Raw genomic sequence first — 72,089 nt, 5'->3', positions numbered from 1 at the left:
CACTAAACAGGGGAGAAAAGGCATAACAAAATGCTTGTAGGTCGAGATAAGGACAGGGAGAGATCACTCTCTAATTGTTGTCACGAGCAAAACAGACCGAATTTAGAGAGGGAATTCATCTGATTTATTACTAGGGAAAACAGAGTAGAGGAATGAGAAAATAAAATCAACTCTTAAAACACTTCCCCCCACCCCTCCCATCTTCCCGGGCTCAACTTCACTCCCGGCTTCAACCTTCCCCCCCTCAGCGGCACAGGGGGACGGGGAATGGGGGTTACGGTCAGTTCATCTCACGGTGTTTCTGCCGCTTCTTCATCCTCAGGGGGAGGACTCCTCTCATCGTTCCCCTGCTCCAGCATGGAGTCCCTCTCACGGGGTGCAGACCTTCAGGAGCAAACTGCTCCAGCGTGGGGTCCCCCACGGGGTCACAAGTCCTGCCAGCAAACCTGTCCTGGCGTGGGCTCCCCTCTTCACGGGTCCACCGGTCCGGCCAGGAACTTGCTCCAGCGTGGGCTTCCCACGGGCCACAGCCTCCTTCAGGTGCCTCCACCTGCTCCGGCGTGGGGTCCTCCACGGGCTGCAGGTGGAATCGCTACACCCCCTCATCCTTCCTCCATGGGCTGCAGGGGGACAGCCTGCTTCACCATGGCCTTCACCATGGCCTTCACCACGGGCTGCAGGGGGATCTCTGCTCCGGCGCCTGGAGCTCCTCCTCCCCCTCCATCTGCACTGACCTTGGTGTCTGCAGAGTTTCTTACATCTTCTCACTCCTCTCTCCGGCTGCAAAAGCTCTCCCTCTCTAAGTGTTTTTCTACTTCTTAAATATGTTATCACAGAGGCACTGATTGGCTTGGCCTTGGTTAGGGGCGGGCCTGTCTTAGAGCCAGCTGGCATTGGCTCTGTCAGACACAGGGGGAGCTTCTAGCAGCTTCTCACAGAAGCCACCTCTGTAGCCCCCCCGCTACCAAAACCCTGCCACGCAAACCCAACACAATCACTAACTGCAAGGTTTGTAAAGTCAAATCTCTCCCTTATATACAGTGCAATTCCTCCACCTCACCTGCCCTGCCGACCCCTCCTGAATATCCTATAGGCCTCCATCCCAGCACGCCAGTCATGGGACGCATTCCACAAAGTCTTCCTAATACTAATGATGTCATAGCTCCGGGAACGGACTAACAGACCAACGTTGGTCAGAGTTATGAGAGTTAAATCAGAGTTACGCTATTTCTCTTACATACTGAGTTGCCACTAAGGCATTTGTTGCTAAAGGATAATTCCCTGCCATCCTGCCTTTCCCTGGTCACAGAGGAACTGGAGGCAGAGAAATTTAGGCTAGAAGAACAGTGTTAACAACTTTGTGATAAAGGGATTGCTCAAATGGACAACTCTTCCTGTAACTAGCCCTGCTTTAATGTTGTGTGTCTCCAAGGAAACAGATCAAACCATATGTGCCTGCATTTCTTCTAGCATTTGAGATAAGTGTCATGGTAAAACCTTGGAATGAGGCACTGATCTTTTTTAAATCATTTAATAGAATGAATAGGACAGCTTGATGATGGGATGCTGACTACCTACTTTAAATTCAAAATGCTATTGACTTCTTATCAACTTGGAAAGACTTTTTTTTTCTCCTCTGGAACAGGGCTTTTTCCAGCTGAAGTAGTGTGGTGAGCCAGGAGATATCAAAACTTTACTTATGACTGAATTCACTCCTGCTGTTTTCCAAGTGAGAATGAATAGTAGAAAAGAATGAGTCATATGGAGAGACATTTATCAGAAAATAGCTAATAGATGCCAGTCTGTTTAAGTGGTTATTATTTAATTATGTTAATTCAAATATTGCAATTTGGTGATGAAAAAGTGACTGGTCTACATGGTAATTTTATTTGAATGGCATTCTATTAGTACTTAGTCTTGAGCGCTAAGATCTATATTAAAGTTAAGCTAATGCAACATTGAAAATATGAATTAAGTAGTTAACTTGTAATAAATTAATAGGACCAATATGATTATTTAAATAAATTGGTTCATCAACTATTTATCATTTCTATCTTATCTTCACATTATTAATCCTTCCTTTCTGAACATCAAACAATCAGTATTTGATCAAAATGTACCAAAAAATGTTTTTTATGAATAACAAATATCACCATTGCTGCTGAAGCTGAAGTCCTTTTTGTTTACAAGTCAAAAGTTCACTGTTAACAGGATCAAACTGTGGAGGCAAACTGACTGGAGTAATTTTGCACCAGTGTTCAGAATAAAACAAATTAGTATATACATATAAGCACATTTTATGTTATATATTCTAGTACAAAATAACCTCTTTTTTAGTCAGAAAAAACTGATCACAGTTTTAGAAACAGATGACATTTTGACTCAATAAAACGACATAATTTATTGCAATGAAGCATGTCTTGCCAATGGCGCATATCAATGCAAAATATCATCTACTCCCACTCATGTTTCCCAGTACTATCTACTGTACTTGCTTCGTGTGTCCCAAGTAGCAGTTCTTAGGGTATATCAAAGTTTACAATGTAAGAACTGGCAATGCAGGACACATATCCAAGGGGGACAAGAGGCAAACAGGGAGGTGGGGAAATTTCTGTTAGAAGCAGAAAGATTGTTACATTTTTTGTTGGACGCTCATCAGAGGTAAAGAAGCAGCACTCAAGAACAAGATAGGAAGGCAGGGAAACTCCTCTGGTGTTTTATCTCTTATCTTTAGGAGACATAGAAGGAATGGGGTTTAGGACTTACAGAGTTGTCTGTCTCTGCAGGTTCACTTTTCCTCTCTTGCAGAATTGCTATTTCTTTTTGTCCATTTAGCTATTTAATTTGAGGTATATGACTTGATCTATTCAATGTTGAGAATCAGCACTCAAATTGTGATGTCAAACCAACAGCCAATATTTAGAAATGGTTAACAATAATAGGAAAATACTTTCAGATAAAATAATTGCTTTATCTCAGGTGGATAGAGATATATTTATATATTTTTACTGTCTTTGGTAAGAAATGAGGTGGAAGTAACTTTTTTCTCCTAAAAGAAAACATTTCCATCTTTTCCCTCCTGTTAAATATTAAAATTTTGCGGTAGCAGGGTAAATCACGTGAAGGGAACAACAGCAACAAAGCAAACAGAAAAAAAAAAAAAATTCTCCATCAGCAAGAGGACCCAGTTCCCCCAGTTCAGCCAGAAGTCTTACTAGTGGTGTATCCAGTGGAAGTGTTAGAGAACATGTGTCCAAGAGTGGGAGGAAGTGGGGCTGCCCATCCTGGTTGCAGCCAGTACACAGACAAGACTAAACAGACTGTGAAACCGCACCTTGGGAAAAAGGAGTTCTGCTGTGTGTTTTGGCAATAAAGTCTGATAAATGAGGATTTCTCATCAAGATAAATGTCCCTAACTGAGTAGGAAAGATTTGAAGAAAATAGGTAAGGAAAATGATGTGGAAAAATGTTTCCTTTTAAAGGAATCAAAAATATTGGAGGTTTTTTTCTTGATTGGTTGTATGGTTAATAAGTAGTACTGGGTTAAACTGTGGTCCTCAAATGGAGTTTCCCAGATACATTGTTGGATTTAACTAAATAAACAAAAATTATCCCAAAAAGTAAACAGAATTCAGGCTAGCATGTCATGGAAGTAAATGTCCCTCCACAGTTGTGCTTCAACTTAAGAATTTCCAGAAATCTAGTGATACAATCCATGCTTTCAGCCTGAGGGAAGAATGAGCCCTTCTGTTGAGTCCTTTGACCCTACAGATACTATGGGAGACATTTCTAACACGATTAAGTCAAAACAGCAGGAAATTAATCACAAATGAGATGTGTTAGTAAAATATGTGAAGAATAAGACTTTCAAAAGAGTAGATGCCTGTGGAACACTTTATGATCTAAAAATGGGTTATTTTTCTCTTAGAGATGCTGGTCCAACATCTTATCTCTAAGCCAGTGTTATTGTGAGAGGATTTACATTTCTTAATATAGGATACAACTGAAGAAGAAGATTTGGAAGACACAGGGATAAAAGTAAGTTCAATTAGTGACAACTGACTCTCCAGGCAAATGTGAAAAAAATACACTCTGTGTAGCACAACATATTCTTGCAGTTCACAGGCTAAAAATGGGTCCTGTAAGAAAAATTGTTTTGAAACTCAGGGGAAAATTGTAAGAATATTAAAGGAAGATGTATTTCATATTATCTAGAGAAGCTTGGGCTCACTTTGTTGTTTCACTGAATGCACACGCTTCTTTTACATCTTTAGATAGTTCTGTAGAAAGAAGGGCAAGTTCTTGTACGTGTTCTCTATTAAGTTTTAACCTTTTTTGCTGCGGGGATGAATGTTTCATATATATATATATATATATAAAATGAGAAAAACCTGTAATCACATTCTGAGAACTAAGCTGATAGGATATAAAATGTCAATATTCTTTGTCAGCTCATAGCCTAAAGAAATAATTTGAAATTATCTCGAAGGCAAATGGCATTGTTATTTAGGAAAAAAGAATTCTTATTTTGTGAGATTTTTATTATTATTGTTTTAATAAAATCTACTATATATAAAGTTATCCTACTTTCAAGATTTTTTTCAACATCATCTGCCTAAACCAAAGTCCTGAGTTTATACATAGTACACAAGTAATTTATTTGCCTTATCAGAGCTACTACAGATCTTAAGTTTATAGTTTAGCTTTACTACACAAGAAATAAGTAAAAAAATAATTTACTTTTCATATGGTAATACAATTGGCATGTGTATATTTTGTGGCCAAATATGCTATTTCCTGGGATTACATATTTGGCAGAAAACCCAGAAGTCTAAAGCCAAAAACCGTCAGGGTCTGTGATTGCTTTTCTGTGACATCACTGAAGTTAAAATTCATACTTATTGTTTCTGTCAGTTCCTTGATTGACACAAACAAGCAAGAGCATCAGCTGGGTATTTAGACCCTGGTTGAAGAAGATCTGGCCCAAAGTTTGAACAAAAATATAGACAAATTGAAAATCTTCTCATTCCCCATTGCAGCTGCAAGTAGTTCTATTTTAAGTACATATATATGGATAGATATGTTATACTTTTAGAAAACCAGTTGGAGAATCTACAGAAAACAATCTAACCACATATTACAGTATACTGTGTATGCAGACATAGTGGGATCAGATATTTAAATACTTTACTATTTCATTTATTTAGTCATGAAGAAATACCAAGATACTACTAGTAGAAACATCTTGTATCCTCTCACATAATTAATCCTAAATCTTGATAGCTATTTTGAATTAGTTCACACATATATGTACAAATATACCTTTCTCCTAGATGTTATGTGTGCCTTTAAGAGATCATAATTTTATGAGGAAAAAATGCTTCGAAACTTATTCAAAATATATTTTACTGCACTCATTAGTTGTGTTTCTCACTCCACAGTTCACAACAGATATGCCTTTAGAATAATCTCATTTAGATAGTTTATACTTAATTTTAAAAGAAATAATTCAAATGAAATATAAACTTTATTTCTTAACTCAAAATATTTTGCGTGTTGGCAATTCCCAGATGGTCTCTTATCTCAGCTAGGTAGCAAGATTAACACTGAATGTTCTAAGGGACAACTACTTCAAAATCTCAAAGTCTCTAGTGGTACGGTACAAGAAAGAAATGAGGCACTTCTGGAAAAAAAAAAAAATAACATGCCTCAATACATACTAAACCCAACAATAGGCCTAAGTTTTAAAAAATATAGTCCAAGGACCTAAATATATTATCACATTATGCCACAATATGAATGAAATTGATACATTGCTATTAAAATAGCATAAAATGTAAAGGTAAAAAAAAAAAAAACTTATGAGCAACAAGAAGTATAATGATATCTCTTCTGTAATAGAAATAATGAAAAATATTTTTTTCTCTTCTTGCAGTAGAAACTGAATAAATAAATTTCCCAGGATGCAGAAATTTTTGTTACAGCTAGTTCTCTTTAAACATGAGAACTACTGCAAATGTGTAATATCTTTTCTCTTCCTGTTAATGATGAAGTTATTTGAATTACAAGTAGGGACTTTTTGTTAGCAACATGTATATGTGAAGCTATATATGTGAGTGAATAAGTTTATGTCAGAATGACACAATTGTCTCCCCTGACTGGATGGAACCTAAGATTTTGTTATATATAAGATGAATTTGGTCAGAAGATGACGCTGTGGGAAATAAAATATTTTTTAGCCACATCACCCAAGCCTCAGAAAGCAAAGGCAGCGACTGGTAGGATGAAGAACTACCCACTGTAAGAGAAGATCAGGTTTGAGAATATCTAATGAACCTGAAGGTGCACAAGTCCATGGGACCTGATGAGATGAATCTGTGAGTCCTGAGCGGACTGTCAGATGAAGTTGCTGAGCCTCTATCCATCACATTTGAGAAGTCCTGGCAGTCCAGTGAAGTTCCCACTGACTGGAGAAGGGGAAACATAACCCCCATTTTTAAGAAGGGAAAAAAGGAAGACCCAGGGAACCACAGGCCGATCAGTCTCACCTCCATGCCTGGCAAGATCATGGAGCAGATCCTCCTGGAGACTATGCTCAGGCACATGGAAAACAAGGAGGTGACTGGTGACAGCCAGCATGGCTTTACTAGGGGCAAATCGTGCCTGACAAATTTGGTGGCCTTCTATGATGGGGTTACAGCATTTGTGGATAAGGGAATAGCAACTTATGTCATCTACCTGGACTTGCGCAAGGCATTTGACACTGTCCCACACGGCATCCTTGTCTCTAAATTGGAGAGACATGGATTTGACAGATGGACCACTCAGCGGATAAGGAATTACCTGGATGGTTGCACTCAAAGAGTTGCAGTCAATGGCTTGATGTCCAAGTGGAGAACGGTGACGAATGGTGTTCCTCAGGGGTCGGTACTGGGACTGGTGTTGTTTAACATCCTTGTCAGTGATGTGTTCAGTGGGATCGAGTGCACCCTCAGCAAGTTTGCCGATGACACCAAGCTGTGTGGTGCGGTCAACACACTGGAGGGAAGGGATGCCATCCAGAGGGACCTTGACAGGCTGGAGAGGTGGGCCCGTGCAAACCTCATGAAGTTCAACAAGGCCAAGTGCAAGGTCCTGCACGTGGGTCGGCACAATCCCAAGCACGACTATAGGCTGGGTGAGGAATGGATTGAAAGCAGCCCCTAGGAGAAGGACTTGGGGGTCTTGGTGGGCGAGAAGCTCAACATGAGCTGGCAGCTTGCACTTGCAGCCCAGAAAGCCAATCATGTCCTGGGCTGCATCAAAAGAAGTGTGACCAGCAGGTCGAGGGAGGTGATCCTGCCCCTCTACTCCACTCTCATGAGACCCCACCTGGAGTACTGCATCCAGCTCTGGGGCCTCCAACAGAAGGACATGGAGCAGAGCTGTTGGAGTGAGTCCAGAAGAGGGCCACGAAGATGACCAGAGGACTGGAGCACCTCTCCTATGAAGACAGGCTGACAGAGTTGGGCTTGTTCAGCCTAGAGAAGAGAAGGCTCCTGGGAGACCTTATTGCAACCTTCCAGTATCTAAAGGGGACCTACAAGAAAGCTGGAGAGGGACTGTTTACAAGGGCATGTAGTGATAGGCCAAGGGGTTTTCACATGAACAAATAATAATAGTAATGCAGAAGGGTAACTATTTGAAGTCATATAATCTTTTAAGCTTTCAGTTGGTCAGTTAGAGGCTTATGCAGTACAGACCTCTGCTGAAATGAGGGCTGATAATCTTTTTTCATTAAAAAACATAAAATGTCCTCATCCTTTCTAATTGTTTCTTCTAGTAACTTTGAACCAAGTGGTCAGTAATCAGTAATACAGTAATAAATGGCTGTTAGGTAGTAGCGTGACTGTTTCCTGAGCCTAACCTTCTTTTTCAGGCCACAGACTTCAGTTACTAAGCTTTGGATCCATGCCCTTTGCCACATCCATCTGATCCCTTGTGCTAATCTACCATTGCCCTAAAGATTTTGTGTTAGAATGATCAGTTATTAACAATGACTAGATTTATAATTTTGGGGGGGTTTTGTCTTTCCGTCATTTTAAAGTCATTTGCTGATGATTTTATGAATAAAAAAATACACTCTATTGAAACTTTTTTATCTTTAAACTCTTTTAGAACTGTTGTGTCTTACTATCTAGGGTAATCACTTTTTTTTGGATGAAATGTCAGGAAGGATATCTGAAGTATCTGGTGCATCTGTTCCAGTCTGTCATAGAGTTCTGGTGTGTATTAGAGAACTGAACCTACCAAAATTTGTGATTTATCATCTGTTTCAAGTCTGAAGTGGGAGAGTCATGGACCTAAAGAGAGATTCAAGACAACATGATCTTTGTAACAGTAAATAATTGAAAAATGCTGGTGAGTTATAGGCTGGAGTGTTTGTTTTCATTCAGTTCAGATTTTTAGGCAGGTGGGCTTGCAGAATGAATCCTGCAGATAATTGACTAGTGAAAGGAGTAGAGAGCTTTGCCAAACTGCTGGCAGCAGGCAAGCACAGTATAAAAAGAGTAATCTTCGCAGAAAATGATAGCTTAAGTACACACTTGATGTGTCATGAGTGTTATTTTGGAGAAGTAAAGCTAATAAACTAGAGGTATTAGAAATCTTTTGGTCAAGTGTGTTCTTGGGTGCCCAGAAGGGCTTGTTGGCTCCCAAGCTTATGAAGCATTTCACACTGATTTATTTTATTGCATTTCCTGTTTTGATTTTTTCCCTGTTGTTTCCTGAATTCTATTTTCTCATTAACAGTTTGTAATGCACCTTGATGTGTGCCATATTCTTTCTCACATTGTTTTCTGCCAATGTTTGTGTTTCTATTGTGTCTGACTATGTTAAGTCAGTGATTTTTAATTGTCAGCTTGATGCTCCAGCTGGAAAATGTGTCAAAATTGTTTGTTTGGATTTCAAGATTTCCATTTTCAGCTTTTGTTTACCTCACCACATATTCACAGCTTCCTCCCACTTCAGCTGCCAAAATTTCAGTACGTATCCTCGAAATGTTGCAGCCTGCTAGCTCAAAACTTATCTTCCTGGATCTTGACCTCTATCCGATATCCAAAAAATCTTATTTCTTATGATTTCCATTAACTTGGTTAGTGCATAATCTTTTCTACTAGTCTCGGTTGCTTCTATATTTTTTCCTGTCTCATCTCCCCCACCACCAAGGAGCAATAATGTGGAAGGAGAAACGAATCTCTACCATGGAATGCTTCAAAACAAATTGTAGACTTTGGAAATACAACAATTTTAAATCTTCACCAAATGGTCATATATTTAGATTACTGCTTTTTTAAACAAATGCAGAATGAAACTCTTTCAGGTATTGAAGTTTCTCTTCATTCATGTTACTGACCCTACTCCTTGCTTTGTAAATGGGAAATTTTGCTTTGTTCACTATGTTGCTACTTTCCTTAAATTTGTGTAGGTTTTGGACAGTCCTTATGGTCTGAAGTCTTAACTGTGAAGGACACAGTATTGCTTTTGTCTGTAATTTCTGTCTGTCTATAAAACACTCCATATAATGTTCTAGTGTAGTGTTTGTGATTGATCTATTGTATTTCTTCTATTTTTATTTTTTTCTAAGTAAATATTGAAATTTTGGGGCTTAAATAATCAAGTAGTGCTGCTTCTCCCTTCTTAAATTCCACTAAAGCAATATGTTAGCTAGTTGTTTAGAATTATCTTATTGTTTTAGTTCTCAAGTGATTTTTAACACTTTTTGATTTCATTTACTTTTATAATCTAAATATCACATCAAGGAGGGAAGAAAGGAAAAAGACTTGGTACTAGAAATGCTAGACATGAATCACCTGATGCTTATACAAATAGTTATTTTTAAAAAGTGCTACATAAAATCAAAGGCTTTATTCTTCATATAATTTATACTGAAGACAAAAAGAATTAAGAAATTAATCTAAAAGAAACTTTTAGATTTTGAAGGAGAAATACTGATTGAACAAGCTGAATGCTAGCATAAATAGTTCCCAGGCTCAAGTATGTTACCTACTCAAATTCACTGCACTAAAGAAGTTTCAAGTGACCCTTAGCTATGTAACAGAAGCATGAAATACGTAGAGAAAGCTTGAAATGGCTTGAAATGCAATCAACATAATTTTTGATATTGATGTTAAATCTTAATTAAGGGCAAGGAAGAATGCTAATATATTTGAGTGAATAATTTAATGGTTTGAGTTAATTCTGGTAATCTGACTTTTTTTCCCATGCTGTTTGGATTTAATGCGGTTAAGATCTAGACAGATGCAGAAGAGAAGAGACGTGAGAAGGCAGAGAAGAAGAAACTGAAGAAGTAGATGAGAAAAGTTAGAGTAAGAATTTTTTTTAAGATATTAAATCATATTTACATGAATAAATTAAAGATTACAAAGGAATGTCCCTGAGCACTAGGAGACATGGATCTGCTCGAGTGAGTCCAGAGGAGGGCCATGAAGATGATCAGAGGGCTGGAGCACCTCTCCTATGAAGACAGGCTGAGAGCCTAGAGAAGAGAAGGCTCCAGGGAGACCTTATTGCAACCTTCCAGTATCTAAAGGGGAGCTACAAGAAAGCTGGAAAGGGACTGTTTACAAGGGCATGTAGTGATAGGACAAAGGGAAATGGCTCTAAACTAAAAAAGAGTAGATTCAGATTACATACTAGGAAAAAAAAATCTTCACTATGAGAGTGGTGAGGCACTGGCACAGGTTACCCAGAGAAGCTGTGGATGCCCCCTCCCTGGAAGTGTTCAAGGCCAGGTTGGATGTAGCTTTGAGCAATTGGTCTAGTGGAGGGTGTCCCTGCCCATGGCAGGGAGGTTGGAACTAGATCTTTAAGGTCCCTTTCACCCAAAACCATTCTATGATTCTAAGTCAATTTGTTATGGTTAAATAGTTAATACACTCCCTAGCACTGTTTTTCTTGTGCTAAATAGGACTCTCCAAAACAATTTCCAAGTATAGCTAGTGAATTAGAATAGACCAGGAACACTGACTTCCCAGCAGGTAGTGGAGATATGAGTCATACCATGCCAGTTGGTTTTGGTGTCACAGATCTGTCTTGAGCAGGTTTTAATTTCTAGAAACAGACATGGAAGAAGTACTAGGAAGATGTAGCAGGGAAGGTCTAGGAGTCAATATCTTGTGTCCGAAGATAAATTTGAGTATGGGAAGATTTCTAAAGACAAATGACTGATCTTTAAATAGAAAGATTTTATGGTTTTGATGCCTGCAAAACAGGTCAAGAGGAAATCAATCTAGTGAATGCCTCATAAGATACAGATAATTTGGAAAGATTGCAAGGTTGTGCAAAAAAAAATTACTCATATGGAATAAAATGTCTTCTCCTTGGGTTCTGCTACCATTAAACAGTTCTAAGTTCAGTTTATAGTGTGGTAATACATATTTAAAACATAATTTATTTTTTTATCATCTTAGAACCTAAAGTGTTAGGACTTGTCAGGTGAAGCTGATTTCATTATGAAGACCTTAACCGAGATTTACAAAATACTATGCTGATGAATAGATAAATTAGAATAGGGAATAATGTGTTAAAAATCTCATGCACAATGGAAAATATAGAGGGTCTACTCAAGGATTTACTTATGATGTAGAAAGAATGAGACCTCGATTGTTACCTGCAGAAGATTGGACCCCTATGGTTATTAGAGAGTTAATTATACTAATGCAGTTACAAAATGTGACTTCTTTGTGTGCATGTAAACTAAGTTGTTTATGGCATGTGAATTTTAATTGGGGATGATAAACTACAGTTGTTTATGGAATTTTGGAGTCTTTTGTTTTCTGTTAATTCTTAATTTAAGCACATCAATAAAATGGAGACTTGTGTTTATGATTTTGTACATTAGTTTTTGAAAGAAGCACATGTGATCAGCATACCTATACCAAGCAAGATTGATACAGGAAAAAAAATACTTTTCACATTCACTAGCATTCAAAGGCAGAAAATTACTTTATCCTGTAATACTTTAGACATTAAGGTAGAATGGTTGACATGATGAATAGTATGCATGCAAGCGTTGCACACTGTACTTTGTAACTGTTGTAAACAGTCTATTAATCTCTTTCATTAAATGCAGGAGTCTCAGAAATTTAAAACTGTGCTGCCACAGGCTTATTGGCTGTCTGGTATCTAAGGTTATTTCTAGTGCTGTGGTGGGTTGACCCTGGCCAGCAGCTAAACCCCAACCCAGCTGCTTGATCACACCCCCGCCCAGCATGATGGGGAAAGGAATTGGAAGGGCAAAAGCAAGAAATCTTGTGGGTCAGGATAAAGATAATTTAATAAGTGAAGCAAAGCAGTATGTTCAAGCCAAGCAAAATAAGAAGTTCATTCACTACTTCCTCTCTGCAGGCAGATGTTTAGCCATTTCCAGGGAAGCAGGGCTTCATCACACATATCGGTTACTTGGAAAGACAAATGCCATAACCAAGAACTTTCCCCCTTCCTCCTCCTCTCCCTGAACCTATATTGCTGGTCATGACATTGTATGGTTTGGAATATCCTCTTGTCCTGTTTGTGTCTCCTCCCAACTTCCTGTACACCCCCACACCCACTTGTTCGGAGGGGCAGAGTGGGGAAAAAGAAGGCCTTGAGGCATTGCTAAAACTGTTCAGCAATTACTAAAACATTGGTGTGTTATCAGCGCTGTTTTAGTCACTGGGTACACCAGCTGCACTGTATCAGAGCGGAGCTTGAACACAAGCTGCTTGTTCTCAAGATCAGCCCTGATACAGTGCAGCTTGGCAAGCTTACATCAGTCTTCTCTAAAAACAACAAATTGTGAAAAATAGCCTTCCTGGGGCTTCTCTTCCTTGGTTCAGGAGCTTCACTGAAGCTTGGGCCCTGGATCTTGGTCCTGGCTTGAGCTATGTTGCAGGTATGTCTGTTCCTGGCTTTGTGCTTTGATGATCCTAACCTTGCCTTGCTGACTTGTCTACTTGGTTTGACCTTGGACCTGCTCAGCTCTTCCTGCTTGAATACTGTGGAACTGCACGTTTTGCTAGTGAGGCTAATGCCTTTTTTTGCCTTGCTGTCGCCATTGGCTCCCAGCTTGTCTTCCCTAGAGGAGCAAACAACTCTTTGTCACTTCCTGAAAATGGGGACCATGAGCCATGTTTCCAGGATGTTAGTCTTTTCTGATATAGATATATATATAGGGTTTTTTTTTTTTTCCCCAAAATTAATAGTATAGTTTCACACAGAAATTATTCAGTTTTTAAGAAGTTGAAATTCCAGACGTGTGTTAGGTCTAGCAGCTCTAGTTTAAAATCACTTATCAAGTTCCAGTATGACCACCTGAATCTCTTATTTCATTCTGACATCCTCCATTTGCTTTTCCTTTTTCTCTGCATGATAAATTATTTCAGAAGCCTGTATCTTCCCATAAATATGTAGAGTTCTCACCAGGTTTAGGCCTCTTCAATAATAAAACCTTGTTATTGTGAAGGAAAACAAAACTCACCTAAATTATGTGCCTTGTAAATCAACAGTGAAGGGCTACTAGGAGAATTTGCTTCTTCCTAATCACAGTTAGTTTAGTTTATGCCCTGAAGTATGAGAATTTATTTTCCCCATGCTATTTAATATTAAAAAATCTGAAATCAGATGTTCATCACACAATAAAAAAGATGTATAAACTGACATTAAGTACAACTTTATTCATATACAATGAAAATCTCATAGAGATAAAGATGAATTCAGATGTGATTTTTTTTTTTCCCCATCTTCTGATAAGGCAGTCTTACATAGTTCATCACCATAGAAGAGGAATGATAGGGAGCAAGACGCAAATGTGCAGATTTTCTTAGGGAATACAATAGCTTGGTCATAGGCAATAGATTAAGCCAGAAAAGGACAAGTGCTGGTGTGTTGTGATTGAACTTCTTATATAAGATAAAAGACATTAAAGTCTTATTCAACTTCAGTGAAATTCTAAGGGTGAATTTATTTGAAACAATGGGAGGGCAGACTGGTGGAGAGATGGAATTTATACATTCTGCGAAGCCAGAGATGGATTTGGTGCATTTAAATCTGTCTAGGACTTGAGTTTGGACTTCAGATGTGCAGTGTGAAATGGAAATAATCTGGTTTGTAAAACTTTTGTAATATGGATTGGTGTGAGATGAGACTGTTAAATCATAAATATCTCTATTTTTATTATGACAACAATAGATGACACAATAAATGCAAGGAATGAGAAGGTGTCTCAGGCATCTGGAATAACTTAGGAAAAAGGAAAGAGCGTTTTATATCTCTTTGAGGGGGGAGGAGTAAGCAAAATTTTCACTAGTTATCTATTCAAAGGCTAGTTATGCTCATGAAAGGAGAATAGAGAAAAATGAGATGTTAAAGCATAGCTAAAAGAGATGGAAAGATTCAATGTTCATCTAGAAATTATGTTTTCATAAGAAATACAAACAGTTTTTTAAAGAAGCATGTGAAAAATTTGTAAGTTAATATTTTAACATAAATAAATGTCTTAATGAATATCAGGTTCAATAATGTGTGCAACAGAAAATAGAAACACTAGTCTCATTTTCATGAGATAGAAACCTTACTGCAGTGCAGTATCAAAGTTTAACAATAAGTTTTATTCACTGTCTGTAGCCAGAAATGTAAGACTTTTCTACTTCATCTTGTAGATGATGTAGCAGATCTCTAGTAACACTTTAAACCAAATAGAATTTGTGCAGGCATCTGGAAATTTTACCTAACTCCATATATGGCCAAATCATTGCTGAGATATTGCCTCTGTCACTGTGTTGGGTTTAAAAAAAAATAAAATAATTTTTACATTCTCAAATGTAAAATTTCCATTACATTAGAATCCACTTGGATGCTGTTTATTAGAAGAAATTAATGGAAAAATAGACTAATAGGGATGCTTTTGCACAAAGACTTATATTCTGGTCTTTAAACAAATAATGCCAAATAACCAGTGCTATCCTTGGTATGAGACAAAAATAGAGATCTTTTTCAAACATGTGGGCTACAGTGTCAACATTTATATCCCCCAATTAAGCATGAAAGAATTAAACAGTCTTTTTCGTATTGTTGCTTCCATGCTTCTTGGGAGAACATATGAGGAAAAAACCCAAAATATTTTGGTACTGTTCAAAGCTGCATCTTCTTCTACCTCTGTAATTTGACATATTTGACTTCCAACAGAACAATCACAGAAGAGAGATATATGTTGGCAAGTTTTATTTTTTGCCAGAAAACTGCTGACACTACTTCAACTGCCTGGTAGTGTCATATACCCTGAAATCTGCAACGGGCTTACTGAAACGTGAGGTGTGTAGTTATTTACATATCCCTAGGCCACATTCTTCTACCACCGCTGGTCTGTCACTTATGAAGTTTGATGTATTTGTTTAAAAAGAATTACTAAGGAATTTGTTTCTCCCTATTTTGTGGGTAGATATTCCAGATACTGGTAGTTTATGTCTCTTCATATTTCAATCCATAAGCATGGTTGCTATTTTCTTGAAGTTAGAGTCTAATACTGTAAGCTCAGCTCACAGGGTATTTGATAAACTTTGGTAATCACTTCTCTGGAGCAATGACTCTGAGGTGAGCCAATACAATTTATGTCTATGTTATTTTGGTTCTTTCGTCCAAAGATATTACCAGGATCCCAATCCTATATATTAGAAAATAAGACTCTCAGATAATCCTTGGAAAACTCTTGGAAGATTCCTACTAATAAATGCTAGATTTGCAGTTAAAAGCAAAAATATTACCCCATGATTATGCAATACATACACGCTAATTTCCAGTTATTAGAATTCTTTTTCTTCTAGCTACAGAACTTGATCCTTTTTAGGGATTAGTTATCTCATCCCAGTTTTAGAAGAACTGCTGGTGACAATATTCATGTTTGGTAGCAAGGAAAGCAAACTTTATTTGAAATAGTAATGGATTGATTTATTGATGCATAGAAGTGTGGCAATAGGATGCATCTAGGTTAGGTTTTGAATTCCTGAGCACATTTTTATCCTGAGTATATGTACACTTGCCTGAGGGCAATGTTTGATAGTTCCTGTATCAGAGAAAGTACCTGACACCTCATGAAAGAACTCTTGATTAGAAGTTGTCAGTGCTGCAGGCTGGATTATCTACCTTCATTGTCTTCTGATTATGGGTTCAACCACTTGAAACTTTGTTTGTTTGCTTGTTTGATTTGAGGTTTTTGTTGTTTATTTTGTTTTCCACTCAGGAGACAGAAAGTCTTAGACTACTCACATGGTAGAGGGGCTTTACACAAAGTTACAAACTGTCATGTATAGAAACCCTATTATCATTACAGGTAAAAGTAATGGTAAATGGACTCAGAAGAGGGACTTTGACAACTCTGCAATAGTTTCAAACCTCTTCTTAAGCTTACCTTCAATTATTCAAGAGTTTCTCCAGCTAAAGAAAAATCCTTCCTTTAAAATGTGTTTCTTGTTTGTCTACCATATTGTCCCCAAACAAGCCTTAATTAGCTTGCATTCATTCCAGTTTACTTTAGGCATCTAACCAAAGTGAATTATTTGAGAACATATTTAGCTAAAGCTCCCTCTGCTCTCAGTAGAGATAGGACCTGAATCATCCTCTTTTTATCAACTGTAAAGGAAACTGAGAGTAACTCCTGAACTGGAGACCTCCATTTGCTGACTGAGATAGCAGGGATTAATTTGGGCCCTAGAGTGCCAATGGTTTAGGTGGAGGTCTGGGAGAGTACAATTATATTTATCCTGGCAAACAGAAAAGTACAATAAGAGCAGATCTGTAGAGTGAAATGATTCAGTATGCCTGAATTCACTAACAGGATTTTATTTTGGAGTCAGGCCTGGTCCCCTACTCTGACACCCCTTTGCTGTTGGAGTACTTCTCCTGAGGACCATCTTCCAGGTTACCTTGTGCTGAAGGGAATTCAATTTGCACATTCAGAGCGAACTTCTACATTACTGACTGCAGCAGTGCAAATATACATAGACAGAAGCTCCCTTTATTGTGATTTATTACAGTTCTGGGACTGTACTTCACATTGTGTCTATTGAAATCAAGTTCACAGCAGTTGCCTGTCTTAGGCACATGCACAGAGAGCTAACTGGAGGACATTGCCAATGCGTTCACATTACATTACACTGTATGATGCTTTTGCATGACTTCTTAAATTTTACTTCCACCAGGAAGAAAACTGTTTTGAACACATCAGAGGTCCACTCTAGGGCACACTAACGCACTAAGATGCAAAGCAAACTTCCAACCCCACCATCCTGCACACTAAATTTTTAGTGTAGATTTATCCAGAGAAGACCGTAATGATGCAAACCCAGTGCAGAAAGTAGGGATGATCAAGAGATCCACTTCAATAGTTTAGCAGTGGTTCAAGTTTAGAGAGAAAGGTACATAGCTTTAAATGAGCAAGAAAATCAGAAGAATTCCAGGGCAGCTTTTAGAAACATACAGAAAACAGAAGAAAAGTGTCAGAAAAAAGGCTGAATCTGAAAAAGTGACTTGAGATGGAAATGAATCAGATTTTTTGTGCTTGAAGTATGTTGTAGCAAGCACACTTTGAGTTTAGAATTGGGCCAATACTTCTCAAGAAGTGTAATATTTTTGATCACATGAAGGCATACTGACAAGCCTGAACTACAGATACTTTATAAAGCATGGCTCGGATAAACAAAACAGAATAAATGTCCTCCTTCAAATCATCTGTAGCATATCAAATCAAGCTTATTGGGTCTTAAGTTTATTGTACAAATACAGGTCCATGTTGTCAGTATGTTTTTGGAGCTGTAAAACAGGTTAATACAATTCAGTTTAAAAAAACCAAACTGACGGCAAAATATTTTGAGTTGGAGCTGGCAGCTTGTTGTAGCTGCTAGTAATTAGGCTTTGCTGCCTGGGCCACCTTCTTATTTGACTTTGCAAATTTTCATTTGAACACCAACTGTTACAAAGCATATGGACTGCCATAGTAATCCCATATGCCGGATGATAGCTGGCAGTTATCTGTGCAGGATTCAGACAATGATGAGATTACGGAATGCTTTAAAGTGTACATCTAGTTTAATAGGCATCCCTGAAATTTTTAAGGGCAACAGTAGTAGATTTGCTGCCTTCAATGTTTCTGGTCATTCTCAGGCTTTTAACTTAAAAACTGGGTTTTCATACACAATTCAGGCTTTAACAGAGAATTGTTAGTACTATGGACAAATGTACATTATAATTAATTGAACGTTATTGCAACATTCAGCTTTGAATAGTGCCATTTTGTTATTATAAATCTCACTTTTTGTATTGTCATACAGATGTTTTTGGACAAGCTACAAATCAATTTAAGCAGCTTAAATGTAGGAAATTACAAGTCTTTGCAGTAATTTCATGGAAAACTGTTCTAATCAACTAGTTTTATAAATTTACTGCACACTTTTCACAATGCATGCTTTACATGATATGCTAAGAAAATGTTACTTGGGGTATATATTGACAACAGTAAACTAAGAATAATTTTTTTTTTTTTTCAAGAATCTTCTATACTTCTTGAAATTGGGTTTGAGGGCATCTTCTCCTAAAACAAACCGGTCTCTAATAGTTTCATTTAAATCCAGCATTATTTTTATTATTTCTTTGGTTAACTGAATGCACTTTAGTCCTGTTAAGATCCTGAAATTTTTAAAATTCTTACCTATCTAAAAGGCTCTCAACACTTTGAGGATTAAAGTTTGTGGGTTTTCTTTCAAAGAACTTGCTTCTGAAACTAAAAAGATCTCTTACAATTTAAGAAGGAAGATCAAGAGGGCTCCATGGAGTGGTAACAGTTTAATTTTCTTCAAGCACAAACATCCAGCATGTAGAGAGGAGCAATAAGTGCCTGGTGAAGCATATTGACCACAAAGAAAAAAAATTATTTTTGAGAAAGAAATGAACCAAGAGGTTCATGTCCATGGCCAAAGAAGATCAACTGTACAATTACCTTTATGTTAGATATTTCCATGTTAGCTCCAGAAAAGGTGGTTTCTTTTTTTAAACACAATGCAGTGCCATGCAGATTTTCTAGCTTGGCTCTTAAGAAAAACATTTTAATGTTATGTTAATACAATCTTGTTGGTAGCAATAAGAATTTTAAGAGGCACTTTTGATCTCTTTAAGATTTGTGATACTTCACAAATAAGGAGATACTTGCTTATATTTTGAGTAAATTAGAGTATTATTTGAGTAATTATTCTAATTAAAGTAAATCCCTGAGTATTCCACTTTTTCCACTCAAGAATCAAGCTTCAAGGGTAAAATCATAGACAATCACAAAATATCCATAAACCCAGAACATTTATATTATGTCTTCCTTTGCATTCTTCTCTTTTATTCTGTGTTTTGGGAAATGTGTATAAACAAAAGCTGTAAGTACCCTGAAAAGCAGGGAACTAATTGGTCAAAACCCAAAGTACCTGCACAAGTACATTTCGAAGAACAGGATATTTCCAACTTGCCTAAGATACTAGGGAGAGGTGGACCTACTCTTTACCTCAGAAAGCCAAACTGGATAAGATATTTCCATGGAACCTGATGAGTTGAATCTGCGGGTCTCGAGGGAACTGGCAGATGAAGTGGCCAGGCCACTCGCCATCACATTTGAGAAGTCCTGGCAGTCCGGTGAAGTTCCCACTGACTGGAAGAGGGGGAACATAACCCCCATTTTTAAGAAGGGAAAAAAGGAAGACCCCGGGAACTACACGCCGATCAGTCTCACCTCTGTACCTGGCAAGATCATGGAGCAGATCCTCCTGGAGACTGTGCTCAGGCACATGGAAAATAAGGAAGTGATTGGTGACAGCCAGCATGGCTTTACTAGGGGCAAATCGTGCCTGATAAATTTAGCGACCTTCTATGATGGGGTTACAGCATCCGTGGATAAGGGAAGGGCAACTGACGTTATCTACCTCGACTTGCGCAAGGCATTTGACACTGTCCCACACGGCATCCTTGTCTCTAAATTGGAGAGACATGGATTTGACAGATGGACCACTCGGTGGATAAGGAATTACCTGGATGGTTGCACTCAAAGAGTTGCAGTCAATGGCTTGATGTCCAAGTGGAGAACGGTGACGAATGGTGTTCCTCAGGGGTCGGTACTGGGACTGGTGTTGTTTAACATCCTTGTCAGTGATGTGTTCAGTGGGATCGAGTGCACCCTCAGCAAGTTTGCCAACGACACCAAGCTGCATGGTGCGGTCAACACACTGGAGGGAAGGGATGCCATCCAGAGGGACCTTGACAGGCTGGAGAGGTGGGCCCGTGCGAACCTCATGAAGTTCAACAAGGCCAAGTGCAAGGTCCTGCACGTGGGTCGGCACAATCCCAAGCACGACTATAGGCTGGGTGAGGAATGGATTGAAAGCAGCCCCTAGGAGAAGGACTTGGGGGTATTGATTGATGAGAAGCTCAACATGAGCCGGCAGTGTGCGCTTGCAGCCCAGAAAGCCAACTGTGTCCTGGGCTGCATCAAGAGAGGCGTGACCAGCAGGTCGAGGGAGGTGATCCTGCCCCTCTACTCCGCTCTCATGAGACCCCACCTAGAGTACTGCATCCAGCTCTGGGGTCCCCAGTACAAGAAATACATGGAGCTGTTGGAGGGAGTCTAGAGGAGGGCCACGAAGCTGACCAGAGGGCTGGAGCACCTCTCCTATGAGGACGGGCTGAGAGAGTTGGGGTTGTTCAGCCTGGAGAAAAGGCGGCTCTGGGGAGATCTAATTGCAGCTTACCAGTACCTAAAGGGGGCCTACAGGAAAGATGGTGAGGGACTGTTTATCAGGGAGTGTAGTGACAGGACAAGGGGTCATGGGTTTAAGCTGAAGGAGGGTCGATTTAGATTAGATCTAAGGAAAAAATTCTTTACTGTTAGAGTGGTGAGGCTCTGGAACAGGTTGCCCAGAGAGGTTGTGGATGCCCCCTCCCTGGAAGTGTTTAAGACCAGGTTGGATGAGGCTTTGGGCAATGTGGTCTAGTGGAGGGTGTCCCTGCCCATGGCAGGGAGGTTGGAACTAGATGGTCTTTAAGGTCCCTTCCAACCCTAACCATTCTATGATTCTATGATTCTATGATTCTATGATTTATCTTTTATACAAGATAACTTATATTTACAAAAAAACCTGAAACACAAATAAACCAAACCAAACTAAAAACCCCAACCAAACCCAAAACTATTTACTAATAAAAAGGAATTTGACAGTGAGTTTTTGAAGTCATGAAACAAGCTGTTAACTAAGTGTTCTTCCATCTTCATCTTTTTTTGGGAAAACATCAAAAACCTTCCATTCAAATTTGAAAATAAAGGATATCTGTAAAGAGATCCTTGCTGAAACTCCTTCCACCAGAATGCTACATAATGATTAAAAACCTATGCTACAGAAAATGTTTCAGACTACTGCGGGATTTATCTTTTCTCTTCATATGTGTGTTGGGTTTGTGTGGCAAGGTTTTGGTAGCGGGGGGGCTACAGGAGTGGCTTCTATGAGAAGCTGCTAGAAGCTTCCCCTGTGTCTGACAGAGCCAATGTCGGCCGGCTCTAAGACAGGCCCGCCGCTGGCCAAGGCCAAGCCAATCAGTGCCTCTGTGATAACATATTTAAGAAGAAAAAAAAAACAGTTAGAGAGAGCTTTTGCAGCCGGAGAGAGGAGTGAGAAGATGTAAGAAACTCTGCAGACACCAAGGTCAGTGCAGAAGGAGGGGCAGGAGGTGCTCCAGGCGCCGGAGCAGAGATCCTCTTGCAGCCCGTGGTGAAGATCATGGTGAAGCAGGCTGTCCCCCTGCAGCCCATGGAGGAAGGATGAGGGGGTGTAGAGATTCCACCTGCAGCCTGTGGAGGACCCCACGCCGGAGCAGGTGGAGGCACCCGAAGGAGGCTGTGGCCCTGTGGGAAGCCCATGTTGGAGCAAGCTCCTGGCAGGACCTGTGGACCCATGGAGAGGGGAGCCCACACCAGGGCAGGTTTGCTGGCAGGACTTGTGGACCCGTGGAGAGAGGAGCCCACGCCAGAGCAGGTTTGCTGGCAGGACTTGTGACCTCATGGGGGACCCACGCTGGAGCAGTTTGCTCCTGAAGGTCTGCACCCCATGGAAGAGACCACACTGGAGCAGTTCGTGAAGGACTGTCTCCCATGAGAGGGACTCCATGCTGGAGCAGGGGAACGATAAGAGGAGTCCTCCCCCTGAGGATGAAGAAGCGGTAGAAACAACGTGTGATGAACTGACCGTAACCCCCATTCCCCATCCCCCTGTGCCGCTGAGGGGGGAAAGGTTGAACCTGGAGTGAAGTTGAGCCCGGGAAGATGGGAGGGGTGGGGGGAAGTGTTTTAAGAGTTGATTTTATTTTCTCATTCCTCTCCTCTGTTTTCCCTAGTAATAAATTAGATGAATTCCCTCTCTAAGTTTGGTCTGTTTTGCTCGTGACAACAATTAGAGAGTGATCTCTCCCTGTCCTTATCTCGACCTACAAGCATTTCCCCTGTCTAGTGAATGAGGGGAGTGAGAGGGCGGCTCTGGTGGGCACCTGGCCTCCAGCCAGGGTCAACCCACCACAATATGATAGGTCTTATTGTTCAAAAATATATACAATGATAATGTTCTTTTGAGACATGCCTTCTTAAATATTGCATTTAAATGGAAAGTCTGTACTGTACTGATCTCAGACAATTCTCAGATCCAAATGTACACCAATGTAAGAGGCAATAAACAGGTTTCTAGAAATAAAAGGCACCTGTAATAATAAGCTACTGCATAAACACTGCCTCAGTCATACATGACAGTTTTAACTCTAAAATTGACTTTAAAATTCTTAAGTTAATGAGAAACTTGAAATATGAATTCAAAGGAGAACTCCATTCCTATATTCCCTTAATGACACAAAGAGAACATTCCTGGTTCTCAGACAGATTTTTACAACTTGCCAGTCATGTTTTGGTATTGATCAATCCAACTTTGAAGTGAGTTTTGGAGAATTTAACTAAGACTAAAATTTATCCTCTCATTATAATCACATTAGGCATGTTTTTTTTTAATATATTGATCTGTCTGTCTCCTATAGAACAATAAAACAGTATAAATAATTGATTAGATTGTATACTAAAAGGGTAATATGAGTGGAAAACAGTAGGGGATATTAGCAGAGATTGCTCCTATTTTAAAATACAAACATTGATTGATAAGGATGGCCACCTAAGCCAAACTTGTGGCTTCCCTGAATTTCACTGCTAACCATTGTGAGTTTGAAATTTTAAAATTATAACCTTACAATTAAGTGTATATTTTTCGCTCTTATAACTTTACAGACATCTCAGAAGAAGAACTGTTCTTTAACTGAGATTTATACACTGAAACGGAGTTGTGAACAATGAGAAAAGTAGGGAAGGTGTGATGCGTTCCCAGAGACCAAGGGCAGAATCAGAGTTCCCTCCCTCCGTTCAAGCTGCGCAATGGCAAAACCCACACCATTATGAAGGAACTCTGCCAGCCATGAAAGGAGGGAGAGCATGCCCCTGGCTTCAGACATCTGAGGATTGCAGATAGGAGTAATCAAATCCTGTGTAAGACTGCATCTTAATCTTCAGTTTCTATGGAGCTGGAAAACAACAGCATATACTCTCAAGGATCTTGGCTATACATATGTTAGTAAATTAAATAATGGCAAGTCACAGACTAGGATACTGCAATTCAAAAAATTAAGTATTTTTTAAATGTTGGAACGATCCCCAGTAGAGTTTTTGGCCAGGACAGCTAACGTTCTTCCAAGCATAGTGTGGGAGCCAGGCATGGGGCAGGCATCCTTCCATACCAATAGTTTTTGCGTGGACACTGTCATGGATGCTAAAGCACTTTGACAGTATAGCCACAGTCAGCCTGTGCAACTACGTTTGGGGCTAGAGAACAGGGCCTGGAGGTGTTAAGTTTAATAACGTAGATGTGTCCAGAGCTTTTCTGTGAGAACAGCTATGGAGCAGGAGGTGAGATGGTGAAAAAACAAGGTACCGTGAGTTCCTCTCTCCCCTCGTGTCCTCTGCATTGGGTTTGCTTTGTTCTTTGTTGATAACAAAAGCTCCATGTTACCTTTATACTGATGCTTAGATACCTATAACAGGAAACTTTAAAATAAAATAGTAGGAATAGAGTAGAACAGATTAGTCTTATATTGCTTAATATGTAGTGGTTATGATCTTGATTATTTTATTTTATTAAAATAAGTGGTGTCATAATGGTGCATGTAGTAGCAAGTATTACTGATGTTATACCTGCCAGTAACCATCATAATCAGAGAATAAACTGGTTCTAGCCCACCTTTATATCTTGAATTCATACAATCTATTTTCTGGACTATTAAAAAGATATTGATTGATTTAGATCAGGATAAGGCATATTTTTCAAGTTTGATAGATTCTACCATAAAAAATTTTTATTAAATGTCACATGAGGAGTTATTGCTTTGTATCTAATGGGTCTTCTCGCATTATGCCTTGCAGGAGTGTATTGAATCACTGAGAAACACTGGATAGGAGTTATTGCCATAGATGGCACATTTTCTATGAAACTAGACCGTGTCTTAACTGAAGAACTCTTGAGCCTCATTCTGTAAGCTCTCTGCAGTCTGAGCAGGTCTGTAACACCAGAGGGAGGAGGGATAGTTGTTCTTTCAGTGGGTGCTTGATAGGAAAATAAAATAGTAGACTTCAGATATCAAAACAGGAACTGTTAAAGTAACTGTAACACTGTATGGTGGTTTGTGTGGTAATATGACTAGATAGATAGCATGAAGGAGACTTCCAACTAGCAGAATATCAAGTGGACTTTTAATGGCACTTTAACATGCTCATTTAGTACATGCAACATCTTGAAAGACAGGAAGGTGGTCAGTGTAACACTATTATTAAATAAAAGTTTAAGGATAGGCTAAATTACAATTTTGTTAGTTTAACTTCAATCACAGGAGAAGTAATAGATATTATTTTAAAGATCCGGTGGGTGGACATTTTGAAAGCTACATCTTGATAAAACAAAGCTAAGACATTTTCATTACAGAGGTTATTTCTCACTAATGCACACCACTATCAAGACAGAAAGAGGGAAAAAATACACTTTGTAAAGTTGTGAGTATTATAAGGAGGCATTTGGGAACATTTCCATGTGCAAAGCTTTAACCTTTAAGATGCACAATTCTTGATATGCAGAACATAAGGGAGGTTTAGTAATGGTTTGAATAGGAGCTCCCCTGTTAATAAGTACAGATAACAAATCGTAGTTATGAATGGATTTACTTTAGACTTGAAATAGGTTACCAGAGATACAAACTGTACTTAAAAAAACCCCACCACCAAAAACAACCAACCAACCAAAAAAACTCCAAAGCACAGTATTAAAAATTTAAATGGTGATAAATTCCTAGTTGTGCAGCAAATATTAAATGTGACCGAATTCCAAGTCCTTCTAAGTTTTAAGTATGTATGGTAAAATGAGTATCACTTTTTTCTTTAATTTAAACAACAGAAAATGTGATACAGTGCATAGAAATATATAGCTCCTACAGGAAGAAAGAATCACACTGCAGAAGCATGTTAATAGATTGTAAATGTTAAGGTATTTATAGCTGATGCCCAGATAAGAACCGCACTGTTTGTGACACAAAATAGGTATCCTAAGATACATACATTTTGAGGCCAAGCAATTTTTCTCTTATGATCAACCTATCAATAAATTAAACCCAAGAATATTCCAAAGTTGTTTATACACAGAAGTGGCAGGTATAACACATACATATCTGTAATTTTTTTTCTAGAAAAAATAGATTTCTGTTGCGTTTAACTCAAAGAACAGCTGAGAACTTGAGATGATCAAATACCTGGGAACATATATATTATTACTTATTAATTCAAATTCATCAGAAAGCCAAAAGATGTTGGGAAATAAGAAAACTGATATTTGTGTTCAGAACTAATTTGAAAAATATTTGACTTTATAAAATTGTGCTTCAGCTGATGGAATCCTTAGCTTTTCACTATAGCATTGAACAGATTCTGCAGCATGCCAGAGAGAAAAATTCCAGATTATGATTCCTTGAGTAAAATAAAAACAGCTAAGTAATTTCTACCTGAACTTTATCCATTTTAGTGGCTGATCCCTTCAAGTAATGTAGAGTGATTATACATATTTTGTGTCATCAGCTGTTTGCCAATAAAGAATACAGCAGCCAAATGTGATCGGTTCAGCGTTATAGTCTGTATTCTTAGCAGAAGTAGCTAAACAAGAAGATTTTAATTTGAAATGGATTGAAATAGATTGAAGTGGTTTATTAATTTATCAAAGACACATAATTAACTGGCAGTCAGTGACCTGTACACTGCAGATCAATATCAGCAGTACAACGAATAAACCAAGTACTAGACACAAAATGCTAATTTATATAACAATAAAAGTCTAAACACCCCTCTATAACTAATCCTCAGAAGTGCCCATCCTGCACCCTCTCTAAGTTACATGCACACCTCCCTCAAAGGCCAAGTGGGTTACACACACAGATGTGCACACACACACACACACACACACACACGAGTCTGTTCTGCCTGACCTCAGAAGGGGTTTGTGGCCTTCATGGGGACACATGGCTCTGTTACCTGCTCCTTCTCCTCTCCGGTACATGTCTTCATGCTGCTTCTGTATTTTTCAAGCCTGTGCTTTCTTAGCTTTAAAAATCCCTTTGTAATTCCCTGTTTTCTCTTTAATCCAGTTGATGGGTGTCATCCTCTTTAACATGATCATGTCTGGTTAAATGCTCCTTAGACAGTTTTCGGTGTCCCGGCCCCACACACTGGCTACACTGATATTCCCATCTTAACAATTGCAGTTATCCAAGACCTTTCAGCAAAGATGGGCTGTACAACTACCCCCACAACAATTTACATGCACACGGAGGCATATACTATTATGAAATTAAAAATGTGATTACTTTTTTTTTTTTTTAATTTTCAGCGCTTAACTTTGCTCCCTAAGTCATACAGTATATTTTCTCCATGAGTATTTACTCTAAAGCAGCTATAGGCAAGATCTCTGCTGGAACTGGCCTTGTCACTACAGAGGTCTCAACAGCCAGCAGTCTCCTTCTGCTTCCAGATTTTTCAAGACACTTGGAATATCTGCAAGACTGGCCTTGATCTTCCATTTGCTCCCATCATTTCATTCTCTGTATTAAGGTTTCAGATCATTGTAGAAGATAGTTACTAATGGATCTTAAGATCTTTGGAATCATGGGTGCTTTTGAACTTTTATAGCATGATGAAAATGTCTGGGTTTACTAGTGGAATTATTTTATTAAAAAAATAGACACAAGAGATGGGTGGAAGTATGGGGGCAGGCAATTACATTTTTAGATTAAAACCAGAAAAACGGAAAGCATTTAACAGATAAAGACAAATATTGGCAAACTGAGTGGTATATTTGGTGTCATCATTTTATATGAATAATATGTTCTAAGAAAATAAATATTTCAGTATGTGTGCAAAACTATTGAAAACAATACTTATGTATTCTACTTGCCCAAATTATGTTTTCATGATTACAGCCCAAGCCTGCACAGGGGAATAAATATCAAGGATTAGGTGATTTCACTACCCTATCTCAAAAGTCATGACTCTAGTCAGAAATCCAACAACATATTACAAAAGTGCCTCAGAAGCAGCAGCTAATCCTGCACCCTAGAGTAGATAGCAAGCCATTGCTGCTGAGAAAAACACAGAGCTCAAATCAAAATAAGTTCTGACCAGAGCATTGGAAGGCCAAAATAAGCTACACCAAACCAAAAAAGCAACAAAATACAACCTTTTCTATGAAGCTAGTGTTTACAATAGTTCTTTCTTTTTTTTTTTAGAGTTACATGAAAAGCATTTTTTTTTTACTTTATCATAGGGTATCAGTTGATAAAACATACATAGATTTATAAAAATAATTTTTAGAATATTTACTAATCCTAGAGCATACAAATATTTCAAGACAAAATCTGTCTGATCACAAAATCATTAGTGAAAATTAAATGTGAAAGTGAAAATAAATCTTAAATATAAATCTTAAGTTTAAATGAGAATTCTTTCCATATAGGAGTTTGTACTGGTTTATTCATAATAGCTCATATGGTGCTATGTTTTGGATTTGTGATGAAAAGAGTGTTGATAATGCACTGATGTTTTAGTTATTTCTGAACAGTGCTTGAAAAACATTAAGGCCTTTTCTGCTTCTCACACTGCCCCACCAGCGAGGAGGCTGGGACTGCACAAGAAGCTGGGAGGGGACACGACTGGGACCGCAACTGACCAAAGGGATGTCCCAGACCATATGACATCGTGCTCAGCAATAAAAGCTGGGGGAAGAAGGAAGAGAGTGGAGGATGTTTGGACTGGTGGCATTTGTCTTCCCAAATGACCATTACACGTGATGGACCCCTGCTTTCCTGGAGATGGCTGAACACCTGCCTGCTGATGGGAAGCCATGAATAAATTCCTTATTTTGCTTTCTTTTCACATACAGCTTTTTCTTTACCTATTCAATTGTCTTTAACTCAGCCCAAGAGTTTTCTCACTTCTGCCCTTCTGATTCTCTCCCCCGTCCTGCTGCTAGGGCAGTGATCAAGCGGCTGTGTGGGGCTTAGGGGATTAGCTGCTGGCTGGGGTTAAACCACAACAGAGTTGAAATATAATCTAAGCTTTTAAAAATATAGGAGAAAATAAAATAATGTTTTTTTTCATTTTCTGTGAACAATATTTTCCTCTCAATCAACTACCTTCATATTTACAGAAAAAGAGAAAAAAAAAGCCTAATACAATCATAGAAATATTGGAAATATTTTTAAAAAAATTTTATCTGAAGATTTAACATATAATGGTAGTATGGTTGTGATATTTTTCCAAGGACCAGCTGAAGTGAAAGAATTCAATAACATCCCTTTGAAGAGTCTGTTATACTTCTCAATGTTCCTGTAATAACTTTGATTATTACTTTCTTCTTATGGTAGCTGCTTTTGATGGGCTGCAACTCTGGTTAGAAAATAAAAACCAGGCAACTTCATTAGAATTTAATTTTTTTTCTTCATTTAGAAAAGCTATTAAATTATATTTGATTAGCTGTCATACAAGTGTGGACTAAGTCCATGATAAACTTTTCTAAAGACACATTGCGTTATATTTTATATAATTAGGGAGTCTTGGTCAATTATTGTTTAATTTTGCTAAAACTAAGAGGAAGCGGAAACTTTCATTTTAATGACATTCAGCTCTGTGTGTGCATGAGTTTTTGAAAGAGGGATGTTATATATACAGATATATTTATCTGCAATTTTATTTATTACAGAATAATTTATTAGAGCATAAGGTGTTGAGAACTTTGACAGTATAATTACAATTCCAGTTTTAAGGAACCCGTAGCTGAAGATTTTAATATTCTAACAGTATTCCCACCAATAGTCAAATGATCTTGTGCTCTCCCACAGCCGTTGAAGGACAAGGACAGCATTTACGCTGTCGGAGTAGCTTAGGTTAGAATTCATGCCTGATGCCAAACTTCCTGATTCTGTGATTCATCCACGTCTAGTGCTCCCAAGGTATTACTCGTCTTACCTCACATTAGTTGGCTGTCATTTAGACACCTAATCCTCTACTACTAATCTTTTCTTCTAGTGTCCTTTTTTTAATCAATGGAGAAGGCTTCTCCAGGCAGTAAATCATACAAACCTTTTTCAGAAGTGTGCTTTATAACGAGTTAATTTACCCTTTGAGAGTCTTTTTTCACCTGTTACTATCAAAGTAACCTAGGGTGGCTAGTTTAAAACACTAACTTTTATGACTGAAGTTATGTGAGCTGAATCCTTCTTTCCCACACACATAGACACAACTTAGGGGGATTTGTGGGACATATGAGGTACGTGTGAACAGTGCATGTGAGATTATGGAAACTGATGCCTGTTTCAATGACCCTGAGACAAAATTACGCAATACAAACCATTTTTTCTGTGAATATTGAGGGCAGAGGGAGTCAGATTTTGGTGGATGATGAACAGCCTTGTAATGCTTTCTCTGTATACAATTCATGAGCATGCAATTATTTATTACCTGGTAGGTGTGGTAAATGATTGGACACAGCCAGACTAACAACCTAAGAATTAGTATAGTCACTGACATGATAATCTCTGCTGTCCAGTGGTTGTCCATCATCAGGTAAAGAAGCGTTAGTCTTAATTGCTCCTCCACAAACACACAATTGTTCTTCATTAAATTGGGACTTGGGTCACAGACAGATGAGCCTTATAAAACTGAGCCATAGGTTACAGCTTCATGAATACTCAGGTTTGTACCTTTGAAAGGCCATTAGCTGACCTTGTCAGACTTTCAGTACAGAGCAACAGAAATGACTCTCCTCATTCCCACCAGGTATGACATTTTAACCTATTGTTTGCTGAGGATATTATTTACTTTGATATCTCTCTGCCTGAATTGGCACTACCTGGAGAATGATGTGATTAGGAACACATCTCTACCTCCACTAGTCAGTGGGAGTCGCTGGAAGACCACCTCAGGCTTGTGTCTGGGCTCTACATGGTCATTCAGCTACTTGGCTTTCTTCTCCTGGTTGTTCTCAGGCATTCCTCCACTGACAGCAGGTGACACCACCCTTCAGCAAGTTCAGTGTACACCTCAGAGGCTAAGTAGAATTACAGTATTAGACACAGTTAGTTCCAACTGTGTACAGAATAAAGTAGACTTTGTGGGGAACCTTATGTATCATTGACCACTTAAAATCATAATACTAAGACACATCTATTTGCAATAAAAAAATGGAAAAATAAAATCCCTATCAAAGATTAAGATATGGAAAACAACCCCCCAATATTTTGTATCAACAGTTAAAGAGAAACGAATAAAAACATTCCTGAAACATTTAACAGTGATTGAGAATGTTCAGTTGTATTGCACAGAAGTCAGTCTCTCTTAAAACATTTCAGCACTTCCTGAAATCACTGAAGCTTCTACATGGAGAATATTTGCAAGCTTAAGTTATTGTAAATCTATCTTTTATGCATAATCATCTACGTATTCAGCTGTATTCAGCATTGGTGCAGCCTCACCTTGAATACTGTGTGCAGTTCTGGGCCCCACAGTTTAAGAAGGATGTGAAGATCCTTGAATGCATGCAGAAGAGGGCAACAAAGCTGGTGAAAGGGATGGAAGGAATGTCCTGTGAGGACATTCTATATATTCCTACATCTATCTACCTAGAATAACTGTATACTAAGCTTTTACTTAAGAGTTAGATTTAAAAATAATACTAATAATAATAATCCTGAGGACATTCTATATGTCTATATATTCCTACATCTATCTACCTAGAATAAGTATATGCTAAGCTTTTACTTAAGAGTTAGATTTCTAAAAAAAACCCCAAATAATAATCCTGATGATCTGTGGAATCAGTGATATGTGAAAGAAAATCTTGTAAATAAATGTAATTTTTTAAAAATTAGTTAAATTTGACTGTCTACCAGCAATGTTTCCCCCAGTAAAGGAAACTAGTAGCACTTCTTTGATATTGAAAACAATGGTAAAGGCTGCTGGTGTAAGTTTCAAAGGGTATAAACAGAGGTAAAGTTTCATTACAGTCTGAAAGCTGAGATAGTTCTGAGAGACAATTTAAGAATTGATATTCATAAAAACATCTGGTTCTGATTCTGCTCTGATCCTTGTAGGTTTTGCAAGCATGCTCTGCTGCCTTCGCATAGTTACCACGGTACATACTCACATAAATGAGAAGACAGCCAAACCCTTCCTTTGAATTTAAAGTCTTCACTCCTAGCTATTTGATTTTCATTTTCCTACATATCCCTCTTTCTTAAGGCCCTTTTCTTGTACCTTGAATTATCTTCCTGATCGTGAGATTAAATTGAAATGAAGCTAGTCCTAATTAATGTCAGTTACTTTATCTACATTCATTTCCATCAGAATTAAATTATAATCAAAATTTGTTGCCAAATATTAAATTTTGCATTATCTTACCAAACTTACCATCTTGTCTCAAATTAACTTTATTAGTTTATTAACTAAAACACATCTAACAAACAGCAAAACAAATGCAGTGAATGTATATTTCAGGGTAATGCAGTAGCTTCTGCATTTTACCTTATGTACAATGTAATGTATTTGTGTATATACTTGTACATACTTGTACTTAATGTACGTATACAGCTTGAGCCTCAGTTTTTCCTATTTACCTTTCTGAAACACCAGATTAAAATCCATACTGTCCATATTAAAAGAAGCTGAAGTAAAATATGAAAAAGTTAAGGTAAAGTTATGTGACAGAAATCCCAACCAGATTACCTGAAAATGTATTTTGACTACTTTATTTACAGAAATAGATTTATGAAGTCTCCTGTGAATAAAGCTAGTCAGATTGAGATCTGTATTGTTTTGAAGGTTTGAATAATTGACTAAAGCTGTTTATCACAGCAAAAATTCATACAAGAACCAGTCTTTTATAAAGTTACCACACCAAGTTGTCTTTGTATTCATTATGTTCAAAATTTTGCCAATAGTAAAAAAGTGGGAAAATGTGACTCTTCAGTGACAGGTAACTGCGATAATGCATAGCTACCAGAGACAGAATTAAACTGCATAGTTTGGGCTTCACAATTGAAACTGCAACAGTGCAACCAATGTTCAAGGCAGGTGAATTTACAGGAGGCAGAGCAAATACATAGTCATACCTGCATTACATAAATTCTGACACTGTTCAAACCAAAGCAGTGACAAAAGAATCTTCTGTTTGTTGATAAAAAATAAAGCTTTTGAAATAATCAGTGTATAATACTGATTAAATTTTCTATTTGATATGTTTTAAAGCAGTATCTAGACTCTAAAATAATGGAAAATCCCGGGGAGGGGGGGAAGGAAGGCAAGTTTGACACCAGTACTGTTTCATCCAATGGGAATAAACAATATGCAGATCCCTTTAAAACACTTCTGATTTAACTTTTCTCCCAGTGCCAGATACTTACATTGTGGAATCCCCATGAGTAAAAACTAAACATAAGCTCATTGACGAATGACTACAATTCAAACTCTTTCTTACAATTACTGCTTTTCTATGCTTGTTTATACATGTCAAATATGTATCTGCAATCGGTAGCAAAATAGAAAAAGATAAGCTTTCTGAAAGGGAAAGTCTAGCTTCTAAATATTCATTCAGCATTTTCCATTTGATAAGCATTACAGAAAAAGCAAAAAAGGATATATGTAAGAAATCTTTTTATTTTTCATCCTCTTTCATGAATTCTCTCTTGCCATATCCAGAGAGAAAGCTGTCTGACACCCTCCAAGGAACTGGGGGAAAAAAAAAAAAAAAGAAATTAGTTCTTTGTATTTTTTATGGAGTATTTACATTATTTTACATTTTTACTGCATGCCTTTAGCTAGGTAAACACAAAGTACATCTGTATAAGTACACAAGAAGCCAAGTACTATAAAAGTCCTTCATGCTTGATGATTTACAGTCTAAACTGAAAAGACAAAGAAGGAAAATATGAAAAAATACGTAGTAAGTGTCCAAATGTATATTTGTGCATTTAATTTGCCCAATCCCACCCCATTTTATAGCTTTGGTCTTCCAAATTTTCTTACTTCTGTTTAATCTGTAATTTCTGTCCAATTACTTTCCACAGCACAAATATTATCCTCTTCATGCCTACAATACTCTACCAAATCTTACCAAATCCAGGTCTATTATATCTAATAGACAGAGATCCCCAGGCTGTAGGGTGCACTGGGCTGGGCTTCAGCAGCCAGGCAGGAGGAAGCCTGGATCTGATATTCATGGGATTCAGCACCTCTTGTAGCATCCTTCACAAGAGATGCCGAAGCAACAGATAAAGAGGTCTAGAAAATGCAAATACCTGAGCTCAGCAATGAGCTCATTGGTGGAGAGGAAATATCAGACACAGACATTTTTCCAAAATGATGCCTTGTTCTAAGAAGTGAACACTTAATTCCTGACAGTAATTCCTTTTACCTTTTATCCGTGATGCAGCAACTTTTGACCCTTAATATTTCTTGAAACTGTTCCGGTATCATGGATACTTGAAAGTAGTGGTGAACTGCAGAGAAGGCATGGGGGATGTTTAGGGGTGTGTGAATGATTTTTTTAATTTTTTTTTTTTTTAATTTAATTATCCAGGACACTGTCCGGCAATAGAATAGCAATTTATGTTCAGTTTCAGCTGCAAAAGTAGTTAATTTATTTAAGTTAAAGAGATTACCGACCATTCTTACAAGACAAATTAACTCTGTATCCCAGATGACTGTCCTAGTTACAGTACATCCCTCTTTTTAGCCTTGATAGCTAACAATTCCTTGCAAAATAAAGAACAACTTTAACAGTAGTTTAACTTGGAAACTAGAGACAAGAATTGCATCAAATGGGAGAGGACAAGTGGGCTAATGAAACAAATTTCTTTTCCTTCTCCTGTCATTGAGAGAATTACATTCTCAACAGAAGTTCAAATTTTTATTATTTTCCAACAGAAAAATTCTGTCTTCAATATCTCTCTATATATGTGCATTCAGAAGAGAACTGCCCTGGATATTTAACAATTCCAGGAATCAAACAGAACTATTTCTGTACTACATAATGATTTGTACTTCTTATCACTTATTCTCTGTAGAATAACATAGTTTCCTAAACAACAAAAATAATTTCAAAGTTCCAAGTTGTATACCAATGATGAAACTTGGAAATATACTGCCACAGATTCCAGAAATGTAATTGAGCTGGTTAAATATTATTGTTTATTAAAGAAGGCTGTGAAGTTTCTTTTGTCCCCAGTAAATAAAAGCAATCAGAACAACTGGATGTAAGGCTGACTACTAAGGCTGAATTGTTATACCTTAAGTAAAACACTCTTTTTTTTCCCTGATACTCGATATTGTATTTGAAAAATCATGATCTTTTTCATCCCATAGCCGAGAATATGTTATTCAACAGTTAGGATATGGTTATGCTTACTTGACTTTATACGCTCCAATGGTGCGGGATGGATTGCTATCTATTTCCTAATTTTCAAAGAAACTAGTTTGGATTTTACCTCAGCAGCAAAACTCAGCCTCTTCTCTTTGAGTTCCATAACCTATTCTGGTACTTTATATGATGAACCAATATGCCTCTAGAAATCTTCAGACATAAGAGTGTGAATATTACATAGCTATCAGGGTGATAACATTCCTTGAATGAAACACAGACACCGATTCTATATCCATTTTCCAGTCACTGTATCAAATGACAAAAAATGTTTACCTAGTCATAAATGTTAAACGTAGAACTCATAAACAAGACCATTTATTCTCTACTTAGTCCAGTATCCTATGTGATTTTTTTTCTTAGGTAAAGCTGCATGGCAAAAGTAAACTTAAAAGGCTGTAAAGATTCCTAACCAGCGGTTTAATGTTTTCCAACATGCTGAGCTACCATCAGATCCTGTCTACTCCTATTTAATGAGTACTCAGTATGTATGAAGAGTTCTTCCTTGGGTATCTGAATATGGATATAACAGCTAATTCTGACACTTTCTAAAAAAAGAAATGTTAACTGTTTCGTTTAGCCAAACACTTTAATGAAGGCAAGTGCCTTTCAAGAAAATTTTTAGAAAGACAATTCTAAAAATTGTATTGATTGGTATGGAGTAAAACACTTTGGTTGTTATTCAACTGATGTGTCTTGCATGCAGAGAAGTAGAATGAGAGGCACAGAGCCAATCAAGGTAAAATTAAGTGAGGAGAAATGCACCTCAAGTACATATTTTAGAAACTGATTGGTTTTTGTGGTGTAAAGGACAACAGGAGTTTCAATATTAGGGAAATTCTTGTTCATTAAATATTGTCAAAAGTGCAGATTCTGGTTTTGCTGCAAAATGGGAATAAATGTAAATAAATTGAAATAAGCTTACTTGTAATTCACTTTTATATACAATAATATGAAAAAATATTTGTAGCAAGCTAGAAGCAATTACACTTGAAGTGCATATTTTAAAGTGAGAAAACAGAAACTAAATAAAGTTTACTCAATTTGATTTTAGTGTCCATTAGTACTTAGGAAAATTTCTTATGATAGCCCTGAACAATTTTTTCCTGATAGCTGATGGCCTGACTTTAAATTGGACTTAGGCAATTAACATAGTTTCCATAATCTATTGTGTATGCTTACAGAGAAAAATTGGGCCACTGTAAAGTAAGAATGATTTTACTTAATGAAAATGCAACAATACTCTTTTAGCATAGCAGCTACAGTTGTGTGAGATCAGACTCTAAAATTATTTGAAGATGTTGTTGACTTAAGTGAAGATGGATGAAAACAAGAACTGTCAGCACCATGATGATTAGAATCAGGCAGAGTGAAGTATTTTGGAGAAGTTTGAAGAATTATACATGTACAGAGAGCAAGAAAGATTTGGTAACTTTTAACTTTTATGTCTCCTATATGTACAGTCTAGGCTTGCTTCCTTTCTCTATTCTCATTCTATTCCCTACATTGACTTTTCTTCTGTATTGTACCTTTTCAGTATTGTCATGGTTCAGCCCCAGCCAGCAGCTGAGCACCACGCAGCCGCTGGGATGGGGAGGAGAATGGGAAGGAAGAGGCAAGACCTGGTGGGTTGGTACAAGGACAGTTTACTGGGATACCAAAGGGAGAGGGGAAAACAAAACAAAACAGTACTTGAGAGAGTATACAAAACTGGTGATACACAATGCAGTTCCTCACCCAACGACCGTACAACTCAGACCGCACGCTCAGACCCATCCCGAAACCGGACTGTCCCCAAGCCACTCGTCCTGGAGCTGCTGCCGCCCCTCCCCAACTAGCACCCCTTTTATACTGAGCATGATGTCACATGGTATGTCGTACCCCCTTTGGCTAGTTTGGGTCACCTGTCCTGTGTCCCCTCCCAACTCCTTGTGCACCCCCAGCCATCCCCCTGGCAGGGCAGTGCGAGAAGCAGAAAAGGCCTTGGCCCTGTGTAAGCACTGCTCAACAGCAACAGGTCCATAGAACAAAAACATCTCTAGATTATCAACACTGTTTTCAGCACAAATCCAAAACATAGCCCCATACTAGCTACTGTGAAGAAAATGAACACTCTCAGCTGAAACCAGGACAAATACCTTGGGTTTTTTTTAAAAATTTTCTTCTCCTGTATCTGCTGTCAGACTTGAAAGAACTTGAAGTTCTTTCCTCTGGTCAAGTGTAGGAACACACCTGATTACACTGCAATGATGGATTTTAATTACCTTCCCTTCTCTCCTGCAAACCACGGTCCAAAGGTGACTGTTACTGATGTGGGAGGTCTTACTTGAGGAGGGTTGCCTCAGGAAACAGAGACATTTCCCTTTGTCAGTTGCTCACTGTTCACACTGTGAATTCCCTGGGCTCATTTGACTTTGAGAAACGAACTTTATCTCAACACAATGGAGAAATTTCTATTACCAAAACTTGGTTGAGTTCCACACTGTGAGTTCCAAAAATAAAATTTGCTTTTATCTGTTGGAAACTAAGTAAAAAAATAAACCCTGGAAATTGAAACACGACAAAAATAAATGTAATACTTTTCCAGTAAGCTTGTAAGTAAACCTCACACAGGTTTTCTCTCTTGAGCATTCGAGACTTCTGAGGAAAGTTTTTTAACAAAATAGTATCTTTGTGCTTTGCTGGTATCTTTGATGTGTAAGTCATTCATTTGGAGAGAAAGCAACAGAAGATTGAACTTATAAATGAACAATTAACAAGCTAAATATGTGGGATTTTTACTTCCTATGTAGGATGGGATGGGGACTTCCATATTTCACCAGATGAAAGTGGCTGATGAACAGTTTATTATATCCTTAGAGCCACCATTTAGGATTAGATTAGTCACATATCCAATCCAGTAAATAGTTTACTGTGTAACAGGCCCAGATGACTCAGAAGAAAGTATTTACCAAAAGAGATGCAGTTATGAAGGAGCACACTTGCAGGGAAAGCTTCTTGATTCTCTGTTAACTAAAGGTTAGTTCATACCTTGAAGCTTTAAGAATTAATATGCGTTACAATGCATATGTTTGTGGTATTTTTGGTCTTCACTTTAGAAAGTCTTGAATCAAAATATCACATAGGATCATTTTCCTTCTCCCTGATATGAATTACTCTGATGTTCTGAATGGATGATATTTTAGAGGGCTTTCCATAATTTCCTGTATGAGCAGAGACTTCAGCTAGAGATTAAGTATTTGGCATGGAGAAGTTTTATTCCACTAAATATCCTTGCAAAGTTATTGGAGCATTAACAAAACTAGAAATATTATTCACCTACTGTATTTTTTATTCTTTTCTTTGTAATAAATACTATGAAATGCCTATGATTGCAGCATTCGAACAAAAGGTTTTTCTGTCTTTTTATGTTTATTGTATTCATTGGTATTTTCCAAAGATATAAAAATCATTAGCACTTCTTTCTAATTAAAATTCTAGCTTTCACTTACTGCATACACAAACAATGTTTGTTTCATTTAAAACATTTATAAAAATACATAGTTTAAGAAGATGGATCAGTTCTGTGCTCCGTAAAACAAAAAAAAAACCCTTAAAAGGCCCTTTAAAAATAAACCAGAAAAGCCATTAATAAATTAATGAACAAAAATATGTACAGAGTTACTGGACAAAGCTGAGATGATTATGAATAGCAATGTAATTGCTGCTTCCTGACAACTAGAATTTGCCTTATAAGCTGAGGAAATCTGTTTGAAACCATTTTGTATTGTCCTACTGTTTCTCAAAAGAAGGTTGTACCTTCTGAGTCATTCTGAAGAAAAAGGAAAAACAAAAAGAGAAGTGTATGTTTATATTTATATTGTGTGAGTAGAGGAACAGAGCTGTTTGCAAAACAGCTCCAGAAGAACCTTACCCTTTTTGCAGACCAGTATTTCAATGGGCTCCTTACTTTCTTGCCAGGAAATGAAACTCTGTGGTAGAATGGTACCATTCTGCAGAAGACCACTCTTTATGGAATTCCACAGAACAGAGAAATCTGTGCATCCATCCTGAGACTGAAACAAGCACATTCATAGCTGGGTCACTTCCATCCCCAGGGGGCAACTGTATAATGATATAATATGTACTGTGAATATCCTCGTTTCTATGCTAGGAAAGTCTTTTTTTATATAAACTTGATTTTCCAGCAGATTACTTAAATAGTTTGAGACACTGATATATATGCTGTTCTTCTCACTTTCAAGTTGCCACCTCACTAAATCCAGTTATCTTGTCCCACAGGGCAGGTTAACAACACACTTTTATTAGATTATCTGGGATCAAAGAGGAGAAAATGCTGTAAGTATGACATATTCAGAACATGGGTTGATTTCTCCTAGGGCAAACGTATGCCTGATTTCCCCAAAGAATCCCAGGAACTGTTTTGAGTGTCAGCTGAATGTTCCATTTCAGGAGGTTGTTTTGTTTTTAAGTTGCATGAGGTTTGACTTATGGTCATTGGAAGGAACATTAAGATTTTTAAAGGCGTTTCCTTCCCTTAGGGAAAACACCTAGCAGCCCTTTTAGAAAAGTACATCTCTCTGAAGCACTTTCTGTCATGTTCACAAAAGGATGTATCATTTTTTTTCCCCAATTTATTGTTGATTTTTTCAAACCCAGAAATTCTTGCCATTCATAATTCTACTTTAGGGTCCAATCTTGAACTATGATGTTACATCCGAAATAAACTCCTTCTGTAGAGATTTCTGTTGTATTGTCTTTGAATGCCGCAATATGATACTTTGAATGCCTGTATATCTAGTACCAAGGAAAGGCAAGGCTTACAAAGGGAAAGGCATCCAAACACCATATCCCATAAGTACTTTTCTGGTCTTAAATTCATGATCTGTAAAATGCCCCTTAATAATTACATTCTTTCTCCTGAGCAAGTGATACATATATATATATATATATATATATCTCCATGTCTTACATAATTATAAATGTTTTTAATTGATACGGACTAAATGTAATAAAAATCATGGATGAATTTATAGATAAAAGGAAAATGACATGGATGTAATTGCTACAGATAACATGAGATTATAAATTTTTAAAACCCAATATAATGCTTGATTAAATTTATTGTTCTTAAGAGTTAGGCAACTTGTATAACGTTCTGGATACTGTTGTTCTTAAGAGTTAGGGAATATGTGTGAAGTTTTGGATACTATCAAATTTGTAAAATATTTCTAGCTCTAATATCAATGAGATTATACATCAAGTTTTTGAGATTTTAATGGTTATTGGTATTTGACTTTCTTGCCCTTTAAAAAATAATTTAAAGTAACTTTAGATACAGTTCTAATTCAAGCATTTATTCCTGGTTTTTAATACTGTACTGAATATCTCATTGGTTAATATCCAATGTTGATTTTCTGTGGAACCTATATGTAATATTGCTATTTGTTCAGAGATTCCTCTAGGACTTGTATAGAATGTACCTTGCTAACTTTTTAAACGATACATTCTTTTATAAAATACCAAGCCATTTCAGTTGGGCTACTAATGGTCATTATGACATTTTATTCATTTCACTTGTCTCGTTGTGAAAGTCTTTATGCATTTTCATAAGGTATTCTAGAATAAAGCTTGAAAAGTGAGTCAAAGTCCCCTTGTTAAGGAGCTTCTTTAAAAACATTGATGTAAATGCAGACAGTGTCGTCCTCTCAATGATTTATGTCAAGGATTTGCTGAAGTTCAGGAATGAGCTGTATGGCTAAAAGATGTAAAGTTTAATGAAGGAGTGTGTATTGCAAGTAAAAGCATCAAGTATGAAGGATTAGAGGACAGTGCTTCTTGATAAGTGTATTTTCATCTGTCAAGGTAAAAGGGAAAGGTTAATGCCTTTGACTTTGCTAATAGGTTTTCTGTATTAAGTCTATGACCTAAGTTAGTTGTATGGGAAAATTTAGGCCAATTTATTGGGGGTTTATTAACATGCTGGTTTTATTTGCTTTGATTTTTTTCATCCTTTTTTACTTTGACTGTGGCCTTATTTAAGAAATGATATCAAGATTCATCACATTCATAAAGACAATCCAGCCCTCAAGTTTTGTTGGTGTGTGACCAAAGGAAAAAGATTCATATCTGAGGTGGTAAAGTGCATATCATTTCATTTATGGCCAGTATAACATGGCTGTAGGATGCAGGACAGCATAACCCAAACATCCTTGTATTTTGCTTTGATAACCACAATTTTTTTGAGCATTCTTGAACTTCTTTACAGGCTTGAGGAGTAGCTCACAGGGCCTATGGCATAGCTAAGGCATTGCAGTTGTTTGCTAGGAAAGCTTTGTATTCCTCTCCAGCTTGGAGATGTCTCCCTCTTGCTTGTTTTCTGGAACAAGGCAGACACTGAGCAGGACTTTATACCTATTAATCTATCATTTACAGTAATTGCCTAACACCTGACTTGGCCTATCACTTTTGCATCTTCAGTTATATCCTATATTGAGAGCGAGTCTCCAGCTCTATTGAATTCAAATTTATTGCTATATTATGTTGGAAATGAAGCTCTACTTCCTCTTATCAATTCCTAAATTTTGACTCAGTCTATCTTAAATCTGAAGGAACCATCTGTTTTTCCAGGCAAGGGAAATCAAATATAATATAAGAATACTCTGTATGTCTACAAGCTGCTAGCCATCAAAAAGTAATTGTCTTTTGATCAATATCCATAGTCACTGACCTGAAAAGTTTAAGTTGTTTCAAGAAACCATTTTACCACACAGTATATTTTAGAGTTAACAAGTTCAACTATTGGTATTATAGTTTTGGGGGAGAATTTCAAGGGGCTGTTAGGCCCTTTAGCTTACGTCTAAAAAATAATAGAAATATGGACATTTGAAAAATATTGTTCATATATATAGTTCAGTCATTTTTACACGGTGTTTTGCAGACAAAAATCATGTTCTGTTTGCAAAATTTACAAACACAAAACAAAATGAAAGTCACAGCTGAGGAAAAGAGAAAGAGGTAATAATAATGAAGAAGAAGAAAGGAAATATTGCTTGTAGGGAAGACAGAGAAAGAAAGCTTCTGTCCGAAGATTATGGAATATTTCTAGGGTACCTACTGAGGTATCATTGTTCTGGGATCAAATACATATTATTACCCACAACGAACTTTTTTCCCCCAGATGTCATGATGAAAACATGGAGATATGTCTAGATAGCTTTTTAAAATGAATCTGTCCAAACTAATTAAGAGTATAAGGCCTGTAGTTGTTAATCATATTAATCTCTGTTTTACAGTCATGCTATAAATGTTAATCTTTTTGAGTGACCTATGCTTGAAATTTTACCTTAATGTCATGGTTTAACCCCAGCCAGCAGCTAAGCCCCACACAGCTGCTTGCTCACTCCTCCCACGGTAGGATGGGAGAGAGAATTGGAAGGGTAAAATTGAGAAAACCCGTAGGCTGAGATAAAGACAGTTTAATAAGTAAAGTAAAAGCCACGCGCACAAGCCATGCAAGACAAGGAATCCATTCCCCACTTCCCATGGGCAGGCAGGTGTTCAGCCATCTCCAGGAAAGCAGGGCTCCATCACATGCAACAGTTACTTGGGAAGACAAATGGCATCGCTCAGAATGTCGCCTGCTTTCTCCTTCCCTCCAGCTTTATATGCTGCGCATGACATCATATGGTACCAAATGTCCCTTTGGTCAGTTGGGGTTGCCTCCCAGTTTCTTGTGCACCCCCAGCCTACTCGCTGGTGGGGTGGTGTGAGAAGCAGCAAAGGCCTTGGCTCTGTGTGAGCACTGCTCAGCAGTAAATAAACCATCTCTGTATTATCAACACTGTTTTCAGCACAAATCCAAAACATCGTACCATACTATCTACTATGAAGAAAATTAACTCTATCCCAGCCAAAACCAGCACAGTTAAATGTTTCTAAATCTTAAAAAGTATATTTATATAGTTGTTCCAGAGCTTCACTTCATTTTTGCCCCTTCCTTCTTTTCTGTGCATGCTTGCTTTCTTGTAATTTTCATTACATATGGTTTCCTGAATTTTCCTATTTCTAGGGAAATTGGAGGCCAAGAAATGGAACTTCTTTCCCCATTTTTTATGTTTACCTAGGAGTCAAAAAAACCCAAATTTAAATTACAAAATTTTTACAGAATTCAAACCCACTTATTTTCTGTATCTTTAATAATGTATCAACCCAAACTGTGTATGAAATTTGTCACATGAAGGCAAAGATATTTTTTAACTGCCTGAAACAGCATTTTTTGTGAGCTTTAAAAACATCATTTGTTGTAATGCAGAGCAAAATTAGACATTTGTTGTGTAAAACAATGTTATGTGCGGTTGTGAATTCCCAAGACATAGAATGCTTAGCAGCTACACAAAAACAACATTTTGCAAATCTGATTGGCACCTGTCATCTGTTTCTCAAGGGATATTGTCAGCCTAACTTATATAGGATACATCATTTCAGGGTGATAGGATACATCATTTCAGGGTGATATTTAGTCTCTTTTGAAAGCTGAAATTATTAATCAACTAACATCTTTCATGGCTAATTAGTACCCTTATTTAAAAACTCAAGCATTATCTTAAAATAAGACACCATTGAAAACCAGAATAGTTTTGATGAAGTCAGTCAATGGAAGTTGACATAAATATCAGGAATCATTTAATTAAATATAAAAGTGAAATCAATAAATTGAAGGTTGTCAGAAGCTAAATAAATGGTATGAGAAATGTCTTTACTAAAAATTAATCTTTAAAAATAACAAAATATATTTTGAGGTAGAAATAAAGATCACCTATTCTCTCTGAGTAGATTTACAATATTTTTTTTACACTTTAAATAATTAATACTGATGTCATTCATAGGATTTTTATTGTACAGAAAAGAGTGCTTAAGATTTAAATCATTTTGTAATGACTAAATACTAAACTGTATACAGGATGAAGTTAAGAAAAGAACTTGAACCTATCCTTTTCATAATAATCATGTGCAACTGGAAATATGAATCTGTCAAGCTATGTTTTAAAAACTAGCTATGACTATAGCCATGATCTTTATAATTCATTGTCTTTAGAGTTCATGAAAGGACTCTGTGCCAGTCTATCAGTATTATAAATTGACCATTATGACAGATTCTTTGTGGGGTGTATGCTTATGTGTGTATATGCATTCAGTAAAGGAGACCATACTAAGTAAACTGCTGGCACAATTTCAAAATTCAGGTTAAAAATTAATCCCCAGAAAAAAAAGAAAAGCAACGCTTCTTGCTACTGAAACATCTGTCTTCACATACAGAATTTTGATTGCAGAGTTTGGCTAAAAAATGAGAATAATAAGCAAAAAGATTCAGATTTTGTTTTGAAGAAAGTATTGTATGGTGCTGATACCTCCCAATGAATCTCACTTTCCTATAAACCTTAAGGAACTGGATGCTCTGCTATTTCTTAATGTTCTGTAGTTCATACTTAATGGAAGTGTTACCAATAGAGATCATTTGAAGGTTCCATATTCCAAATTCAAGCATTATCAAGAAATTCTGCTGCTCCTGATGACCTTCCATGAGTTCTCTCCTGCTGAAATTACTGTATTGTGCAACAAGGAACCAAGATTCTATGAGATATCACATGAGACTTCATAATGATGTGGTTTATTGAAATTGGATTAAAGGAACCTCAAATATATATATATATATGGTTCATTTGAAATTGTTAAGGGATATAAAAAAGAAAAAAATTGGTGACAATAGGAGCCCAAACTGAACATTTTCCCCACTAAGTGACCAATATTTTTCTGTAGTCACATATTTCCTTTCTTTTCTTCCAGTTCCAGGAAGCTTTAGTTCCATCGAGATGGTTTTGCATTAAAAATGTTGTAGTTGGCAGATTAAGGCACATAAGTATGGAATAGATTTGTATTCCTCAGGCTGGAGATCCTTTGAACCAAAGGATTCCCTATCTAGACTTCCCAAATTAGTAATAACAGTAACTGATAGTAGTAGGCTGGTAGATCTACACATTTCAGAAGATGCTTCTACAGCATTTTGTGTTTGATACCTAATCAGTGCAAGTTCCTCTTAGAACAGGACGAAACCTTACTGTTCTTAAAGATGTTTATGCACCTTACTCATTGCAATGGTTGAAGTGAATGAAGAAAAATGTTATGCTTTGATCATATTTGTGTTTCCGGTCTGTTGTAAAGAAATTAGTATAGCTTGTTGACAATGTAGTATCTTATCAAAGGGTGGTTTTGATCTTCAGAAGAGGAATGGAAAAATCTCTTCAAAAGTATAGTTGCTTTTCTGGTCACACCCTTAAACAGGACACTAGAGATGTTCAGAAAATTTTGCTAATACTGAATCTAATTTTTTAAAGACTATTTAGATTTAAAATAAAGGTAATTATTGACTTAAGTGCATTGTACTTAAGATGTAGGATGAGGGTGTGGGGATATGGATTGCAATTTAGTATAAGTAAATCTTAAAAAATGTGCCGTAAATATATACTTATATAAGTTTTGTATTCTGACATTTCTCATGTCAGTGAACTGAACGTTACTCTAAAATTTTAGAGTCTTCATTATGTCCCTCATTCAGCAGGGAACTGTTCAAAATGAATGTGGATACCAGAATTTAGCCAATAGAAATTCCCACAATCTGTTCCCAAAAGAAATCCCAGGAGTACTTATTGCTTTCCTAAGTAGCAGACAGAATGAAAACAAACTAAGTATTCTTGCTTCTATTTGTGTTTCTAAAGCTTTCTGTAGTTTTTTGGGTTGATAAAGATGTTCTTTCACAGCTTTTTGATGAATCCACTTAATCTAGGTTTTACAAAGTGAATCACCAAATGAGAATACTTGTCACTACAAGAATAAAAACCTGTGTATTAATTTTCCCTTCTGCTTGCTTCAGAGGCTTTTGGAGAAGACTTGCTCTTCCTTTAAGTTCTAAACACATTAGTCATAGGAGATCACTTAGCATATATATTTTTTTTACTACAGTGTGTCAGGAAGAGTAAAGGACACAGATGAATAAAAGAAAATAACTTTAAGGCTGACATTATAAAGAAGTAGAATAAATAATACCTAAATATGAAAGCTTCATATTGTCTTTTAGTCTGGCCAATGCCTATGTTTCGTATTCAGATATGATTGTCTATTGTACCAAAAAGTTTTCCTTAGCACCATGATGCATATAGTCACTTTTGTTCAATACATGTAACTCAGAAGACGTTAGAAGCAATTTATTTTTTAATTAATACAGCTTAAATTCTTCTATATGAAAAGCCTTGCGGTTTTATTTTTCTCTAGCTCTGATTCTGTTGCCCGAATTACCTGAGGGGACAAGGAGTTAGGAGCAGAAATGTCAAAAAAAATCCTCTAAAAACACAGAGGGATAGAAGCGACTTCAAGCTCATTTTTGATCAAAATGGATTGTCTATCACTAGCCAGTGGCATTGCTGAGCTAATGCATACTTCACAAATATAGAAATTATTCAATTTATGCTAGTTATTTGGGGCTTATATAAAATACAAGGTTCTGTGACGAGTATTGCAAATTGACTTGCTAAACGGAAAATTGTTTTAATGAGTTAATAGTGATTAACAAGATTCCATATAATGTCAGGGGAGGGAATGACTTCACACAACCTATCAGAGAGATACTGTAATTTCCACAGAGGTAGTGGCAATTAATAAATCAAGGAAATAAGGTCAAGATTGACTCCTGAAAACATTAAAAAGTTAAAATTTTTTCAAGGGTGGGGAGGGAGACAAATTTGAATTTTACAAGAACTCATCCCTCAGAGTAGAGACTGAAGTTAAAAAAAAAAAAGTGTTTTCCTTCTTCAGGTGCTGTTCTGCACAGATACAACATGAGGACATAAGAAGGGAGGTTTTGGCCAAAGTGGGGATTGCATGTCTGCAAAAACTATAAGAGGAGAAGCCAGGGCCCTTTAGCAGGTTCTCATTTGGTAGAATGAGAAAAGTGCAGAAAGCATTACTTTTCAACAGCTTACTCGGCCTGCAAAAAAAAAAAAAAGATAATAGCTGTAAAGCCTATAGCTAAATACTGGTGGAAATCTTTTGAATAGGAAGTATTAGCTCCACAGTAATTACTGAGCATTTTGAATATGCTTATTTTGGCATATTATTTCAAATTTAAAATAAAATGTCTTTACTGGAAACAGGAAAATTCCAAACAGTGTGTCATGATTAATTTCCCTGGACAGCAGAAAATTCTTTCAGACCTATCTATAAGCAGAAGTTGTTAAGTAAATACCTTGCATGATGTCTATTAGCTGGTATGTTGTGGAATGATATTGGCTGGATGCCAAGAGCCCACCAAAGTTGCTCCCTCTCCTCAATTGGACAGGTGAGAGAAAATATAACAAAAGGCTCGTGGGTCGAGATAAGGGCAGGGAGAGATCACTCACCAATTACTGTCATGGGCAAAACAGACTCGACTTGGGGAAACTTGTTTAATATATTATCAATCAAATCACGATAATGAGAAATAAAATAAAATCTTAAAACAGCTTCCCCCCACCCCTCCCTTCTTCCCGGGCTTAACTTCACTCCCTATTTTCTCTACCTCCTCACCAGTGGCACAGGTGGACAGGGAATGGGGGTTGTGGTCAGTTGTCTCTGCTGCTCCTTCCTCCTCAGGGGGAGGACTCATCACACTCTTCCCCTGCTCCAGCATGGGATCCCTCCCATGGGAGACAGTCCTCCACAATCTTCTCCAACCTGAGTCCTTTCCACAGTCCTTTGCAAACTGCTCCAGCATGGGTCCCTTCCATGGGGTGCAGTCCTTCAGGACCAGATTCCTCCAGCTTCGGTCCCCCATGGGGTCACAAGTCCTGCCAGCAAACCTGCTCCAGCATGGGCTCTTCTCTCTGTGGGTCCACAGGTCCTGCCAGGAGCCTGCTCCAGTGTGGGCTTCCCACAGGGTCACAGCCTCCTTTGGTTGCATCCACCTCCTCCGGCGTGGGGTCCTCCACATGCTCCAGCATGGATATCTGCTCCACCATCAACCTCCATGGGCTGCAGGGGGACAGCCTGCCTCACCATGGTCTTCTCCATGGGCTGCAGGGGAATCTCTGCTCCGGCACCTGGAGCACCTCCTCCCCTTCCTTCTGCACTGATCTTGGTGTCTGCAGAGGTGTTTCTCTCACATATTCTCACTCATCTCTCTGGTTGCAATTGCTCTTGATGTTTTGGGGTTTTTTCCCTCTTCTTAACTATGTTAACCCAGAGATGCTACCACCATCACTGATGGGCTCAGCCTTGGCCAGCGGTGGGTCTCTCTTGAAGCTGACTGGCATTGGCTCTATCGGACATAGGGGAAGCTTCTAGCAGCTTCTCACAGAAGCCACCCCTTTCCCCCCCCACTACTAAAACCTTTCCATGCAAACCCAACACATGGTCTTTAAGTAGCGCTTTCACTTCTAATTTGAGACCATAAAATTATTGTAGCTAGAACCCAGGTAATCTAAAAACTCAGTTGTTATATTACTTTTACATTTGCATACTCATGCTATGGAAATAGTTTCTGTTTCAACAGATTTCTTCCATTGTCTACACCTGACACAAGACACAGGAGTAAAAGCTAATGCTTTCTAATACATTTGGGAATATAGTCATAGCCCAACTCTTTTCTTTATATGTCCTTGTAACATAGTGAATATAGTATATTTTTCAGTACAATATGAGGAATTCTATGAGGTATGTAAGACAGTGATAATTGAATTATATCAGCAACAATACATCCACTGTAACCTTTCAGAAGACCTCAAAACTAAATCAGAAGCAGAAAGTAGTTTCTGTTGTATAGGTGTCTAACAGCCCTTTCTCCTACTTTTCTTCAGTCTTGGATTGATCATTGTATTTTCACTGTCTCTAGCATTTGGACAGAAAAAGAAAAAAAGGAAAAAAGAAGGACTGTAGTCCATCTATACTTTCTCTAAATAAAAATTTGGAGCTATTGATTCCTTTACTTATATGACTTGGCTGATCTTCAAATATTTTAAGAATACACTGAATGAAAAACATCCTAGAGAACAGTTTTGCTTGTAAAATTAAAGATACCTGCATTTTTTAAGAATTATATGTGCTCCCTGCTGTGAATGTGGAGGACCTTTTTAATTTTAAATACTTCCTCTGGATTTGCCATTATCAAGGTTTTTGTATACTAAAATCTATCTGCCTCAGGCAAAGAAGAGGAAAAGAGGGTACTCTTTCCAACACCCAATAGTTTCTTCTGCCTCTCCCAGGGAAGTAAACAGGTCCAGTTGTTGAGACGTAGAACTAGTAGAGCTGGTAAACTATTTAAGAGAAAAGGAGAGAAGTGCAGAAGTACAAATTATGAGAAGCTCTAAACCCTCAGAAAAAAGAGAACCAGATTAAAACCTCACAACATTGGCACAAGATATAGCAAGAGTATCTGAACAAGTCCCATTGGCTACAACATTGCATCTGGCTTTAGTAAGAAGCACAAGCAGCCAGGCTGGCGGTAGTTTTTAAAACTAAATTCTTAGCTATTAAATGCAAATACATATTAAACGTATCAAATCATGGGTCTTCAGTTTCAGCTGAAGGAAATGTTCATTATCCATTTGCTCCAGGTAGGATGATAAACAGTTTTTATACTTGAAGATTCAGAAATGAATTTTTTAAGGAATGAAAATGATGAGTTTACCCTCAAACAGAAAGAATTGGATACGGCATCTAGGCAAGAAAGCAAATAGGAAAACCAGTGCAGAGCTATATAACCAGAAATGGTTTTCCCCCTCATTGCATCAAAGGACAACATTGAAATATACAGAGAGAAGATACTGAACAACAGCTTTTTACAGCTTTTCATTAACCATGGAGAAATTTATTTTCTTTTTATGTGGTAGATTGACTGGAAGGGAAAATACATGAAACCATGATCTGAAGGAATGTAAATAGGTGTATTTGTTATAAAGCTTTTATTTTTTCTTGCTGAATATTTAAAGTACTTGAATGCATCCAGAGGAGGGCAACAAAGCTGGTGAAAGGGCTGGAAGGTATGGCCTGTAAGGAGTACCTGAGGACACTGGGTTTGGCCAGTTTGGAGAAGAGGAGGCTGAGAGCGACCACGTTCCTCTCTACAACTTCCTGAGGAGGGGAAGTGGAGAGGGAGGTGCTGAGCCCTTCTCCCTTGTGTTTAGTGACAGGTTGCATGGGAATGGTTCAAAGCTGCACTGGGGAAGGTTCAGACTTGACACTAGGAAGCATTTCTTTACTGAGAGGGTGGTCAAACACTGGAACAGGCTTCCTAGAGAGGTGGTTGATGCCTCCTGAAGTGTGTCAGTGTGTAAGAGGGATTTGGACAATGCCCTTAATAACATGCTTCAACTTTTGGTCAGCCCTGAAGTGGTCAGGCAGTTGGACTAGATGATTGTTGTAGGTCCCTTCCGACTGAAATTCAATTCAATTCAATTCAATTCAATTCAATTCAATTCAATTCAATTCAATTCAATTCAATTCAATTCAATTCAATTCAATTCAATTCATTTCTATTCTATTCTATTCTATTCTATTCAATTCATTTCTTTTCTATTCTATTCTATCCTATCCTATCCTATTCTTTTTTCTTTTTTGTTTTTTCTTTTTTTAAAAAATATTAAGAAGTAAAATCCCCAAACTAAACACCACCAATTTAGCAATAATCTTTTATGGAATCCCTTAAATTAACCAGTTTTAAATTATGATAATGTTATTTGTGTCAGTTTTATGTTTTAGCAAGCAATACATAGCAATCACAGATCAAAACTTGCATCATAGCTAGCTATGTGTCAGGTAGAAACAGAAACAGGACTGTTTTGTGAGGGAAATCAGCCCAGGAGCCAGGGTGACAGCACAGGCAAGTCAGTGGTGGCCTGGACCATGGTACAGTCCCACAGCATGAGCAGAGTGACTGGAACTGAGATGGTGATAACAAGAGGTACCATCAACAGTCCAGAAACCATCAGCCTAGGCAAGGTGAGAAGTGAGGTCCAGGTCATGCAAACCATCTCAGTATAAGCAGGCAATACAGCTGAGCATGGGTGTAACTACAGTACAGCTCAGACCGGGACTGGAGGCATTGAACTGAGCTGAAATGGGGCTCCTGGGACATGTGGAGAGAGGGGGAAGTGGATCCAGGGGAAGGTGGCCAGGGCCATTACAGCCTGTCAGTGTACTCGAGGCCCTGACACCATCTCAGTGACCGTTCTCTTTTGTCAAAAGAATGATACAATGAATGAATGAGTTTGTTTAAAAATGCTTTGTGGTGTTAGACTGTATAATGTTCCTTTCTCAGACATTTCTAGTACAAAAGGAAAGTTCAATGTTCATAATCATAATCACAAATAAGAGCTGATCTTCATCTTCCTTCCATTCTGCACGTTCCTGTCACTTTTGTTCCTTGTGTGTTTTAATAGTTTGACAGCAGAGATATTTCTTCAGAAAGGAATGAACTCAGAATCACCTAGAAATCAAATGTTGAGTACACACCTATCCCCCCATATTATCTGAGACTCTGAGAATAAAACTAACAAGTATATACCCACTAACTCATAACTAATTCCATGATTTCAAGAATATCTCAAAGATATTCTCAGTGTAGCAGAATGTTTCATTCTGACAAAATGAGGAAAAGGATAGGTGTGATGATCTACAGAAACAGGCTAACTGCAGAAACTATAAGCAAATATAATGGGCTTTGTTTCCTTTTTTGAATTTTTTTTCTTGAGATTTGCCCATATGTATGTCTGACATTGAGGGAATAATAGGTGGCTCCCTAGTGGGTGTAATCTGTTACTTAAAAGTAATAGCAAAATCTTTCTTCCAAGATGAGAAAATGAAGCTACTTCCTGGCATTTAGTGCAAAGTACCAGAGATTTTTATTTCTTTTTTCCATCAGCATCTGCAGAAATTCGGAATTGATAAAACTTTGCAAGACAGTCAGGTTCCTGACACACTGAGTGAGATGTTCTTATCAGCCTACACTGCAATGTATTTTGGGATAAAAATAAACTGGTCATTTTCTTCCTTTGTTCTCACAGTTAGGGTTTTTTTAAAAAACACTAACACATGGTAATTTAAATCTTTAGTCTTATCCAGTCATCAGACATACTTTAGCACATTTTCCTTTTTTTTTTTTTTCATACAGATACGTAAAATTATGAGGTCTAATTCACATAGAAAGAAACAGATGATACTCAAAACCTGAAAAGTTATCAAGAGGAGTCTCCTAGATTATAAGAAACTTTTTTCTGACAAGAAAATTTGTGCATCCATGGAAACTATCAAGTTGCTGATGACTTTTCATTCCCCTGCTGAGATAAAAGTTATTTTTTCTTTACATAACACCTCAGCTACTGAGAGAGTTGAACCCATTCTCTCAAGAATCATTTCTTGGAAAACGTGCTTTATTTCAGCACAGGAATTTCTAAACTTAGTTAGCTCTAGTACCCTATGAACAGCAGTGGTGTCTGATGCAACACCTGTTGTAAGAGTAGTTGTTTCAGGGTGTGCATATAGCTAAATTTTAATGGCCACATTCTGTTTTTCACCGCCTAAAACATTCTTAAAGATATGTTTAAGGCTTGTGCTTGGTTACCCAGACATCTGGCATCATGGTCTGAGCTACTACAAGTAGTAACAAATTGCCATATACTCAGAAATGCTGGCTACTTTTGAAGCAAATATGCAAATCATCTTGAACGTTCAGGGCAAGTGAGACTAATGATCCCTGGAAGTTTCAAGGTTTTGGGGGTTTCTTTTTCTTTTTCTTTTTCTTTTTCTTTTTCTTTTTCTTTTTCTTTTTCTTTTTCTTTTTCTTTTTCTTTTTCTTTTTCTTTTTCTTTTTCTTTTAATTTTTCTTTTTCTTTTTCTTTTAATTTTTCTTTTAATTTTTCTTTTTCTTTTTCTTCTTTCTTTTTCTTTTTCTTTTTCTTTTTCTTTTTCTTTTTCTTCTTTCTTTTTCTTTTTCTTTTTCTTTTTCTTTTTCTTTTTCTTTTTCTTTTTCTTTTTCTTTTTCTTTTTCTTTTTCTTTTTCTTTTTCTTTTTCTTTTTCTTTTTCTTTTTCTTTTTCTTTTTCTTTTTCTTTTTCTTTTTCTTTTTCTTCTTTTTTCTTTTTTCTTTTTCTTTTTCTTTTTCTTCTTTTTTCTTTTTTCTTTTTTCTTTTTTCTTTTTCTTTTATTTTCTTTTTCTTTTTCTTTTTCTTTTATTTTCTAAAGGTACTAGCAGTTTTATTTTCATATGCACAAATGATTAATGTGCAAAGAAGTTAATGTTTGCTGAATATATGTTTTGACTGTGTATCCCTCCACTTCTGTCTAGAAAGTCCACAGACAAACATAGTAGTAGCTCTCACACCTGCATGAGCTGACTTCAGAAACTGAGGTGTTGATGCCAGATACATGATCTCCTATCCCTTGTTCTGGTGCCACATGTCCTTCTTTCCTAAACTGGGACACCACTCTCACACCCCTAAACCTCCCACCAAACAGATACAAACCAGAACCCTCACCTCTTCCTTTTCAGCAGTCTAAGGTTCACCACAGAAAGTGTTTGCTCTTATGTCATCTCACCAGTACACAGTCAGACAGGAATGCAGGTTCCGGATTAATTTGATAGGGTTCACAATCCTGAAGTGACTAGGATAGAGGCTCCTGCTTACTACAGCAATTACTTCATGGCCAAGTAACTTGACTGTGAAAAAGTATTTACCAGATAGCTATTATGTCAAAACTTTCTCTAAAATCATTTTATGCTTCACTGTCTATGGTTCAGTCTAGACATAATCAAACCAACTTTAAATGAAATCTCCCAGGCATAGGTAGCAGTCTAATTTCATAAGCAGAGCAAGTTGCACAACCCACTAGAGAAATACAAGTAGCTCTGCTGAGATATATGCCACCATCACTAAACTAAACCTACTAACTGAATTAAACATTTAAATACCATTCATCTGGAAATGGAGAAGAGCAGATATCCTTGTCAGTATTCCAGATCAGAAAAATAAAATTAATTGTTCATGTGCTGTCATACCAAATGTGAATGTTAATTAGGTTCAGTAAACTGCATAAGAATTAGCGCAGTTTCAACTCCTATTGAGGAAGCTTATAAATTACCTGATGAGACATACAGTTTGTTTGAAAAAAAATCAGAACTGGTGGTCCAGCGTCACTCTGACTGATCAGTATAATCAAGTAAAGATTGTGTGGCTGAAGCTCCAAATCTTTACTGGTTGAAAATACATTCAGTCTCTTGAAAGTATAACTCTGCAGTCCATTGCTCTTGCTACTAAACAGTTGTCATTTTATTTTTTGTGGTGAATGGGGAGAAGAATCCTGATTCATCTGCTTTCCCAGAAACATTAAAGCTTCAGAAGAAGGGAATTCCTTCTATCCATCTCTTGATTAGTAAAGGGAAAATATAGCTAGATTCCTCTGTATAACTTGAATTGCAGAAGTGACAACCTAGGAATCATGATGATGTGTTCTCTCAGCACGTTGTGAAAAATAAGTTAAAAAGTAGGAAAAAACTTCCATAATGTAAGAGATCATACTCAAAATCTTTTCTCCAATGTCTCATGTATTCCTGGTTTCCCTTCAATACTAGGAAGTCTCCTTGCTAAAGTTCCAGAAATGAACAACATGTGTTCTTCTTTGAAAGAAATAGCAATAGGAATGAGCTTAGCCTTTAAATAAATCTGATATTGTTATAACGATGTCCAGTGGTGAAGCCACTGACTAGAAATTCCTTGCACATAGACTGGAAACTAGCTTTCTGAAATCTATCTTAATATTTTCCTGCTCAATATTACCAAAACCCCAATGGACGTTCTTAGAAAAGCAAGATGGAGATTACTGATCTTCAAATGAATATTAGATCTGTCTTCACCATGACATCAGTTATTCTCAGTATATTCAGATTGTATTTCTAAACTACATTATAATTACATCAAAGATACTGGTACTAAATGATGGTACTGGTATCAATTGATGTGTGAAGCTGGCTTTGGTAGTACAGCATCTAAATTATCTAAAAAACAGATTCCCAATTCTTATTTGATTAAATGATAAGCTCTTTCTTTGGGACAATGTGTTTCCACATGTATGAAAGGTGACCATGATTCCAGCATGAATGAAACGTACGTTATTTTCAATTTCACAGGTAGTGTTGCTTTCATCTTCCTTGTTCTTTGAGTAAAAAACCAACCAACCAACCAACCAAATAAACAAAACAAACAAACAAAACCCCAACAAACCACCAACCAAAGGAGAGAGTGAGAGAAGGAGAGAGGAAGGGGAGATGAGTTTGGAATTGAAAATGGCTGTTTAAAGAGAATTCCAGTAGGGGAACTGGTTTAGCTTTTCTGCATTTCCTTCAGAAAAAAAAAAAAAATAAAATAGAGCTATGCACAAATTTTGATATGTTGATTTTTATTACAAATTATTTCCTTATATCAAGATTTCTGGCATTATTAAAAAGTGTATTGTGGAAAATCTCTGATATATCTAAACCAGTACAATATAACAAGTGATCAGAAATCAATGTGCACTGAATTACTGTCGTGGTTTAGCCCCAGCTGGCAGCTGAGCACCAGGCGGCCGCTCGTTCACCACCCCCCCTGGTGCGATGGGAAGGACAAAGACAAAGCCTCATGGGTTGGGATAAAGACAGTTTATTGGGACAGCGAAGGGAGAGGGAAACAATCAACGAGAACAGTATTTAACACAATACACAAAACTGGTGATACACAATGCAGTTCCTCACCCAACGACCGTACAACTCAGACCGCATGCTCAGACCCATCACAAAGCCGGACTGTCCCCGAGCCATGTGCACTGGAGCTGCTGTTGCCCCTCCCTGACTAGCACTCCTTTTATACTGAGCATGATGTCACATGGTATGTCATACCCCCTTTGGCTAGTTTGGGTCACCTGTCCTGGCAGTGTCTCATCCCAGCTCCTGGTGAAAATTAACTCCATCCTAGCCGAACTCAGGACAATTACACATGCCAAGACAATCACCTTTCCCCTACTGAAAATGGGGAGTGAACTTTTTGACCAAGAAATACTTCCCAAGGGGCCAAAATTCATCCTCTAACTCTTACCTTACTGTCCATTACTGAGAAATAATACTGCTGCAGGCGAGGTGTGGCCTGCCCCACTGTCTTCTACTTCTCCCAGCAGCAGCATCTTAACTGTCTGTAATTGCACGTGGGAGACACTGTTACTGCTCCTGTGAGTAAAAGCTTTAGAGTAGATCTAATCCAAACCTGTTCTATAATCAGGACCACGCTGAGTGAACAGTTTGGCTTGTTGAGCCAAATAATTTCGCTTTTCTAAGAGGGAATTCATGGAAATGAATTATCTCTGCCTAAGCTGTTCCAATTTTTCCTAGGGTGTATGCAGTTCATACTCCCAGTTTCTTGTATCAGGTAGATTTCATGCACAATTTTCCTCATCATAATTTTGTTTTTCCTTTTGAAAGACATATTACAGCAGAAAATTCCCAACCAGTTCCACCTGCAGCAGCCTGCTTAGTGTACTAATGATTGATTTTTACTCTGTTCTGTTTGGGAAGTCTGACTAACTTAAGACTAAAGAATCTTAAATAGAATATTTGAATGATAGTACCAGCACATCATTTCCTGGCTGCTGCTGCCAGTAATAGCAGAGGCTATTGCTGGATAGAAACAGAGTTCTGGAAGAGAACACGTAGGTGAGCATACTCTTCTCCTTTAAAAAGGAAGACACCAACTGGGATGAGATTATACCACAACAGATTTTAGTACTTGTTATTCAAAACATGTTCCCATGTCAATAGGCTTGTTTCTTATCGCTGTTGACATGCATATACACATATAAATATGTGGCTATCATACCGCAGCTGTGTGAATTACTAAAGTTAAACAGGACATTCCTTTTTGCTTGTTAAATATAATAGTTAATTTGTATCTAATTTTCCTTTGATTTGTTTCAGCCATCTACTTCTATTTGACCTGAAGAAACATTATACAACTAAACTTTTTGAAACATCTTTTCCTGTTTTGTGTCACTCATGTCAATCCTGTATAAGACATACTGGCTCTGACTGTCAGGAGGACTTTTTTTTTAATAATTTGATTATTCTTTGTACATCCTTTTTTTGACAGAAAATTGATCATGATCTTATATGGCTAAGTACCAAAATTAGATTTCTACAATTGACATGGAGAAAGTAGTTATCTCCTCCTAGCTATCATTTTAGACATCTCCTCTGAAATCCCAGGAGATGTTCAGGTCTTTCAGTGCTCAGCTGACAATATCTATGCAAAGCATTGATTCTTCTAGTGCTGTATTTTTCCATTATTTTGAACACCGAAGCTTTTTTTTTTTTTTTTTTACTTAAACTATTCTACTCCCTCCCTCCAATCCCAACCATTAAACTGCCAGGCAAATCAAACGGTCCAGTTTATTCTCACCTCTGACCTAAAATACTGTTGTCTCTGGTCACATTAGCTTAAGCAACACAAGTAGCTTTTAGCACCATCTAGCTAACTCCCAATGTAACACACTTCACCTAAGTTTTGTAATTCCTTTTGGAAACATTTTGAGTCCATTTCTAGAAACCTCACACATATTGTTCATTTTTAGCCCTCCATATGAAATTAATCTGCACAAAGGCAGAAGACTTTCCCTGATGTGACTGTAGGCTCATTTTACATGTGATCCTTTACACGCGTACTTTAGTAGCAAGCAGAGGGTTGTCTTAAATGGTGAGCGTTAGTAAGAGGATCTCACAGGTTTTGTGCTGTGGTATGGGTCATCTGTGGTGGGTGCTGCAATGCACTGCTATGCAGACCACCGCTACTCTTTCCAGTTGATAACAATGAGAGAGTCACTTTAACATGAAATGGATTTGCAGTTTCATTCTGATAGTTATGCAGTGTGATAAATTTTTCAGAGAAAATCATAGGATTTAGAAAGATGTGGAAACACTTAGAAAGATGTTGAAATGAAGCTGGAAATGTTTTATGATTAATTTTGTATTTTTTTGTTTCTACCTATGATATGTAAGAGAAATTATATTAAGATTTTTTGCTATGTCCCATAATGTGCACAAAAGAGCACAAATAAGAACAAAGAAGCTCTTGTCTTTTTAAGTAGTGAGTTTAATTCTGCATATCAGAGACCTGCAACAGTTTTCTGCTCCCCAGGTAATAAACCACTGTATGTGCTGAGACTGCCTCTTTCAGCCTCCTAAATTTTTTTTTTTCTTTTCGTTTGTGCACCTCTGCCATCAAGCAATATGCAGCTGGAGTACTTGAATAGCAGCTTAATTTCATTTGCATAGTGTCAGGGACATAATACAATTTTTACATGGAAAATACAGAAAACCTGAGCATTAAGGAACCCAAGTTTCTTATGGATAAAATTCTTAAAGGTTCAATAAGATGCAATTTCTCAAATCATGTACCCCTGTTAGAGGGGTAAAAAAGATGATTGTAGCAAAATGAATGTTATTACCTAGCAGTAACAATTAGAGTTAATATTTATAACTGAGTTGATGTAGGATTTGTAATTGTTCAGTAATCCAGTTGGCACTGCATTTGTGAAGGAATATTGTGAACTTATCTGTGGTTTTGTTATTTTAAATGTATAAAATACATTAAATATTAGAAGAAAATAAATGGAAAATATTATACCAATGTAACCAGATATTTTTCTTCTGTTCACCCCAGTTACACAGTGAAGTACAATTCTGAAAAAGGACAAAACTATATTATAAGGAACCTCCAAAATTGAACAGATTTTCCCCAACAAAATTATTTATAAACTCAAAAAGGTAAGAATGTTTCAGTTACTTAAAGTAGGTTTTATTTTATTTAATAGTACTTAACCATTTTAAACTGACTTCTCTTCGAAAAAGTAGAAAATCAGAATTATGTTACCGTATTGGATCTGGCTGAGATGGAGTTAATTCTCCCCACAGCAGCCCTCACGGCGCTGTGCTGGGTATTGGTAGGGAGCAAGGCGCTGGTAACACACCAGGGTTTTGGCTGCTGCTGAGCAGTGCCGGCACACATCAAGGCTGTTTCTACAATATTTCTTTTTCCCCAGCAGCAGGCTGGGGGTAGGCAAGATCTTGGGAGGGGACACAGCCAGGACAGCTGACCCAAACTGACCAAAGGGATATTCCATACCATATGATGCCTGCTCAGCAATAAGAAACTGAGAGATAGGGGGAGGAACAGGGCGGGGGCATTCTTTTTTTTTTTTAACATTGTTTGTCTTCGGGAGTAAGAAGTACGCATACTGAAGCCCTGCTTCCCAGGAAGTGGCTGGACATCGTCTGCTGATGGGAAGTAGAGAATAATCTTTTGCTTTTTGCTTTGCTTCCACGTACGGCCTTTTGCTTTAGCTACATTAAACTGCCTTTGTCTTGACCCATGAGTTTGGGGTTGTTTTTCCATTTTATTTTCTCCCCTCCCTGCCTTGCTGAGGAGGGGAGTGATAGAGCGGCTTGGTGGACACTTGGCGTCCAGCCAAGGGTAAACCACCACAGTCCTTTTTGGTGTCCAACGTGGGGCTCGAGAAAATCGAGATAAGGATAGTAATTGGAAGAGGTAACAGGCAAAACATAGACTGAACGTAGCTTAAGAGTGGAATAGTGGTGAAGGGACAAGAGCTAGATTATGTGCGTAGATTGTCCACTCTTGTTTGGTGTTGTGATAGTGTTGTTTTGATTTTGGTGTGGGGAATTATTTTTTTTTTCTTTTTCCTTGTTGATGTTTGTGAAGTTTTTGTGTTGAATGTGTATTTTAATGATAATTCTTAAATATGTGATTCACAGAGGCTAGGGGTGGAATGTGTTGGGTTTGCGTGGCAAGGTTTTGGTAGCAGGGGGGCTACAGGGGTGGCTTCTGTGAGAAGCTGCTAGAAGCTTCCCCTGTGTCTGATAGAGCCAATGCCAGCCAGCTCCAAGACGGACCCGCCGCTGGCCAAGGCCAAGCCAATCAGCTCCTCTGTGATAACATATTTCAGAAGGAAAAAAAAAACAGTTAGAGGGGGCTTTTGCAGCCGGAGAGAGGAGTGAGAAGATGTAAGAAACTCTGCAGACACCAAGGTCAGTGCAGAAGGAGGGGGAGGAGGAGCTCCAGGCGCCGGAGCAGAGATCCCCCTGCAGCCCGTGGTGAAGGCCATGGTGAAGCAGGCTGTCCCCCTGCAGCCCATGGAGGAAGGATGAGGGGGTGTAGAGATTCCACCTGCAGCCCGTGGAGGACCCCACGCCGGAGCAGGTGGAGGCACCTGAAGGAGGCTGCGGCCCATGGGAAGCCCACGTTGGAGCAAGCTCCTGGCCGGACCGGTGGACCCGTGGAGAGGGGAGCCCACGCCAGGACAGGTTTGCTGGCAGGACTTGTGACCCCGTGGGGGACCCACGCTGGAGCAGTTTGCTCCTGAAGGTCTGCACCCCATGGAAGAGACCACGCTGGAGCAGTTCGTGAAGGTCTGCACCCCATGAGAGGGACTCCATGCTGGAGCAGGGGAACGATGAGAGGAGTCCTCCCCCTGAGGAGGAAGAAGCAGCAGAAACACCGTGAGATGAACTGACCGTAACCCCCACTCCCCGTCCCCCTGTGCCGCTGAGGGGGGAGGAGGTTGAAGCCGGGAGTGAAGTTGAGCCCGGGAAGATGGGAGGGGTGGGGGGAGGTGTTTTAAGAGTTGATTTTATTTTCTCATTCCTCTACTCTGTTTTGCCTAGTAATAGATTAATTCCCTCTCTAAGTTCAGTCTGTTTTGCTTGTGACGATAATTAGTGAGTGATCTCTCCCTGTCCTTATCTCGACCCACGAGCTTTTTCGTTACACTTTTTCTCCCCTGTCTAGTGAATGAGGGGAGTGAGAGAGCGGCTCTGGTGGGCACCTGGGCCCCAGCCAGGGTCAACCCACCACCACAGTTACTTTTTACGTGGTCACTAGTTCAGATATTATGGTTCCAAATTTTAATGAGGAGCTGAATTTTAGATAGCATGGATAAACAATTAGGATTAATGCAACTAATGTGTGTACTTTTATTCTATTATTGTGATATATAAATTGACTTGTTTTTTTTATAGTATTTAGTGACTATAGAAGGTAGTTGGGTGAGTTTTCTTTTTTTTTTTAATATATTTCTTTCTCTATTTCAGTTAGGTTCTGAATCTCATACTTTTACAATTACTGACTAAAATACTTTGATAAGTCAGTTAAGGTTGACAATAATTTCAGAAATCAAGAATTTGCCACCATTTGGTAATTTTAGGGTGTGGACTTCCCCTAGAACTCACAAAGTAGGGTTCATCTGCAAGATGTTGAATGCTACTACAGAGTATGTGATATATTTGTAATATTCTAGTTGCTTTGGACTGGTCACCCTAATACAGAGAAAAAGCAATCTTCTGGTTTTTTTTTTTTTTTTTGCTCCATACCCACTTTTCCCATTACAGGGATCATTTTCTCCCATCGGGAGCAACGCATTTCATAATTCAATTCATTAAGATGCATTAACTAATTGTCTCCATTCTCTTGCAGTTAATTAAACTAAATTAAGTCAATTATACTTTTCTATCTCTGTCTTTTCTTTTGCCTAATCTAAATTGGAGAAAGTGAACCTTAGCTGGAAAAAAAAAAAAAAAAAAGAGAAAGCATTCCCTACAGCAAAAGTTGAAGCCTTAATATCATAGTGTGAATATAGTTTAAAGTCAAAGTGATATAAAAGACTTTTAGCCTTATTTACCTAATATAAAGATTGATTAGCTGGTGTTTGTTGTGGGTTTTTTTTCTTTTTGGTTTGTGGTGGGGTTTTTTATTTGGTTGGGTTTTTTTTCTTCAGAATATGTTGATGTTGTTTCAAGCAATGGACATAGACATATATTTCATTTAAGAATTTCAGTGTAAGACAGCCATGGTATAAAGCTGTCATGACATAGCACTCATTTTAGCAGTTAAAATTTATTCCTGATGCCAAATAATCACTGGAATCCTGTTGAAATGGGAAACAAACAAAAAACAAACAAGTTTTACCTAAACTTCTCTTCTTCATAAAGAATATAAAATTTTCAGATTTGATTAGCTACTGGGAAATAATAAAATTAACCATTTCCCTCCCCCCTTTTTTATTTTCTCCTTACTCTTTTTTTTTTTTTTTTTTGGTAGTTTTTTTTCTACTACTACATAGATGTCAGAAAAGAAAAAAAAAAATTGGGAAGATTTTCATGGCAATGAATGTTTCCATAAGTAGCCCCCTCCCCCCCGCCAATTAAAAACACCAAAATGTTTCTGACTTGTTGAGACCACTAAGAATCACAATAGAAGGTAAAAAACTTTTCTTCAGATCACCCTTTTTTCCCTCTCTGTTAACTATGGTTATGCACACAGACATTAAAAATGAGCAGCACTAGGGTGGGTTACTTCAGCAGTGATGTTGGATTAGTCTAACTGGTGACCACAGGTGACCCGTGAATTCTCTCTGTGTTTATTGTCTCTTCATACCAATATGCAGCAAGAGAAGACCAAAGATCTATGGGTACAAAGACAAGAAACACTTTCTGTGAATCACTTGACTAAAATGCTCTCATTTACAGCCCAGAGCAATTTGCAGTATCTAGCATTTAATCTGGTCACGACACAGGTTGGGGATTTCAAAGAGATTAGAAGTTTTCTGCTTTAGTATCACTCTGTCACCTCTTCATTCCCTACAAAATGGGAACTCAGCCTTCTCTGTCTTGAAGTTGTACCTTTTGGGTGAGGCATAACAGCCACCAGAGGAAGCATTTCTCATCTCTTTCACCCTCTGTGCTTGAAATCAGATGTGATAATATACTTATAAAAAAGATTACTACTGGTAAAGAAGTGGTATGGGGAAAGGGATCCAGGATGCTGATTTAGACAGAACTCTCTTCTTTTTCACACTTGCATGTTGCATTGGCTTTCATTTTTCTTCTATCAGAGAATTCCTTTCTTTATATGGCTGATACTTGACTTCAGTTCTTCTATAGGTGACTTGTCACAAGAACTACTATTCTATTGTATATGTGTACATATACACATGTATAAACCTCCAAGGATCTGTAGCTCCCTGTCATTCTTCATTGACTGTATCTTCTTGTCAATAGATTTCTAGACCTAGGTTTTTAAAATTGCTTTTAATTAAGAACAACAGCCTTAGGAAATTTTGAATTCCATTTTTTCACAGTCCCTCTGTGAGTCGACCAAGGCTGGATGCTAGGTGCCCACCAAAGCCACACTGTCACTCCCCTCATCAGTTGGACAGGGGAGAGAAAATATAATGAAAGGCTCATGGGTTGAGATAAGGACAGGGAGAGATCACTCACCAATTACTGTCATGGGCAAAACAGACTCGACTTGGGGAAAAATTAATTTATTTACCAATCAAATCAGAGTGATACGAGAAATAATGAGAAATAAAACCCAATCTTAAAACACCTCCCCCCACCCCTCCCTTCTTCCCAGGCTCAACTTCACTCCCAATTTTCTCTACCTCCTCCCCTGCAGTGGCACAGGGGGACGGGGAAGGGGGCTTGTGGTCAGTTCATCACACGTTGTCTCTGCCGCTCCTTCCTCCTCAGGGGGAGGACTCCTCACACTCTTCCCCTGCTCCAGAGTGGGATCCCTCCCATGGGAGACAGTCCTCCATGATCTTCTCTAATGTGAGTCCTTCCCACAGTTCTTCATGAACTACTCCCGCGTGGGTCCCTTCCATTGGGTGCAGTCCTTCAGGAGCAGATTCCTCCAGCTTCGGTCCCCCATGGGGTCACAAGTCCTGCCAGCAAACCTGCTCCAGTGTGGGCTCCTCTCTCCGTGGAGCCGCAGGTCCTGCTAGGAGCCTGCTCCAGCATGGGCTTCCCATGGGGTCGGTCACAGCCTCCTTTGGTTGCATCCACCTTCTCCAGTGTGGATATCTGTTGCACCATCAACCTCCATGGGCTGCAGGAGGACGGCCTGCCTCACCATGGTCTCGTCCATGGGCTGCAGGGGAATCTTTGTTCTGGTGCCTGGAGCACCTCCTCCCCTTCCTTCTTCACTGACCTTGGTGCCTGCAGAGTTGTTTCTCTCACATATTCTCACTCATGTCTCTGGTTGCAATTGCTCTTGGTGTTATGCAGGTTTTGGTTTGGGGGTTTTTTTCCCCTTCTTAACTATGTTACCCCACAGGTGCTACTACCATTGCTGATGAGCTTGGCCTTGGCCAGCAGTGGGTCCATCTTGGAGCCGGCTGGCATTGGCTCTGTTGGACATGGGGGAAGCTGCTAGTAGCTTCTAATGGAACGCACCCCTTTCCCCACCCTGGCTCCCAAAACCTTGCTATGCAAATCCAATACACCCTTTAATTCACCTAAGCTGAACACATGAAACCTGAGATGTGAGGAGTCTAATGACTAGCTTAATTCAGAAATATGGATTTGTCCCAATAAAAACTACAAGAATGTTTTCTTTACACCATTTCAGTTTTGATCCTTATCCTGTTATTCTCCCATGAAAACTTCAAATTGTGCGTCAATATCCAGAACATGTCAGGTAGCTGAGAAAGCATGACCGTGTCTTCATAGTCGAGCAAAGACTGTGTCTCACTTTCTAATCAGACAGATATTACTACATTAAACACTAATCAAAGATTTCTACTTCTTAATTTAAGGAACTGAGATTTGTCTGCTACAGTATCTAGTCAGAAAAGGTGTATCTACCAATATTTTCATGTTTCTTTTCTGCTTATAAGGATGTTGCCCATGAGTTAGAACATATCTCCAAGGGGAAATAAGGAAGGCCTTTTTGGTGTATTCCTATATCTTCTCTCTTTAAACACTCCATTACTCTCCTGTATATGAGCCACCCTGCCCTAAAACACTTCAGAGTTCATCTTGCTTTTGCTAGAGACAGAAATAACACTGACCAGTCTCATTATTGATTGTAACACAGACCTCCCTATGCTGAGGGAGTGCGCTAAAATCAAAGGATGATGAGACCAATTTGTGTTTATCGAAGTACACAGTATCCTACAGTAGCACGGTTACTATCTGGTGTGTCAAGATAAGGTTATGCACTGGAAAAGGATAGTCACTCTCATCTCAAAAGATTGGTTTGAATAGGAAATGTAGCATTTCTCATTCAGTGATATTGTGCATTGAAACCTTCTCAAAGCCAGGAACAGTGACTGGAAAAATAATAGCTCCAGACTGTTTTACTTCTGCATCTTGGCCTCTTTCTGATGGTAATTTTAATTTTACTTTACATCACAGGGCTGGAACAACCTCACATTCAGGCAGAAGGTCCCTCTGTAGGTGCACTCTGTGCTACAGTACTCCAGAAGATATATTCCATTTATAAAATACACCTTCTCTTAAACACCACATAAGCTTACCATGGAAGTTGCTTTAAAAAGCAAGCACAAAACAGTTTATAGTCCCACAAAATATCTGATTCTTTCCAGATGTTAATATTTTTTCCTCCTCCTTAAACAAGTATAGATGCAACAGTTCATATTGTCTTTAAATAGGTCAAAGGTGCTTTCAAACAACAAGTGTCTTATTTTCTCCAAGATTGTTCTCATTTCTTCTCAGAGAAAAGAAATATGTCTAAAGAGATGGAAAAAATCTAAAAATGGATCTTGGTCCTAGCCATCACTAAATTATTTTTTCATAGATATGATGGTGTTTGAGGCAAAAAAAAAATCACAGAGTATATAGATGAATGAACAGCAGTAATTATTTGTTGACCTTGCTACACTAATAATATAAACCATCAGAAACCTTGAAATAACAGTTTTAACAATGGAGTGGATATAATTCTCATTAACATCTAAGAATCTCAAATACTGTTCAAAGGCAAAATAAAACTCTTAGCTTACGTGCTGTATCTTCTGACTATTTTACCTCTCGGTATCTATATATTTCTGAATACAAACCAAACAAATAGCTTTCCTTGAGTAATACTTGAGGTAGCAAGTAGCACCTTGCAAAAGTGTATCTTTGGGATATGACTGCTCCATAGAAGCCATTCTTGAAATCTTCATTCTGTGGCCAAACTCTTGAGGTTCATTCCTCTCCTCTCATTTTCTCATTTTCATTTCTTCTTTTCCCTTGTTCCTTTTTCCTTTTTTTCTTTTAGCTTTTTTCTTCATTCTATTTTCTTCTTTTCTTTTTCTTTGATTTAATGTTATGTGCTTTTTTCTTCTAAAATGAATAAAACAAAGCATGAACCCAAAGTACTGTGAGGCACTAAAAGAAAAAAAAAAAACAAACAAAAACAACAAACCACCACCAACAAAACCCTGAGATGTAATACTTTTTAACACAAAGGTAACAAAATAGAAAAAGTAGAAAAGCATTCTGCCCCAAGGGTGCCACCCTGAGGAGTGTTCTCATCAGCATCTTTCAGGTCTTTCTGTTGGTTTAGACAACAGAAGTTCTGTATAACAGATAGGAATAGGTTAGATAGTAGAAAAGCACTGATCAGTTTTAACTAGCAAAACTGTAGAAAACAAGTTCAGATGCCCTTCTTGTAATCATGCAAAGAAGTAGGTGATGGATTCATGATTTAGTGGATTGCCTTCTTTACTGAGAAATATATTTCTTATATTAGATGTCTTGATCTAAGATAAGAAGACGTCATGCCACTGAGTTCACAGTTAGGGTTTCAACCTAATAAGGACGATGGCACAAAGGAATAGCAGATAAATACTAGGTAAAATAAATAAATAAATAAGAATGAGAAGGTAGAGTGTTCTAAAAAAATAAGAAAAAAAAAAAAATCTGTGATGGACACCAAAGTATATCATATGCAGATAAGTAGCCAAAAAAGGCAGTGACTGCAATGAGGTAAGGATACAAATAAAATTTGAAGTAGTCCAATTTCAGAAGGAATTCCGTTTCCTGTCTCTGGAGTTCTTCAGTTAATAGCCTTAGTGTTCTTCAGCATTGTTTTCTTGGTTTTGTTGCTATCTTTTTTTTTTTTTTTTTTTCTAGGGCAGGAGACAGTACACCAGAAAGAAACAGGCCACCTAGATTCACAGGAGGTACTCCAATGAAAAAGAAAAAAATTGCGACTGGAGTTAGAGCTGATAGAAAAATAAGAATATACATTTAAAAACAAACAAACAAACAAACAAACAAACAAACAAACCCCTTCACTTATTTCTCATTTCTGTATAACTACAAAAGATGGAAGGCATTCAGGTCATTACTCTAAAGTAAAAAAAAAAAAAATGAAACATGCTTTATTTCTTTAAACACTATGTAGCTGGAAAGAAAATTAGCAATGAAACGAGACAATGGACTGTTTTATCCATCATTTTTCATATAACAGCTGAAAGGTCCTCGGAGAGGAATGAACAGCCTTTTTGATCATTATGATATTTTCGTATTGCTCTATGAACAATTAATATACTGAACTGCATTCTGAAACACAGGCTCAGCTCTTTATTAATCTCCATCTCAAAACTGTGCAAACAGACTTCTGCAATAACATTTAGTGAGAGATCCTGGATGAAGACACTATCAAAGCAACAATGTATAGGAGGGAAAGTTCATATAGTGCTGTGTTCTGGTTCCTGTTTTCTGCTATTAAAGGAAGACTAGAAGGATCTTCTGAATTTTGTTAACCCCTACAAATTTGTACTGTTTACTGAGGCCATGACTGTATCCACATATAGCACCAGTTAGCTCATGGGAAGCCCAGTGCCAGACTTCTTTCAAACATTAGATTCCTGAGCACTAAAATCTCCTGGATCAATTTAGCCTATATCTGATTAATGTGCTGCACAACAGGTTTACTATCATAACAGTGGATGACAAGAAGACCGCAAAAAAATACCATTACAATTAGTTCTTTCCAACTACATTAATTTAGCAAATTAATGACTTTGAAATTGCCCCAAATAAGAAACAGAGAGCACTCAGAGACATTGTTAAATTAGGGGGTTTTTTGGTAACTGTTAAAAAAAAAAAAAAAGAAATTAAGTGTGTTGATGCAGAACATGCAGAAAACAAACAGCGGTGGAAAGTAATGAAGAAGTGTAGATTAGTAGATTAATCAGTAACAGTACAGGCTTTTTAATCATCTTTCTTATTAAGGACATTCAAAAAAGGACACTGTGCTACTGTAAAAGTAGAAATATGAGCAATTACAGAAATTAATGTGACTGTAACTGCTTGTCACTGCCTGTCACCTGAAAATTTGTTTTCACATTCTGGGTGACAGTGGTTGTTATCATGGAGTTTTGACCACTGCCTGAGTGGAGGCAGTTTTCACATAAGATAGCAATTGTAACTTGCTAACTTCAGACTTGAATATTGGAGATAAACATTGATGCCCTCACTTGAAAATGCTGTTAGGTGACATACCGTGGACCTTAAAATTTTAGGTTTTTAGACCACATGCTTATGTTGACGGGTAAATAGTCTGTTTTATTTTTGAAAAATTTTGTGCAAATTTAATTGATGTAATTACACTGCTGGTGCAAATTCCCTTCCAATTCAGTGAAATTGGTTTTCTGTGTCTCTAACCTTAAATGTCAGAAAGGGATACATACTTTCTCAAAGGGCAAAAGGGAAGGAGACAGAGAGGAACTTCACTTGGGTTTACATGCTCGGATTTGTTAAAGTTGCTAAACTGAAAATAACCAAGACCAGCAGATTATTCCCCAGGAGAGTAATCAATATTAGGAAATCTCAAACAAACAAAGAATAAAGCCCAAACCCCAAAAACTTACTTTGGCAGGGGATAGACTAAATCTTTAATACTCAAATCTGTAAATAGAATCATAGAATCGCCAGTTCCAACCCCCTGCCATGGGCAGGGACACCCTCCACTAGACCACGTTGCCCAAAGCCCCATCCAACCTGGCCTTGAACACTTCCAGGGAGGGGGCAGCCACAGCTTCTCTGGGCAACCTGTTCCAGTGCCTCACCACCCTCACCGTAAAGAATTTCGTCCTAATATCTAATCTAAATCTACCCTCTTTTAGTTTAAACCCATTACCCCTTGTGCTATCACCACATGCCCTTGTAACCAGTCCCTCTCCAGCTTTCCTGTAGCCCCCTTCAGGTACTGGAAGGCTGCTATAAGGTCTCTAGGGAGCCTTCTCTTCTCCAGGCTGAACAACCCCAACTGTCTCAGCCTGTCTTCACAGGAGAGGTGCTCCAGCCCTCTGATCAGCTTCATGGCTCTCCTCCAGACCTGCTTGAGCAGGTCCATGTCTTATTCTGGACCCAGAGCTTAACACAGAACTCTGGGTGTGGTCTCGCAAGAGCAGAGTAGAGGGGCAGAACCACCTCCCTCGACCTCCTGGCCACACTTCTAACACAAATCTAATGCCAGAAGGTATAATAAATTTTGTATCATACTATACTAAGTAATTTAGTCAAAATAATCTTTAATTTTTCACAGTGCCTTCCAGCTGACCAGAATATATGCATGGTAAAAGCAGCCAGGGTCAACTAAAACATTTTATTACTTCGCTTAGCATTTTATTCTAATAGCAAATCCCTCCGTGTTTAAAACAGAAAAAGAAAGCTGCCTTAAAATATTTCTCAATTCTCCTGTGAATTTGCAAATCAGTTTCCTGCCTGTGGTTCTTGTTTTGCCTTTCTCCATTTAAGTCTGAAAGTCTTACTCCCTGGTGTACCAATTTATGATTACCTGCTGGGGCAAGCTGCAGAGTGCCTGAGGGTTGCAGTTTCCTAATCACCCTGACCAGAGGATCTCGACCACTTCACTGTTTCCCTTCAGCCTGTAGTGTCTGTGATTTCTTTGCATAGAAACCAAGGCGTGTGGGAGGCTTGAGGGAGGAGGAGGAAAGCAGGAAGGGAATCTGGATGCTGCTAGGAAGTGCTCCTGGGAGCAGAGGTCAGGAAATTTTCACGGTCAAAATCTAAGAACTTCTGAAGCTTTTGTCCTGGATGTTTTTTGGGGGAGGAGGTTGGGTGGTTGGTTGTTCTTTCAGTTGTTCCACCCTTTTATTTGTATATCATCTTATCTAATTTTTTTAACTGAATTTTATGCAAACTTTGGGACTGGATTCTTATTTTATCTTTTTTTAACACCATGTAAATAAAGTTGTCAGTTCAGAAAAGATAACACAGAAATCAGTCATAAAAGCACAGACATCCTAAATGTCATCCTAAATCTTAATAGTGATGTTAATAAGTTTCCAGTCATTCATAGTAACTTTGCTAGATCTGTCATTGTTGTATTACATTACATTCATTATCTGGAGTTTATCAAAGAAGTGAACTACCAAGGACAGGATCTGGGGAATTTTCAATATAAAATAAATAAACATAAGGTGTTGGCAGACATCCATAGAACAGGATAAGACAATCTGTACAGATAGATGCAGTTTAATTTTTTGTGCCTTAAATTCATAGCCCAATTTTATTTCAGCCTACTCCTATGTGCAAGCTGTGGATGTCTAAAACAAGTATAAAGCACTTGAATAGTTCTTTAAAGCATGATCTCTCCATTCTTAAATAGTTGCAAATTTATGAACAAGTAAATGGAATTTTTCTAAACTTGAGCATGTAAATTTGTCTTTAGGCAATGAATATAAAAATTTAATCTCATAGAGTCAGTTTTTTTCACAGTCATAGAATCATAGAATGGTTTGGGTTGGAAGGGACCTCAAAGACCATCTAGTTCCAGTCCCCCTGTCATGGGCAGGGACACCCTCCACTAGACCACATTGCCCAAAGCCCCATCCAACCTGGCCTTGAACACTTCCAGGGATGGGGCCTCCACAACCTCTCTGGGCAACCTGTTCCAGTGTCTCACCACCCTCACCATGAAGAATTTTGTCCTAATATCTAATCTAAATCGACCCTCCTTCAGCTTAAACCCATGACCCCTTGTCCTGTCACTACACTCCCTGATAAACAGTCCCTCTCCAGCTTTCCTGTAGGCCCCTTCAGGTACTGGAAGGCTGCTGTAAGGTCTCCTCGGAGCCTTCTCTTCTCCAGGCTGAACAATCCCAACTGTCTCAGCCTGTCCTCATAGGAGAGGGGCTCCAGCCAATGTTGCATGTTTAAACACAGGAGTTTATCACAGAAGTGCCTTCTCAACCATATGTACAGATTTACCAGCATCACTTCACAATAAATTGAAATTGTTGGACTATATTTGAACTGTAATAGAGACCTGGTACTATATAACATTTGAATCAGACCTGGGAATATTTAGGAAAGCCTTCTTGGAAAGAGGGATATCCTCTTAATTTAAAAAAGAACAATAATAATAATAATAGTAAAATAATATTTTTTTTAAAAAAAATTCTGCATTAAATCTCTAAAGCACCTCTTAAATTGGGCACTGGCACAGAATATCAGGAGAAAATTTTTGAATGGTGAAGGTAAAACACAACTTCACAATTTCCACTTTCTATTCTTTGAGATTCTGTGGTTATTACCCAGCCTGTTCTGCTACTAGGTGAAAAGTAAAAGGCATTACAATATAAACATTGCGTCTGCACTTCTGAATTATGTACAATATCATGTAACTTGCACAAATATGTGTATGTGTGTTATAGTACCTAAAGTATATATTTTGTCCTTCCTCCAACAGATATATTCCTCAGTTTACCTTTTCCACTGTTGTGTAAAGACACCCCTGTTCAGCCTTTGCTATGGTCCAGTCATGACAGCTTGGAACTCAAAATGCGCTATTTCATCCTGCTTCCCAGGTCATTTGCCAAGACAACCAGCGGTATTTAAACTTGCTCAGGCTTCCATATCAGTGAACAGACAGTGTAAATACACCCTGAGATGCCAGAGTCTGCACTGTCTCTCTGTCTCAGTCAGCTTAGTGCATATCAGTTTGTATTGAAGGAGAACATATAGCTAAGGACACACTGTGCTAGCCACTGTACAAGCATAACA

The sequence above is a fragment of the Grus americana genome, chromosome 3 (assembly GCF_028858705.1).
Source record: "Grus americana isolate bGruAme1 chromosome 3, bGruAme1.mat, whole genome shotgun sequence".
Lineage (NCBI taxonomy): Eukaryota > Metazoa > Chordata > Aves > Gruiformes > Gruidae > Grus > Grus americana.
Note: the sequence above shows the minus strand (reverse complement) of the source record.